This window comes from Magnolia sinica, chromosome 10 (assembly GCF_029962835.1).
Source record: "Magnolia sinica isolate HGM2019 chromosome 10, MsV1, whole genome shotgun sequence".
Classification (NCBI taxonomy): domain Eukaryota; kingdom Viridiplantae; phylum Streptophyta; class Magnoliopsida; order Magnoliales; family Magnoliaceae; genus Magnolia; species Magnolia sinica.
In genome coordinates, this window is record NC_080582.1 from 23,515,916 (window position 1) to 23,588,004 (window position 72,089).

At 39.8% G+C, this 72,089-nt stretch overlaps 1 long non-coding RNA gene across 3 annotated transcripts; it reads left to right on the forward strand.

Moving 5' to 3' along the window:
* The first annotated feature begins 2,569 nt into the window (after nucleotides 1-2,569).
* On the forward strand, nucleotides 2,570-16,673 carry LOC131258191 (uncharacterized). 3 transcript variants are annotated; one of them, XR_009177957.1, is made up of 11 exons: nucleotides 2,570-2,889; nucleotides 3,047-3,154; nucleotides 11,091-11,171; nucleotides 13,085-13,113; nucleotides 13,273-13,354; nucleotides 13,511-13,582; nucleotides 13,800-13,867; nucleotides 14,094-14,160; nucleotides 14,325-14,491; nucleotides 15,003-15,106; nucleotides 16,398-16,673. It is a non-coding gene; the product is annotated as an uncharacterized LOC131258191 (long non-coding RNA). The 3 variants fall into 3 exon arrangements; XR_009177956.1 differs by lacking the exon at nucleotides 16,398-16,673 and having other exon boundaries at nucleotides 13,044-13,113; nucleotides 15,003-15,216; XR_009177958.1 differs by lacking the exons at nucleotides 11,091-11,171; nucleotides 16,398-16,673 and having other exon boundaries at nucleotides 15,003-15,216.
* The last annotated feature ends 55,416 nt before the right edge of the window (nucleotides 16,674-72,089 follow it).

Consider the following 72,089-nt stretch of genomic DNA (forward strand, 5'->3'; position numbering starts at 1 on the left):
GTGTAAATTATTGCAGTCGATCCTTCAATCAAGAAGGCTTTCTCCCATAACTATTCTAGATAAGAGAGAAGAAGAGCCAACACACCACTCCCTAGAGCAGGGATAGGGCAGCACGCGAGAGCCGTCCAAAATGGACCCCGCACGTGGATGTGTGGATGGAATTAGAAGTAGAGAGAACATTGATTCTCTCTTCACTTTCTTCTTCTTACTTTTCACTCTCAGTTGAACTTGGGGGAATCTCCATTGGAGTAGAGAAGTTTTGAGAACATAAAGACCCACACTTAGGCTCCAATTATGAACTATTAATTGTCTGGACTCATAAACCAAAAATCTAGGTCCCCTTAGGAAATTACATATTTAGTTGATTGAACTTACAAATTGAACTTACGTACTGTGGGAGAACAAATGCCCATTATGATGTGATTAAGATCATCGAGAAATTTTTTAAAGTCTAGGATTTAACCTTTTTCTATAATTTTCCTTAGTTGAAATAACACTGTCATAATACTTAGTGAGTGAAGCAGATTTAGGCATTGAAGGAAATTCCCTACCCACCATGTTGAACATTAGATTGAATATAAGTACTCCTTAAGTTTAGGGAAATTGATCCATTGGGCCTACAACGCCTTGTCCATCAATATACAACTTGATCATGCTAATAGGGCAATCTGACCATTAAATCGATGGAAATACATATAAGAACTTAAAGTAATTCAATATGACTCACCTAAGCTTTGGATCAACTTGATCTTTGGCCGAATGCCCTGATTGGGAACTATAAAGGGGATGGATGGAGTGGATTTCAGTGAGTAGTGCATGAACCACACTTACCACACTTTTAGACCTAGGCGTGTACACAGGTTGTGCACACCCATGGTGCAGCGGACTACAAAGACCGGTCAAGCCAGGTCGACACGCAAATCTTCCAAAAAGAGAGAACTCCTCTCTTTCTTTCTTCCCTGCCGAAAAGAAGGGGCCCGTTGTTTTGAATTATGGTCCATCATGAGTGATCATCATGATGATCGGGTCCATCCATCGCAATCAGCTGATATCACCGACCAAACCCTAAGTCTAATCCCACACTGATATGCACCTGTGTGCTTACAATCCTTGGCACAAACCAATGCGCATAAGATGCATTCCTGAATGGAAATCCGTCTCACCTTGCCGAGCTACCAATCCTAAGTAGAATGCTCTGACTATCTCAACTGTTCGTTCAGAGTAATCTCAGCCCTCCAACCAGCCCACACTTTAGGGTTTCTACAATGAATGAAAAGGCGGAAGGAATCTCGCCGTTTTGAACGCTAGCTCGATCTCAGCCACACACCCATTTCAGAAAACTTCTAAAGCCTCTCGTACATCGGATTTAGGGTTTCTCAAAGCCTCTTTTGTAGAGCTGGGCATCGGACCGAGTCGGATCGGATTGGGTCCAACTCGATTTGGTCCGAAATCTATATAGGCCGACCCGAACTCGATCCGATCTGAGATTGAGTCCAGAACATCTGACTCGAACCGAGTCCGACTCGGTCAGGGAAACCGAGTTGGATCGGGTTGGGTGTGATTTGGATTGATTTTTTTTATGGTGAAAATCATTACCCTCATTGCTATTTTGAGTGTGGTTCATTTGAGCTTTAGATATGATCCAATTTTTTTTTTCCAAATGCTCTAAAATGATCATGAAAAATGGATAAATTGTATAGATATAATAAATACATCATTGTGGGGCCCATGTAATTTTGATCTTATTTCAGTCGTTCATACAACTTGGAGCTCAAGGCGTGTAGGCGTAGCTGTGTTGACGTGCACAGCACGAAAGTGCAGCTGTGTTGACACTTGACGTGCACTTTATTGTATTGGCATTAGCAAGTTCTGTGGGTCTAATCATGGGGTATGTGTTATATCCAAACCGTCCATCCATTTGGCGAGCTTGTCTTAAGGCTTGAGACGAAAAATAAGACAAATCTAACTATCAAGTGGACCACACGAATTGTTTAACGGTGAAAATCATTATCTCTGCTACTATTTGTGGTATGGTCCAGATGATCTTTGGATATTATTCATTTTTTGGATAATGCTCTATAATGATCTCTAAAAATATACACTACCAAAAAATCGTGGAAAGGCTACGGACTTTGAAAGTTTTTGGCTATGGATTAAATCTATAGTAATTATACTACAGATTTAATCCGTAGCTAAAACCTAATTGATCTGTAGCGAAAACCTACATCCTCATCGGAACCTTATTAAGGGGCTCCATGGGGCCCATTGGAATATATGTGTTTGATCTAAGCCGTCCATCAATTCTTATATATAATTTTAGTGGATGAACCCAAAAATTATGTAGATTAAAGGTATAAGTGGACCACACCATAAGAAATAATAAAAATTAAATTTTTATTGTTAATATTTGTGTGGTCTTCTTACATCTTCGATCTGACTCATTTTTTACATCAACCCTTAAAATAATACTTTAAAATTAATGGATGGAGTGGATAAATAACATACATCACGGTGGGCCCCATGGTCATAAAACCCAAATCTTAAAGGGCCGTCCATCATGTGCCCCTCCCCCAAAACGAAATCCAATTTCGTCCGCCCTTTTCTCCCACACGCAGACCTCCAAAATGAAACCCTACCATCTCACTCTTCCCCGCGGTGTCTCTTCCTTTTCTTCATCCAAAGCCATTCTCTTCTTAAAACCTCAACATCCCTAAAGCCTTCAACGACCTCAGCTGGTCGTCACTTCCTTTATCGTCTTGGATTCTCTCCACCCGCACCAGGCCTTCATCTTTTAGAAGGAGATTTTCTGTGAATGCGAGTCAACTTCCATTAGTCGGCAATCTGGCATCTGATTTTTATTATGATTTGCAGGAATACAGAGGCAGTTCGGTTTGCTGGGAAACATGCTCAAATCCATACATGAGTAATAGAGATTGCAACCCCTATGATTAATATAAAAGAAAGCCCAAAATTACAATTTCTATCCGAAATGGTGTTAGATCGAGATCATGTAAAGGAAGGTCAAATGCCCCAATTGCAACAACAGGTTCCCCATAGAGGCCGTCGATCGTCATAAAACCTGCCGGAACGCTCCATTCCCCCACTCCGTCATCAAATTGTGGAGTGGCTGCGAGGATGGCTATGATTTCTGGTGGTGATGGCCAAATCTCAGCTGCCTGATCATATCCATGCATTTCATCATTTGCTACAGTGGATTTTTTTTCTTGTTCCTTGGATTTTGAAAGTAGAGCCAATGGGTGTGGCCATTCGGTCTGATGGAGCCCTTTCCTTGTTGCGTAGTACGCCAACAACACAGTGAACCGAGATCCAATATCCGGTCTCACCCACAAACGATAAACAGAAAGAAATATAAACTAGAAAAAGAATCAAAGCATTTCAAACAAACCACAAGACAAGATATATGTGGAAAAACCCCAATAAGGGTAAAAAACCACGGATGCAAACTTTCACTATGAAGAAAAACGAAGATTACAAGGCAATATACTAACCTCTCCCTTGGAAGTCCAAAGAAAACCCTTTACCCACACCTTAGAATTATTTTCCATATCCTAGAAAAGCCCTAGGGACACCTATTTATAGTTTAGGCAACTCCCCTTTCACACCTCTACGAAAATCGACTCAAATTTCCGTAGTCCGTATCAAATCCGAACTCAAATCTACGTAAGCTCGACTGGTCGAAGACGGGTCATGCGGAGTCTTCGACCAGTCGAGCACATCCCACAACTAGTCGAGCACCTCGAAAATCTAAAATCTCAACTCGCTGGAAAAGGAGTCGAACCAGTCCTCGACTGGTCAAGTGGGCCACTCGACCGGTCGAGTAGGGTACTCGACTGGTCGAGCGGCCCCGAGATGTGGCTTCACATCTCAACAATCTCCCACTTGGAGACACATTGCCACAACCCTTCGTCTTCTACATCCGGAGTGCACCACCTCCCCGTCTTCAAGCCCGAAGACCAATCAAAGCTGAACAGAGCTTCAACTTCTCCTGTGTGACCGCCTTGGTCAGCATATCTGCAGGATTCTCACTTGTATGAATCAGTAATCGATCCATCTTCCAATAACGAACGTATGAAGTGATATCTGATGTCAATATGCTTGGTCCTTGAATGAAAGACTGAATTCTTAGCCAAGTGTATTGCACTCTGAATGTCACTGTACAGCTTGCAATTTGCTTGCTTCTTACCCAACTCTTCCATGAAACCTTGCATCCACACCATCTCCTTGCACGCTTCTTTAGCTGCAACATATTCTACTTTCGTCATACTGATTGATACTATCTTCTACAACTGAGCGACCCAACTAACTACAACACTACCCAGAGTAAAGACATAACCTGTAGTACTTCTTTTGCTGTCAATATCTTTTGCCAAATCTGAATCTACGTAGCCATGTAGTTTGATTTTCGATCCACCATAGCACAACCCTATATCCACAGTACCTACCAGGTATCTGAGGATCAATGTTCCTTCTCGGGGTTGTTCATGAACCTGCTAACAACTCCCATTGCTTGAGCAATGTCTGGCCTCGTGCTCACCATAGCATACATGAGACTCCCAATAGCTGACGCGTATGGGACTTTAACCATGTAGTCCCGTTCCTCCTGCGTCTTTGCCCCTTGCTCCTTGGATAGCTTGAAGTGGTTGGCTAATGGAGTGCTAACCGACTTAGAATCTCCCATATTGAATCGATCAAGTACCTTAGCTATGTACTCTGCCTGTGACAAAACTAGTTTCTTGTTTTCCCTGTCACGCTTTATCCTCATGTCTAGGATTTGTTTTACAGCTCCTAAATCCTTCATGGCAAATTCTCTAGACAGTTGTCTTTTGAGATCTGAGATGTCCTTCATGCTTAAACCGGCCACAAGCATATCAACAACGTACAGAAGAAGGATGATGTACGACGTATCAAGCTTCTTCAAATAACAACAGTGGTCTGCATGACATCTCCTAAAACCGTTTCCCGACATAATCGATACCTGCCTTTTGTTGAAACCCTTTCACAACCAGTCTAGCCTTGTACCGTTTCGAACCATCGTGCTCCTCCTTCAGTTTGTAAACTCACTTGTTATGAAGAGCTTTCTTACCCTTGGGTAGAGTGACTAACTCCCATGTACGATTAGACTCAAGAGAGTCTATCTCATCATCCATGGCCTGCTCCCACTTAACTCGTGTATCCGACTGTAATGCCTCTTCAAAACACTCTGGTTCACCATTATCTATCAGCAGTAGATAATATAAGGAGGGTGAGTATCGGACCGTGGGTCTTCTTTCCCGAGTATACCTCCTCACAACTGGTGTATGCGGTCCGCCTCATAATGCTCCTGTGCATGATCATCCTATGGCGCTGTAACACCTGTGTCCGGTAACTCTTCCAACTCTCCGAATTCTTTCTCCTCGGCCTTATTTTCCTGTATACTGTCCTTATGCATCACTTTTTTTATTAAAGACTACGTCCTTGCTTCTGATGATTTTCCTATTTTCTGCATCCCAAAACTTCTAGCCAAAATTATGCTCCCGTAGCCTATAAATGTGCACATCCTAGAATTTGCAACCAGCTTGTTTCTGTGCTCTGCATTAATGTGAACATATGAAGTGAAGCCGAACACTCTGAGATGTGCAAGGTTCACTTCTTTCCCAGTCCACATTTCTTCTGGTATCCCACCATCCAATGATGCTGAGGGACTTCTATTGATGAGATATGCGGCAGTATTCATAACATCTGCCCAAAAGGTCTTGGGCAACCCTGCATGTAACCTCATGCTCTTGGCGCGCTCAAGGATAATCCTATTAATGCCCTCAGCCACACCATTCTGTTGTGGCATCCTTGGAATCGTTTTCTGATGTTTGATTCCATTTGTTGCACAATACTCCTCAAACCTCTTATCACAGTACTCTCCTCCATTATCAGATCTGAGACATTTTACTATTTTACCTGTCTCATTTTCTACCATAACTTTCCACTTCTTAAATACATCAAATACATCAAATTTATGCTCTAAGAAATAGACCCACAATTTTTTACTAGCATCATCAATAAAAGAAACAAAGTAACATGAGCCACTAAGAGATAATACCTGTGCCGGTCCCTACACATTAGTGTGTACAAGCTCCAACAGATGTGTCTTTGGAGCGCGTCCTGTCTTCTTGAAACTTATGCTCTTCTGCTTACCATACACGCAATCCTTGTAGAATTCCAAGTCAATAGACTTCAGCCCTAATAGTTTCCTTTTTGACAATAACACTTTCATCCCTTTCTCACTAATATGTCCTAATCTCTGATGCCATAACTACCTATTCACTCTAGTTGATGAGATTACGAGTGAACTATATGATCCTAAAGTCACGTATAAGATACCTTCCTTCTTGCCTCAAGATATCACTAAGGCACCTTTTGTAATCTTCTAGGAATCGCTGATGAATGTCGTCACATAACCGGTATCTGCCAACTGTCCCACTGAGATCAAGTTACGTTTCAAGCTCGGTACATGTCTGATATCCTTCAATTTCATAACTGTTCCGTCTTTCTGATTGACACGAACGTCTCGTTTTCCAACAATACTGCACGACTCATCATCACCCAGGTAGACTCTCCTGAAGTCGCCTGATACATAGTTATATAGAACTTCCTTACATGAAGTGGCATGAAACGAAGCACCCAAGTCTATAACCCAAGACTCATTCCTCGCACCAAGAGACCAGATCAATGCCTCACTGTCACTCTCCTCAGATGGATTCACTGAATCCTTCCTGCCTTGAGAGCTTTCTTCTTGTTTCTTAAGCGCCCTACAATCACGTTTCAGGTGCCACTTCTACTCGTAATGCCAACACCCATCTTTGTCTTTCGATCCCTTAGGCTTCTTCCTTGACGTAGAATGTTCGTGTTTATTGCCTCTTTTATTCAGCGATCTTCCTCTTCCTTCAACGTTTAGAGCATTCACTGAATCCCCTGAAACTCCTGATGCCTTTCTTCTAGATTCTTCGCTGAGAATCAGACCGGCCACATCATCAAATTTCAGTTTTGTCGACCCTGAAGAATTGCTCACAGCAATCACCAAACCATCCCAATTGTCTGACAAACTGGACAAGATCAATAACGCCCTGACCTCGTCCTAAAACAAATGCCAATGGATTCCAACTGGCTCGTGACTGTATTGAACTCGTTTAAATGTTAAGCCACGCTCCCACCATCTGACATCTTCATGTTGAATAGCTGTTTCATAAGATGAACCTTGTTGGACACTAATGGCTTCTCATACATGGTGGTTACGGCTTCCATTAATTCTTTCGTAGTTTTCATCTTGGATATATTGAAGGCTACGCTCATAGACAAAGAGAGTCAGATCGTTCCTAAAGCCTTCCGATCCAATAAAAATCATTCATCATCTGTCATCTTTTTTGGTTTCTTCTCTTTTCCTCCTATAGGAATATAGAGGTCCTTCTGATACAGATAATCTTTCATCTGCATCTTCCAGAAGGCAAAGTTTGAACCATCAAACTTTTCAATTCTAATCTTCCCTTCTTCCGTCATCGATCCCAATAGAACTAAACCAATAGCTCTGATACCAGTTGTTGCGCAGCACGCCAACAATGCAGTGAACCGAGATCCGATCTCCGGTCTCACCCACAAACAATAAACAGAAAGAAATATAAACTAGAAAAAGAATCAAAGCATTCGAAACAAATCACATGACAAGATATATGTGGAAAAACCCTAACTAGGGTAAAAAACCACGGATGCAAAATTCCACTATGAAGAAAAACGAAGATTACAAGGCAATATACTAACCTCTCCCTTGGAAGTACAAAGAAAACCCTTTGCCCACACCTTAGAATTATTTCCCATACCCTAGAAAAGCCCTAAGGACATATTTATAGTTTAGGCAACTCCCCTTTCGCACCTCTGCGAAAACCGACTCAAATTTCCGTTGTTCGTATCAAATCCGGACTTAAATCTGCGTAAGTTCGACTGGTCGTGCAGAGTCTTCGACCGGTTGAGCGGCACCCTCGACCGGTCAAGCACATCCCATGACTGGTCAAGCACGTCGAAAATCCAAAATCCCAACTCGCTGGAAAACGAGTTGAGCCAGTCCTCGATTGGCTGAGTGGGCCACTCGACCGGTCGAGCAGGGCACTCGACTGGTCCAGCGGCCCCCAGATAAGGTGTCTCGTATCGGTATCGGTTGGCGTAACGGTGCCCTCCGAAACCGATACAGATATGGGGGCGTAACGGCGATACGGGGGAGTAACGGCCTATAACGGCGCAATTTTTTTTTTTTGCCAAAAAAATATGAAAAAATATGGATTAAATCCGAAATATTTTAAGCATTCCAAATATGCATTCATTTATAAATTGGAACATGTTTATGGTGGTGTAACGGTCCACTCTTTGGTGAGAAGTTGTATCGGACTGTCTGATTAATTTCTTAACCAGGTAACTTGAATTTAACTACAAAATTCATATATTTAATTTTTAAATATGTAATTTATATACTTAACAACTTGATATCATTTCTCCCAATAGTTCTTTAAAAAAATGAAATTAAATTCAGGTAGATGGCGTTACCAATTTGGGGCTGACTTGGAGGACCAATCTATTCTTCAAATCAGCCTCAAATTCATGCCATTTATTGTCATTATCCCACTTATAAATTGGTGGACATTTATTGGATAGTGAATCATAAAAAAAATAAATAAATCAAAAGGCCCTATTTTAAAAAATAAAAGTTCACAAATTAACAATTAAAACTATTCAAATAATTTGATTTTGGCATTGTGAGTTAGCAATTGCAGTCCATAATTTAGTTGTCAAATTTTAAGTTAATATATGTCTCGTGTACAATTTTTTAAGGCTTGAATTAGGAGGGACTCAGATGTAAAGTGCAGCACACGTGTCAAAGTTTTTTGGGCCCCACCCATGATGAATGTGTTATATCCACACCGTCCATCCATTTTGCCAAATAAATTTAGGGCATGAGCCCAAAAATGAGGCACATCCAAAGCTCAGATGGATTGCACCATAAAAAATAACAATAATTAAACGTTCACCGTTAAAAATTTATTGGGGGCTAGAAAAGTTTTAGATCAAGCTGACATGTGTGTTTTCCCTTCATCCACGTCAATGTGACCCAATTAACAGGTTAGATTGAAAATAAACATTACAGTGGACTTTAAGAAATTTTTAATGGTGAGCATTCTATAACACTATTTCCTATGGTGTGGTCCACTTGAGATTTGGATATTACTAATTTTTTGAATCCTGACCTAAAATGACGTGGCAAAATGGATGGACGATATGGATAAAATATATACATCATAGTGGGGCCCACTCGGGTCTGATCAGATTGGATGGAAAATAAACGCTACCGTGCACCCTATGAATTATTTAACCATGAAAATCATTATCTCTGTTGCTATTTTTGGTGTGGTCCACATGATCTCTGGATATAATTCATTTTTTGGGTGGTGCTCTAAAATGATCTTTGAAAATAGATGAACGGTGTAGATGTAATAAATACATCACTGTGGAGCCCATATAAGTTTGATCTCCTTTGAACCGTTCATACAACTCGGAGCTCGAGGAGTGTCAACGCTTGTCTCTGCGTGACACATACCTACAGCAGTCAGCAGCTAGCTGCTGCAAATAAAAAAAAAATGGAGAGAGAGGGAAATGAAAAGAAAAAAAGAGGGAAAGAAGAGAGAAGAAAAAAAGAGGGAAAGGGGGAAAGAAGAGATTGAGAGAGAGAGAGAGAGAGAGAGAGAGAGAGAGAGAGAGAAGAAGAAGAAGAAGAAGAAGAAGAACAGAGACTCTGGATTTGCGGCTGCAACTGCTCGAGAAGAAGAAGAAGAAGAAGAAGAAGAAAGAAGAAGAAAGAGAAGAAGAAGAAGAAAAGAAAGGAAAAAAAGGTAAGTATTTTTTTTTTTTTTTTTTTTTTTTTTTTTTTTTTTTTTTTCGGTTCAATAGCCGTTACAATTCCGTAGCAGCCGTTTCGACCCCGTATCGAGTAACGGGTCCCACCGTTACTGTTACGTATCGGCCATTACGGCCAATACATAACCGATTTGGGATACCATGCCCCCAGATGTGGCTCCACATCTCAGCGTTCCTAATGTTCAATGCCCCAACATTCACCTTGTATGTAATATGAATGGTCCATTGCCTCTGAAGCACTCACTTGCCAACCTATTAGGATACCGAGGATTTTGGAGGCAGACTTTTTATTTTTTATTTTTTATTTCTATCATAGCTAGACTAGATCTATCTTCTGTGAATCTGATGTGAATTGCATGTTTTGCACCTCTGTGTGGATTTTTTTTTCTATTTATCTTTAGTTTAAGATGATGCGGAAAGGAACTATACTTTTGGGGCTTGTAAGTTCTCCTTTTCTATTGAATTATGAAACTTAGGTTAAGAATTACCGTAAATGGCAGTGTCGCTCTCAAACGTGTTGGGTTTTATGATACAACAAGGTCTAGTTCATCCGAATTCTTCTGTTAGGATCACAAGAAGGAAGAGATTGTGTCAGTAATCACTTGTAGCTACCCATGGATTCCCTCTCTATCTATGGCAGGATCTGTAACACAGTGGCTGAAGTGGAGGTGGTTTAGGATGGTCTTAACCCGGAGGGTATGAAATTCTTAGCTTGTGTCAGTAATCACTTGTAGCTACCCATGGATTCCCACTATACAACCTGGAGAGTATGAAAATAAATCATCTTTAAGCTACTATATATGCATTAGTTTGTTTATGTGGACGTGTCATGTACAGAAATTCGCGGGCTTCTTGTTTGTCAGAGTTGAGATGTTTAGAGAATCGGAATGCTAATCCAGCTTGTAGATATATTGAAGAAATACTGTACGCATGATGTTTTGCAGGAATCTATTTAATTCATTTGATATAGCTAAGCAGGGGAGAGTCTCGCTGGATTTCAACCTGTTTGTTTACTGCAGTATGGATTTCATCTCTTTTGCATGTTCCTTCCTGCCAAAGCCTAATTACAAGCAACTACATTTACTCTTCTTTGGCCACGAGATATTTTTTTAGGAGGATGCTTAGATACTTTTTGCTCACAGGATGGCAAAATTGAAGCTGAAGTTAAACTCACTGGATTCTCAGCTTAGGAGCATTGCAACCTAGGGAATCCAGAAAATATGGTACAATTATTGCTCCTGTGTTATACGCACCAGTCCATCAACACTTCTTTGTTGCTCGTATGGACATGGCCGCCGATTGTAGGCCTGGTGAAACATTCAATCAAGTGTGCTCCTATGAATTGATAGGATATTCCCCAATTTGTCTATAATTTGATTTATGCGAAAAGGAATTTGATATATTCCTCATATTTTGTGTTGCTGTTTTTGGGTCCATCATATTGTGATAGTTTCTACTACAAAATTTTGTCAGCTTTCTCCTCAATGAGATTTTGCATTGAGAAAAGGAACACACTAGTTCTTGCTTCATAAAGCCTAAGGATTGATTTTCTAGATACCCTTTTTTTTTGACATTACAGGATTGTTTCTTGCAATCAGACTGGAACTGAAGTGGGCTGATTACTTATCGGCATTAATATTTAATTGAATCATTGATAAAGTATTTGAGGTATGAGAGCAATGAAAGATGCTTTAGAGAGCAGCCAGCATGTAAGTTTAGGACTGACCCAAAGCACTAATACTTTAGCACCAACCAATATTCCCAAACCTGGGCCAGTAAAGGTCTAATAGGAACCAAAATATGTGATAATTTTTAGATTGCAACAGACATTAGATTCCTAGGCTGTAATTTGCTACTTGTTTCTGTTTCCTGTTGCCACTACCTTGTTGAGGAAAGCCTTTTCTTTAAAACCTTTTACATCTGTTACTAATTACAACTTACAAATTGTCTGTTTTAATTGACTGATTATTTATGTTTGTGGTTATTGTCACCAAGTTGACGTGTGAATCTTAGGCTTCATTCTCACAAGCCTACTCCAACTCGCTGGGACAACGCTATGATGATGATGATTAGGAATACAAGAACTATAATTTCTTTCACTTATTGTTAGTTAAGGTTGGTGTTAGCCATGTTTGAAAAACTGGACTAGCTGTGAAACTATCATGTGGCTGGTCTGATCCCTGAATGCAATGGGTTTGACAAAATGCTTGGAACAAAAGTCAAAATAGTTTATGAAAAAGCTAATATTTTCGAAATAAAATATCACAAACATAGCTTAGAATATAAAATCCAACCCATTAGCAAACAAAAGACAAAATGAAGACTGTTTGTCCTTTCAGCTTGATAATCCTTCACTACTTCTATCGCACTATTGTAATTTGATTTTGAATTTTGTACATAATGCTAAAATTTGAAAATTTCTACTCAGCTACATACTTTTGGAAAGCTTAAAAGCTCTTTGATTGATAATGCTGTGGAAATATTTTGCATCTTATGTCAGGGCAGGTTACCTATTAGCATTTTAACTGCTTTAAGAAGTTGGTTCTTTAGGCTAATTTGGAGAACCAAAAGGCATGCACACATCAAGTTAGTGTAAAACCTTTTTTGGGTGACGGGTACATGTTGGTTCAAGTAGGACCAAAACAGGTAGTGGGACCTTCACCTCACGATGTTGAATGTTATCAAAATTGTTCTTCCTCTACAGTTTAATATCATGCACACATTACATGATGATGATGACTACAACCATGGTGTTAGGAAACAAGATATGGTGGGATATCTTCTGGGATATTAGGATCTGTTTCTCAGGAATTGTACATGTTCCAGGTTTGCATAGTTTTTTGTGCATGAACACAAAATTGTGTGGTGACCAAGATATTTGGTTTCATTTATTTCATACTTTAACTGGCTTCACATTTATGAAATATTTGATACATCAATAAAACAAAATAAATGATAATGCATCTATTTTCTATTGGACCAGTTTGTCCATTATAGAATAGTGATGGTGTTCATGTTTTTTGGTTTTCCTTTTCAATCTTGTGATTCTGCTACCAGTTCAAACTACCTTTTGGATGTGCTTTTCTGGCATATAGGATTCTATCAATCTGGTGACCATTCTCTACTGTTTATACAGGTTATGCAAAAGCACCAGAAGTATTTTATGTGAGTATTGAAGGTGGTTGGATTCGGTATTAGATTGTAAAAATAATGGGTTTTTAGCGTAGAGTAAAAATTCTGTCTGAAAACTTTATGTTCTATGGCAATTTGTTAGAAATGTGAAATAAGATCTGAAATCACATCCTGATTTTATCGGTGTTGTAGTGCTTCTTCAAGCCAGATGGTAAGGTAGAGCTGGTAGAACCAGAATATGGTGGAGCCATCTCTCCACAGTGCACATTGCAGGGTAATGTATCAATAAGAACCGTCTCTCTTGTGGGTCATGTCACGAATGTTCTGTGTTTCAAAAATCACACACATTAGACATTCCTACCCATCATTTTTCTTCACTTTCCTACACCGAATGTTGACTGCTTATTTGCTTTATAACCTTGCTCTGAAGGCCACGGAGCAGATGGGTATCCAATCTAGGCGTAGTTTGAACTCATCCAATCACCCTACCATGTTTACTTTGGTGAGTGTCCTTTTCTTTTTCTTCCCTTTCCACAGAGAAGCACACAAATACATATATTTTAATTTACATATTGTATATTGAAACCTCTGACAGTCTGTCGACAATCACAATACATGTTTAGACCATCACTCCACAATGTATGCTTACCTAAGAATGGGTTCCGTTTCAGCAAATCTTTTACTTTAACATGTTTAGTTTTTTTTTTTTTTTTTTCCAGCAAATCTACCAGCACACATCTAATTCTTTAGTTATGGACGTATAAAGAAGCTATTCTTCTTTAGATAGGTAAACACTACGCTACATGCTATTTGATATTTAAACACTGCTGTAGATCTACCCTGGTCTGAGCTCTAGACCTAGATATTTAAACATTGTTTACGTTTCTTTAACTTGATCTTACTGACCATGAAGTATTTGTGGTTGCCTTGATTCATGTTAATCTTGTAACAAATGGCTTCTATTTTGTGAAAAAGTGCTTGCATTTAACTCTATTGTGCTTATGATATTACAGGATTCCTTATATCACAATTTGTCCGAGGAACTGATGCGAGTTCATGAATATAATTTTGACCATCCTGGTAATGTCTACCTTTTCCTAAAGTTGGAGAAACAAATATTCATGTAGAATATCTAAAATATGCATGTCATGCTGTAGTGGTATTTTGAGTCAAAATTCTGGCACCTGTTTGCTAATTATGTTGTGTATGAATCAGTGGGAGGATCCTTGTAAATTGTTTGGCAGGTCAATCCTTCAGATGTGATAATTTTGGAAGGGATACTTTTTTCATATCGTTTCCAAAAATGCTGTGATCTAGTCTAGTTACCATGTATATGAACCATGCAACAAAGTGGCAGGTGTAAAAGCTAAAAGACCATCTTTACGTGCATGAAATCCACCCTCTCCATAAGGTATAATACCCCTTTCCTGACCTGATACCAACTCTCGATCAACATATGTTTCTTACCAAAATTTCTCTTAATTTCTTAGTCAAGCCTATTTGTAATTTCCATCACATTTCTTGCAGTCCACTTTTTTTCTGGTAAGATTTTCATTTAATCTTGGGTTGGCAATGGGTTGGGTTTTGGTTGAGTTGGATCAACCTGGGTTTGACCTGTTCACTAAGCAAGCAAAGAAGTCAAACCTATGCCCAGCTCATTTACTAAATGGGCCGAGATTCAAACTAGAGTTCAACCTAGAACCCTTGAATTCAAACTACTTTCTACTTGTTGAGATTTAACTTTTTATGTAAACATTTCACAGCTCATACGATTACAGATGTTTTTCAAGATGTTGTTTTTCTTTTCTTTTCTTTTCTTGTTGTTCTTGTTGTTTTGTCTCGATATTTAGTACTCGTTTTTCTTAGAATCAGAATTTACCCATTGAATTTGACCCAAATTCATTGATTAAATATCTTTTCAGGGATCTATCTTACAACAATTTCAGTGGAGATTGCCAGTCTCATTCAGTAATTTCCATTTTACCATCATCATGGGCAAAGTAGTAACTAGTTTGTATTTCTATAGGTAATTTCTTATTATATGAACCACGATGGCTGTATATTTTGTTGCATAATAAGTTCTTGTTCATCATCTATCATGTTATTTTCCAACCTAAATAATTACTTTTTTTTTTTCAAATCTTACCAACTACAGTACATTTTGGTTTTGTGAATCAATGAGTGCATTTTCATGGATTGGTTCCAGATGCAGTAGGCCTCTCTTTGAGGACATCAATATTAATTCAATCTAAAATTTGGATGGCATTACCTTTTCTTATTTTTTCTAGTGCCATTTGTATGGTTAATTGGGGGATATAATGTGGCCAGTACTGTTCTATGGCTATGGATCAAATCCAAAAGGTGGGCTGGAGTCTTTGACCTGCAGTTTGATTCTGATACATATAATATAGCTAAATGCATGGTCAAAAATGAAAAAATATAGGCTATAATCCATACTCAAATGGCCAAAACAATTGATTAATCAGATGTATGTAGCATATGATTGGTGGCATGTTGTCTCTCAGTCTGTTCTAATCTTGTCCTGATTAAATCGCATCAGTTTTTCTCTCTTGTTTTCTTTTAAAATGGGAGATTATAACTTGTAGCAAGGTTAATGTGTCGGGCATGTATTTCACCTGATCCATGAAATAGGTGGGCCTTATCACTGACTTTTATGCCTGATGAGTGGTTTGGCTTTATTTCTGTGCAACTACTCATGCCATGCATGTCTACCTTGTTGGGTTGCAATTGATTGTTCTCTTTGAATGTTCTTCTGGGGAATTGGGTTTTACTTGTGTGGCATTATAAGGTTTTAACAATACCAGATGTTGGTATTAAAACCATTATTCTTTTGTTAGTGGGAGTTCTTGTTGGGATAGGAAGTGGAAATCTCATATTTCCTCTCACAATAGTCACAGTTTATTGTGCAAGAGTCCAAATTATGGATGAGGGTGATGATTGCTGGGTGGAATTCACCCTTTCCTTTGCTATCCAAACAATACAAATTGTCATATCATAGGAAAGCCTTTTTCCATTGTTTGGTATGGAATCCATGGTTTCCAAACATGGCATACATGGTTGTCTGATTTTTATCCTTTTTTTCCCCTGGTGGGGTGTGGTGGAAAGATACTGTTCAGCTTCCTTTTTTGCGTGCAAAGAACTGTTTTGTTTTCTATTGTTGTTAATCTGGGTATCTGTGAATTTAAAGATTTTGGTGAAGAAAACTTCTTTCACAGTTTATTAGGCCTTTTGTCGAGTTTGTTTCTGGCTTCACCATCTAGAATACTCTTGTAATTGTCATTGTTTTGTGATTGCAGTTTATTTTCTCTTTGTTTTGTAAGCCATCATGGGAAAGGAGATGCTTCACATTAACATTGTCGTCATTGGTCATGTCGACTCTGGCAAGTCGACCACAACTGGGCATCTTATCTACAGGCTTGGTGGAATTGATAAGCGTGTGATTGAGAGGTTTGAGAAGGAAGTTGCTTAGATGAACAAGAGGTCATTCAAGTGTGCATGGGTTCTTGATAAGCTCAACACTGAGCGGGAGCGTGGTGTCACTATTGATATTGTAATTGTAATCGTAATTGAATGAATGAACGAATGATTATGTAGGTGGTAAATGAATGAATGATTATAAATTTTTTTAATTGTAGACAATAGCTACGGATATTGACCGTAGCTGGCTATCTGACAACCATAGCTGTTATTAAATTCGTCATATTGCTACGGATCCAGCCCTACTTTTAGCTACAAATACTATCTGTAGCTGTACGTATTTTTCTTTAAAGAAATATTTGCTACGGATTATATTTGTAGCTATTGTAATCTAATAGATACGGATTAAATCCGTAGCCATAGATTTTAGACCGATTGGCTCCGCACCTACGATGATGGTCGTGCTACGGACGAAAACCGTAGCCATAGGTCTATGGCTACGGATTAAATCTGTAACCTTTGCCCAGTTTTCTGGTAGTGATATGAACGGCGTAGATATAATAAATACATCACTGTTGGGCCCATATAACTTTGATCTCCTTTAAACCGTTCGCACAACTCGGAGCTCGAGGAGCGTTAGTACTCGTCTTCGCACGACACGTACCTACAGCTACAACAACATATAATTCTCTCTCTCTCTCTCTCTTATCAAAAATGATAGGATGATATCATCGTCCGCCCTTCTCGATATATAACACTCTTTTCTTTCTACTCTTGGTAATATAGAGTACAATTCTATACTATTGTATGTTGCCATAAGTACATAAGAGAGGATGTATCTTACTGTGTGGTACTAAGTAAACTTTGTTGGGGCCCACCGTGAATGCATGTGGTTTATCCACTCCGGATCCATTCGGATCGGGTCGGATCGGATCGGTCCGGATTGACCACGATCCGAACTCAATCCGAAAAGCATTCAAATCTGAATGGCCCAACTTGATTCGCACCGATCCAGACTGTCGTTCGGTTCGAATCAGGTCAGATCCATCGGATCAGGTCAAACATGCCCAGCTCTACTCTTTTGTAACGGTACGAGATCTCGCACGAGATCTCATTAGTTTGAGATATACTGTATGAGTCGAGAAAATCTCACACCATATCATCAGATCCCTTGTAATCATCCAAAGTATGGATCCCACAGTGATCAACAGACACATACAGTCCGTCCAGAAGCATTGGATCAAAGGATAAGGCCGTAGAGGAGAATCTGCCATTGACAGCCACCTCGTCTTCTCTGCCCGACTGTAAAACCCACCATTGTGCAACAAGCCTTATTTCTCGACCTAAGACCTTCACTTGGTAGGCTAGGCCATTAAAAACATATAATATTACGTTGTAAGCATACAAGCGAGATTCGATTAGATTAACTCAAACCAGTGTCTTAACTCAATAACTAATCTCGGATTAATTACATCAGAAAGTTCTAGAAAGACTTTTAAGAGCTATAAAAGCTCTCCTTCTATTTTGGGTTGCCAACCCTAAAAATCAAGAAGAGAGAGAGAGAGAGAGAGAGAGAGAGAGAGAGAGAGAGTCTGCAGAGAGAGAGAGAGAGTCTGCATTGGTTCATTGCACCAACTCAATTCGAGTTGAGTCGCTGACTCGCTTGAGCTGGGTTGAGTTGAGTCCAGTTGCTGGACATTCGCAGAGTAAAGTAGAAGGAAGAAGAAGAAGAAGAAAAAAGGAGAAATAGAAGGTAGAAGGTAGGAGAGTTCTGGGGAGAAACAGACAGCTACTACTCGTGGTGGATGTTGGTGCCGCACTCTTGCTCAAGTCTGGCCGCATCCTGGTTCGAGTCAGGTAGGTCTGGTCATGATAAGGTGAAGCAGAGAAAGGGAGAAAGAACGAAATAAGATAGGTTCGAGTCAGGTTTGGCTGCTGCTGAGTCAGGCTGCCTTAACTCGATTTGAGTCATGGTATGAGCTGGGAATCTGGACCGAGTCAGGTTTGGGTTTAGTCATGTTGTTTCCGAAATTCTTGTTGAGAGAGAGAGAGAGAGAGAGAGAGAGAGAGAGTGTGTGTGTGTGCGTGTGCGCGTGCGTGCGTGCGTACGTGTGTGTGCATGCGTGTGTGTGTGTGTGTGTGTGTGTGTGTGTGTGTTGAAATAAAGGAAGAAGAAATGAGATTCAGGAGTCGGAGTGATGATCACGTGACTCACTTGAGTCAAGTCGCCGAGTCACCCATCGAGTTTGGTGAGTTCTGATCTCATGAGTTTTAGAGTTAAATCTTGTTTTGAATTGAGAAGGTTGACCTAAATGCTTATTTTACAGAAATGTTGATTTTCAAACGCCTCCTTTGATCGTGAAATAGGTACCAAGTTGCGCTGGAAACTAACTCATGTGAGTTGCCATACTTAAGATGCAATATAAAAATAAATTCGACTTGAAAGGTGAGGAATTACCCCCTTCTCTTCTTACATTTATTACTTTCCATGTTAGTTTGAATCCAATATATTATGTTGATTATCGTGAAATAATGCATAAATTCCTATTGCTCTAATTCCAAATTTATTAACCATGTGTATAGAATTTAATCTTATATTCTCTATGTCACATTAGTAATTGCTTGAGTATAAGTATACTTCTAATTGTCATGACGTGAGCCTTGAAGTTATATTTCACTTTATCTTATAAATTGTCTAATGAAGAATATTTGTGGAATGTCTTCTTTTGTAAGAAATGAAGAATGAATTTTCCATTGTTTCAAATAGTTTAATCATACTTGATATTGATATGCCTTATTTGTGGGCCCTTACTGGAGTCTAGGGGAATTATCAAGATCCATGTTGAACTCATGTTTGGATGTTTAAGATTTGAAAATGTCTACAATTGAAGGAATAATCTTGCCAAATTTATGGAATGTATGTGGGTACCATGGTGCATAACATCCACGCATAACATGTGAGCTTTACCGAGTGCTTGACATAAGCCACATTCTGTTAGGTTTATTAAAAATTCTAATATTCTACTTTAAACTTCAAGATAAGTGCATTCGTGTCACTATGGGTCGCTCTCTTTACATGAAGCTTTTCCAGGTTTTTAGACCTCCTCGGGTGTATCCTGAATATTTTTCCAGGAGTCTAAATTTCCTTGGGTGAACTCACCACATTGGTCTTTTCCAGGTAGTAAGTCTACTGGGGATGACCCTTTCTTTTTTACCGCTGGATGTGTATCCCCAGATCAGTGACTTTAGACATATATTCATACATTCATACATGTATTCATATTACTTTGCTTTTTATTATGAACTCTCAAGTTGATTGAAACTAATTTGGAATAGTATAATATGCATGCAAGCTTTGAGGGAAGTACCCACTAAGTTTATCACTTACCCTATTGTGCGGTTGTATTGAATAGATGCAGGATTGATGATGGAAGGTACTACAAGAAAACCCACATTTACCGATGGAAATATTCGTCGCTAAAAGTGTTTTTTCGTAGGTAAAACGTTTTCCCGACGAAAAAATTCGTCGGTAAAAGACTGACGGAAAAGGCATTTATTGACAAAAACTTCATTCGTCGACAAAGGCAAGATTTTTACCGACGAATTTTTTCGTCGGTAAAAAATAAGTAAAAAACTTTTACCGATGATTGTTTTCGTAGGTAAAAATATTTACAAAACTTTTACCGACGATTTTTTTCGTAGGTAAAAAATAAGTGTAACAATTTTACTGACGATTTTTTTGTAAAAATATTTACAAAACTTTTACCGATGAATTTTTTCGTCAGTAAAAAATAAGTAAAAATCTTTTACTGACAATTTTTTCGTAGGTAAAAATATTTACAAAACTTCACCAAACTTTTACCGACGAGTTTTTTCGTAGGTAAAAATATTTACAAAACTTTTACTTATGAAAATGTTCGTAGGTAAAAACTTGGATGACACTTTTACTTACGAAAATTTTTCGTAGGTAAAAGACGTGGATAAAACTTTTACCTACGAAAAAGTCTCTTTTTAAAATAAAAAAAAAAATAAAATGTTCCAACACAAAATTCCTAATATGCACCTGTTATAATATATTTCATCATATTCTTCCTGATATACACCTGTTATATAATATATTTCATCATATTCACATTCACATCCATCTAAACCCAAACTACGTAAATCAATCCAAACATAAACTACATTCATCCAAACACAAACAATCTTATATACGTCGCATTTATTTATGCATAAATACATATAAGTTTAACATCATAAATAAAATACAAAAAATCACAAAGATAAAGGCGGAGATGGTGGGGCATCGTGGGTAAGCGTGCAGCGAGAGCCTGAAACATCTCCGTCATCCGTCGCTTATGCTCCACCCACATCTCCTCCATCCTCCTCTCCTGCTCCTCCCTCTGCCTCACCTGCTCCTCCGTCCTCCTCCTCTCCTGCTCCTCCCTCTGCCTCGTCAACTCCTCCATCCTCCTCTCCTGCTCCTCCCTCTACCTCGCCTGCTCCTCCCTCTAGCTCTCCAGTTGCTCACTTTGACTCTCCAACTGCTCACTCTACCTCTCCAGCTGCTCTCTGATGTCATGGACGACGACCCGTAGCTGTTGAACCTCTCTCTATGTGATATCAGCTAGGCGTACGACACTCTCACTCTAGCTGGAGGCAGCTTTAGCGGGTGCCATGAGCTTGACACCATGGCCAAGCCCATGCACATATCCAGAACGGGTGCCAAGCACCTCATTCAGGATCTCTGGCTCACTCTGCTGAGTACTATTGGGAGTGGGCTGACTGCGTAAGGTGTCCATCGCCGCCTGTAATGAAAACATATGAATTTTCATAACAAATGGCATTATTATAATTCAATGCAATTAAATTTTACATTGTAAGGATTTTTATCAAAATCTCGCTGGCTCTAGGATGTACCCAAGATCCCATCGCCTGCCGATAGTGAGTCCCTCTGTAGAGGTCTACTGGTACGAGCTCATGGCTTGTGACAGAATCTCGTTGCGCAATCGAAAGGACAATAGAGTTAATATAAATGCATGGAAAGAATATATCAACTTAATAATTACTAATAATTTCTTACCATGTCGTGACGAAGTTGTACAAATGACTTTGGACTAGCTACGTGGTTCACTTCTAACTTTCCATTGTTGTCATAATTTATTTTGCTCCTCTTCTGAACACATTATTCATAATACATTGTTATTAATTACGAATTTAATTGTTACCTTAAGATATCGTAAATATGTAAATATTACCTGAAAAGATTCAGACGAAAATCTTTCGCAAAGTATCCGCCAGTTATCATGGGTCACGTGCGGCGGTGTGGACAGTAAGCCCTCCTCGTGGCTCATGCACCGCCTGTACCACTGGTGTAAGTCATCGCGGTACTCCTTGAATCGCTCATTGACCATGTCATCGACGACATAGGAAATGTGCGGAACGCTCAAATCCAAGTCAAATTTATCCTACAGTTTCGTAAATAATAGATTAAGGCAATAAACTTGTTAAAAAAATAACTTAACCGTAAATGAACTTTTATAAAATAAATTTTAATTTACTAAAATTTACCTAAAGGCGCTGACGGATGAGCTGCCGTACATCATCTGTCACGTTTGCCCAATGGGGGGTGGTGGGGGGATTAGAGATCGGTATAAGACACCGACCTTTGACGTAAACAACCTGACATTGTTCTCAATAGGTCTAATGCAGTTCTGTGGGAACTCTACCGTCACCCTACCCTCACGCGTAAGTCGCTCTAAAAGCAACCCATGCGTTGGTCCACGTCCTCGTCTGCTGGTTGACGATGCTGTTGCAAAAGAAATATGTAAGTCTAAATATAAATAGAAGTCATTAAAAGAAATATATGTCTAGACTTACATGCAGTGCCTGGTGTATGCGCGACTGAGGGATCAGACGCCTGCAATGCTATCTCTATCGCATCATGGGTAGAAGGGGTAGATCCAATGCGCGAACGACGTGGTCTCCGACCTGATGCCATCATTGAATATGTGCGAGTTATGAACTTATAAATTTAAATAATGTCAAAACAAATGAAATATACTAAAACATTATACAAGTAGTGTTGATGGTATAATGCATTTGTACTTATGCTTAGAGAGATGATTAAAATATGATTAGATTATTACACTATAATGCAAATAGAATATAATAAAATTGTAAACTTTAATCTATAACCCTTGAAAATTTCATTACACATTGTCATTCTATATTAAATATACGTATTTCATTATAATATGAAACAACTTTGAGGTAAACCATCCGAAGTACTCCCTGCGTAAGTTATCGTACGCTTCAGAAGCATATGTCATGTTGCGTGAAGCATTCAACATCGTTACAGCCAACATGCTAGTCACAATAGGAGAAATCTGATATCTTGGGACTCCATTCAGATGTGCAAGTGACAAAGCCGTATCTTCTATAGCAAGTTTCTCACGGTTATATACCTCCATCAACTCTAAAATTTCTTTGAGATGGTATAATCTGTCATTTGAGTCATCGTCTATATATTCCATGGTACACTCATCGACCAGACCGGGTATCTCTTTAGCCCTACTAGAAGAAGATAAGACCGGAAAGTCCATCTGCAACAGCTGATGAAGTATGTTGCGTGCTTCCGCTACGCTCCGGTTTGAGGAGGACATGATCAGAAATTAACTCAACTACAAATGTGGATTATAAACAAGTCAATTAAAGGAATAAATCATGACTTGTAATTTTTACGTATATATGGAATACATAAATTATTTGAATTGAAAAATGACATGTAAATCATGTGTACATTTAATAATCATCGTCTGTATCACTATCGCTTTGGACTATTTTTTCTTCACCGTCACTATCGCTGATCAGTATTTTCTCTTCATCGTCTGCAACATCGTCATCAATGAAACCGCTATCATCTCTAACAATGTCATATATTATTAAGGCATCAACATGATCAGGTGGCACATCATCTCTGTCCAATTGCACCACGTCAATATCAACACTTGAATCAGTCCCTGTATCCCCAGATGGCATGTCTTCTTGATATGCTTGTTCAACCCTAGATGTTTCATTTCCCCCGTCCTCGCTATCTTCAACTTCTGGTACGGGAACGTTAAATACGTTCTTAGGCTTTATTTTCTGCACCACGTGCCAAGAGCCACCTAACTTGGTGTCAGCGAGGTAAAATGCTTGTTCGACTTGGCTGGTGAGGATAAATGAGTCATCCTTAAACCACTTCCGAGATAAATTTACACTCGTAAAGTAGTTGTCAGTCTGTATTCCCAACTTCTTATTTTCATTGTCCCACCAATCATATTTAAATAAGTACACCCGCTTTCTCATACAATAACTCAGTTCAATAATATCCATCAAAACGCCATAAAAGTCAATTTCTACCTCTTTATGCGTTTCCTTCACAACCACCCCACTATTTTGTGTGGTCCTATACTTCTCATGTTCTTCATTGTGGAACCGAATTTTGTTTACAATACAATCTGTATATCTAGATACACGTCTATCAGGGCCACACGCCAGTGAGTAGAGTGTATCAAACGCATCCGTAGAGTTGCTAGTGCCCAATGTCTACATCTATTATCATGTACAGAATGTAATTGTTTAGGAATTTTCTTAGGTTTAAATAATGTCCAATACAACGAAAATTCTAAGTATGGTGAGATATAATGTGAAATCTTACACGTTTTGTGAACCATTATAGAAACTGATCCTGATGCATTTAATCATAATTTGTTGGGAATTGAGACTTTATCTTGTCGATGTGGTTGCTACACATAAATGGCACGTCATCAGCAAGAAACATTAAGATCATCGTATGTAGAGAAAACAATAATCGAGGGAAGACTTACTCTAAGTACGACTCTATTTCTTCATAATTATGCAACACATACCACCGCGCCTTTGCTAGATCCCCAAGGTCCATATCCTAAAACGCCGGGGATCCTAAAGGATGAACATTATGTGCGAATACATATATGAGTCCTTGTTCATGCTCCTGCCCTTTATCGACATTCCGATCTTCTCGGTTGAATTTAGTCTCTATGCCACGAAGATACATGGAGCAAAATGTCAGGCACTCATTATCAATGTACGCTTCAGCAAAGGATCCCTCCGGTCGTGCCTTATTCCTCACGAATTATTTTAGTGTGTGAAGGTATCTGTACACAAAATCACTATGTTATACGTATGAAAATATGGATATATGTAGTTTATGGAATGAATAAAAAATTTTAATAGGTTCTACCACCTTTCGATTGGATACATCCAACGATATCGTACTGGGCCTGTAAGCTTCACCCCGTACGGTAAGTGAATCGCTAGGTGTACTATGACATCAAAAAACATAGGTGAAAATATTATTTCAAATTTGCAAAGGATTATGACAATGTCCCTCTCCAGTCGTTTAATAATATTTACATTCAACGACTTCAAACACAAATTCATAAAGAATATCCCGACCTTAATCGGTACCGCACTGATATCCTTACTTAGGAATCCACGAATTGCAACCGGTAATAGACATTGTAGAAGGACGTGACAATCATGACTTTTCATTCTTGTTACCTTAGAGTCCGTAACGTTTTCGTGCCGAGATATGTTTGACGCATACCCATCGAAAAACTTCATTGATCTCAATCATTCACATAAACACTTTTTCTCTAGTTTTATCAATGTGTAGTAGGCTGCTGGTATAATATACGAATTTTCATGTGGTTCCAAGTGCAACTCTTTCCTTAAACCCATTGCTTGTAGATCCAATCGAGCCTTGAAACTGTCTTTTGTTTTCTTCTCTATATTCATCAATGTTTCGAAAACATTGTCACACATATTTTTCTCAATATGCATGACATCCAAGTTGTGTCGTAATTTCAGATCACTCCAATAGGGCAACTAAAAAAAATGCTCTTCTTCCTCCAGTTATAGTCTAATACTGTACGTTTCCTTTTCTTCGAGTGCGATGCCTTACCAAATCTAACTTCTCTAATGTTACTCAGTTGTATCACATCTTCTCTAGATAGCTCTTTCGGGGGTGGCCTATGATCTTGTTTACCATTAAAGATCATCGTCTTCTTGCGCCAACTATGATCGCTCGGAAGGAAGCGACGATGGCCCATATAACACATTTTTCTACCATGCTTGAATGACAATGATCAAGTCTCAATATCACATATAGGACAAGCCAACTTTCCCTTCGTGCTCCACTCAGACAAATTCCCATATGCGGGGAAGTCATTTATTTTCCACAAGACTGCTGCATGCAATTGAAATGTCCGTCTTGCAAATGTAGTATATGTTTGTACACCTTGACTCCACAACTCGTTTAACTCATTACTAATGGTCACAAATACACATCAATGTCATTCCCAGGTAACCTGGGTAAAGGAATAAGCAATGACATCATGAAAAATGACTCCTTCATACACAACCAAGGAGGTAAATTATAGGGCATAAGTACCACTGGTCATATACTGTACAAGCTACTCATATTACCAAATGGATTAAAACCATCACTTGCAGGACCTAGTCGAACATTGCGAGAATCCTCTGTAAACCAGTTACATTTCTTGTCAAAATTTTGCTAGGCTTCAGAGTCCACAGGGTGCCTCAGTGTACTATCATTATGAACGTATTCCTCCTTATACCACCTCATATCTTCAGTCATCTTGCAAGACATAAACAATCTTTGCAATCTGGGTTTCAATGGGAAGTACCTTAACACTTGTTGTAGGATTTTCTTACGCTTGGCTTCGTCATACTTCCACCTAGACTCTCCACATTATGGACACTTTTCAACATTTTCATGCTCTTTCCAATACAATAAACAATCATTTATACATGCATGTATGGGGATGTAACTAAGGCCCAAGTTTTGCATCAAGGATTTTACCTCGTAATGAGACTTAGGCAATGTCTCACTGAATGGTAATGCTTTTTTTAACAAGTCAAGCAACATATCGAACGATTTGTTACTCCAACGATTTATTGTCTTCAAATGAAGTAACTTTGCAAGAAAATTTAACTTCGAGAAGTTCTCATACCCCGGATAAGGTGGACGTTGCGCATCCCTCAACAACCTATTAAACTTCTCTGATTCGACATCACCCATAAGAGAAATATCTTAGCTACTGCTTATCGCTGCAAAATCAGTATCCGCAATTATTTCCCTGAACACATCCCCTATGATGTCTTGCATTTCGTCAACGTCTTCATCCTCGTCATCCAACACAATTGGGTTAGCACAGACTTCAGTGGCCTTAACTCTATGGTGGATATCTTCACCATGATGGATCCACCAAGTGTAACCCTGGTCAATCCCAACTATAAAGAAATTGTCTTCTACTTTGTCTAAAGTCTTATAAATCATGTTCTTGAATTTTTGACATGGACACCTAATCCTATTCCCTGAATCTGCCTGATTTCGCGCAAATTCCATGAACTCTTGAACCTCTTGTTTATATTCTGGGCCAAACATGTTCTTATCTAGCATCCAACTTTTATCCATCTCTTCAATGAAAAGACTAGAGTCAATTTACAAAAATAGGTTTAAGATTATGCTAGGTTATAGGTTTAGGTTTAGGGAATTGAGAATAGATATAAGTTTAGGTTTAGGTTTAGATTAGGGAGTTGAGATTAGGATTAGGTGTAGGTTTAGGTCTAGGGATTTGAGAATATGTTAAGGTTTAGGTTAAGGTTATAGGTTTTGGGTTCGGAATCGGGTTTAGGTTTAGGTTTTATGTTTAGGTTAAGGTTATAGGTTTAGGTTTAGGTTAGGTTATAGGTTAAGGTTTAGGGAATTGAGTTTAGGTTATAGGTTTAGGTTATATGTTGAGGTTATAGGTTAAGGTTTAGGTTTTAGGTTTTGGGATTTGAGAATAGGTTTAGGTTAAGGTTATAAGTTTAGGTTTAGGAAATCGGGTTCGGGTTCAGGATCGGGTTTAGGTTTGGGTTTTCAAGTTTAGGTTTAGGTTTAGGTTAGGGAGTTGAGATTAGGATTAGGTGTAGGTTTAGGTTTAGGGATTTGAGAATACGTTAAGGTTTAGGTTTAGGAAATCGAGTTCGGGTTCGAGATCGGGTTATAAGTTATAGGTTTATGTTATAGGTTTAGTTTTAGGTTTAGGTTTATATTTAGGTTATAGGTTATAGGTTTTGAGAATATGTTTAGGTTATAAGTATAGGTTTAGGTTTAAGTTATAGGTTTAGGTTATAGGTTATAGGTTTAGGTTATAGGTTTAGGTTTAGGTTTAGGTTATAGGTTTTGGGATTTGAGAATAGGTTTAGGTTAAGGTTATAAGTTTAGGTTTAGGAAATCGGGTTCGGGTTCGAGATCAGGTTTACATTTGGGTTTTAGGTTATAGGTTATAAGTGTAGGTTTAGGTTTAGGTTTTGGGTTTAGGTTATAGGTTATAGGTTTAGGTTTAGGTTAAGGTTTAGGTTTAGGTTTAGGTTATTGGTTTTAGGATTTGAGAATAGGTTTAGGTTATAAGTATTTAGGTTTAGGTTTTATGTTTAGGTTAGGGTTATAGGTTTAGATTATAGGTTATAGGTTTAGGTTATAGGTTAAGGTTATGGGTTATAAGTTTAGGTTATCAGTTAAGGTTTAGGTTTAGGTTAAGGTTTAGGTTTAGGTTATAGGTTTTTGGATTTGAGCATAGGTTTAGGTTAAGGTTAAGGTTAAGGTTAAGGTTTAGGTTTAGGAAATCGGGTTCGGGTTCGGGATCGGGTTTAGGTTTGCGTTTTCAAGTTTAGGTTTAGGTTTAGGTTAGGGAGTTGAGATTAGGATTAGGTGTGGGTTTAGGTTTAGGGATTTGAGAATACGTTAAGGTTTAGGTTTAGGAAATCGGGTTCGGGTTTGAGATCGGGTTATAGGTTATAGGTTTATGTTATAGGTTTAGGTTTAGGTTTAGGTTTAGATTTAGGTTATAGGTTATAGGTTTTGAGAACAGGTTTAGGTTATAAGTATAGGTTTAGGTTATAGGTTTTAGGTTTAGGTTATAGGTTTAGGTTTAGGTTTAGGTTTAGATTATAGGTTTTGGGATTTGAGAATAGGTTTAGGTTAAGGTTATAAGTTTAGGTTTAGGAAATCAGGTTTGGGTTCAAGATCGGGTTTACGTTTGGGTTTTAGGTTTAGGTTTAGGTTATAGGTTAAAAGTGTAGGTTTAGGTTTAGGTTTTAGGTTTAGGTTATAGGTTATAGGTTATAGGTTTAGGTTTAGGTTTAGGTTATAGGTTTTGGGATTTGAGAATAGGTTTAAGTTATAAGTATAGGTTTAGGTTTAGGTTTTATGTTTAGTTTAAGGTTATAGGTTTAGGTTATAGATTATAGGTTTTGGTTATAGGTTAAGGTTATAGGTTATAGGTTTAGGTTAAGGTTTAGGTTTAGGTTGTAGGTTTTGGGATTTGAGAATAGGTTAAGGTTAAGGATAAGGTTTAGGTTTAGGAAATCGGGTTCGGGTTCGGGTTCGGGATCGGGTTTAGGTTTGGGTTTTCAAGTTTAGGTTTAGGTTTAGGTTAGGAAGTTGAGATTAGGATTATGTGTGGATTTAGGTTTAGAGATTTGAGAATACGTTAAGGTTTAGGTTTAGGAAATCGGGTTCGGGTTCGAGATCAGGTTATAGGTTATAGGTTTAGGTTTAGGTTTAGGTTACAGGTTTTGGCATTTGAGAATAGGTTTAGGTTATAAGAATAGGCTTAGGTTATAAGTATAGGTTTAGGTTTAGGTTTTATGTTTAGGTTAAGGTTATAGGTTTAGGTTTAAGTTATAAGTGTAGGTTATAGGTTTAGGTTTAGGTTAGGTAATAGGTTAAGGCTTAGGGAATTTGTAAGTGCTATGGTTTCTGGCTCCTATAATTGTTAAATTTGTAGTGCCAAAACATCTTGGAATCCGTGTCTTGTGTAGCGCATCAATATATTCAAGACAGTGGAAGGACAATTGTCTTCACTTCAAGATCTTCAAATACAAGATTACTTGTTCATGTTCAAGTACAACATCAAGTGTGAATTCAAGCTTTCAAACTTCAAAAGTTCAATTTTTTCAAGGCTTCGTACAAGTTAAGAAAAAGTTGTTGTACTTTGATCCTCAAGCTCAAGCTTCAATATGTCACAAATTCAAGCTTCAGAAGTCTCAAGTTCAAGCTTCTACAAATGACAAGATCTCAAACGCCGTGAACTTCAAAGAACATCTATCAAAAGAAGGAAAAGAAGTTTCAATGTCATACATCATGAATAAGGTATGAATGACCTTAGATTGACCATAGGGTAGGTCATTTTGCATACATAATTTAAATTGAGTCACTTTATAAGTGCATTGGCTGTTTCTCGACTAGTCTTGGACTATGTTCGACTAGTCCTAGCACTGGCTCGACCAGTCCAAGAATTCCTCGACCAATCCTAAGGTTGTTACTGATTTTCAGGAATTTTTGTTAAAGCCTCGACCAGTCTTGGAGATTGCTCGACCTGTCGTATGAACAATGCTCGACCAGTCCTGCAGTCTCGACTCAAAGTCTAGCAACTAAAAATGGTTCCACATGACCAGTCATGGAAGTGACACGACCAGTCGTGGAATGGTTTGATCTTATCGTGCATAAATTTTTAAAAGTCTGTTGGTTCTACGACCAGTCGTGGAGACCTCAGGATCAGTCGAAGATGCGATTTCTGCAACTATAAATAGAGCACAAATTTTAGAGTTTCATATTCAATTCAAGCTAAATCAATACGTTACTCTGAGAGATAAATTAGTGATATTCTTAAGCTATCTAGTGCTCATTTTATATTCTCTTCAATTAGCTTTCTTTGCATTTGATTTTGTATTCTGCATTCCAATCCTATTTGAAAGAGGAATTGAGGTATTCCCATTTCTTGGAATCAAAATCAAATTAAGCTAGCCCGAGGTGCTTTAATCTAAAATCAATTTAGAACCTAGAACCATTTCATTTGAGAGTGTGGACATTGAACTTTTACGTTGAACTTCAACTTCGATTTGGTTCTTCCGGCCTGCATGTAAAGGAAAATATCCAAGTATTTTACATTATTGTAAATTTCTATCTTTTGGTTTCATTGAGATTGAGCCAAAAAAATCTCTTTATTTTGGTTTGTCTGAGGTGATCCAGAAAACTCAGAGTGTGGGGTTTTTTGAATTGTATAAGCCCATTTAAAAGACACAATTGTAAGGATTTTAGGTAAACCTTGAAAAACCTATTTTCATAGTGAACGCTAATATCCACTGTGTGAGGATATTAGGAGTAGAGTAGTTGTGTGGCTGTTTTTCTAAACATGGTGTACACATAAGCGAACCACTATAATTTCTGGTCTTGTGGTTGATTGATTATTTCTTTTTGTAGATGTTTGTAATTTTCCTTTTTGCATCTGTGGAGAATGTTGTAATTTCTTTTATGTAAGTGTGGGAATGTTGTAATAGCTTAGATTTCTTTCCTTACTATTTATTTCTTTATTCCTCTATATCAGTTTGAGTTTTTGATACACAGACCTTTCTAGGAATCAGGTTGTCCTACCTTAAACCTTTGTTTTTTGGTGTAAGGTTGTCCTTAGAACAACATTTGTATCAATCTCTCAATACTCATACATTTGAGGTTGTATTTAATTTCAGCATTGTGAGATTGTTTATTGCTATCAGTGTTTATATTTGATTTAATTCCGCTGTTAATTTTTAATTTGGCATAGTCTTATTTACCCCCCCTCCCTCTAGGACTCAATAGCTCGGCCTTTTCAAGTGGTATCAGAGCCTAATAACTCTTTTTTAATTATTCTTTTTGGACTTATTTCCTGAGCTAATCGATCTGAGCTATTTGAAATGTCAAATTTTGATAGTCTTTCAGTCACTAGGCCTCCACCATTTGATGGCTCCAATTATGCCTATTGGAAAGCTAGAATGAGGATTTTCTTAAAATCCATGGATGAGAGCGTGTGGCAAGCCACAGTGACTAATTGGACCCCTCCTACCACTGAAGTAACTGGTATTGACGGATCCAAAACTATAAGAGTCACACCTTATTTCTCTTGAACCACTCTTCAGAAAAGTGAGAGTAGTGATAATGCAAAAGTACTAAATGCAATCACTTGCGCACCATCACCGGATGAATTCAAAAGAATTATATCCTATGATACTGCAAAGCAAGCCTGAGATATTTTAGAAATGACACACGAGGGAACAACAATTGTCAAGAAATCTAAAATCCAAATCCTCACAACCAAATTTGAGGAAATACGTATGGATGAAAGTGAAACTTTCATGGACTTTTATACTAGATTGAATGACATTGTCAATTCTATGTGGGGTCTCGGTGATAAAATTTCAGAAAGTAAAGTCTGTGCAAAGATACTACGCTCACTACCTGAACGGTTCAATTCAAAGGTGACTGCGATCCAGGAACTTCGTGATACGGATAATATGAGGGTAGAAGAATTAGTTGGTTCTTTACAAACCTATGAGTTAACTTTTAAAGCTCCTAAAGGTAAATCTATCGCTCTTAAATCTTCTAAATGTATTTCTCAAGAAAATAGTAGTAATTCTGATTTGAAAAATTTTAAAGATGATATGGCCCTTTTAGCTAAAAAGTTTTATACGATTTTCAAAAGTAAAAAGAGGGTTAATTTTTAAAAACCTAATGAAAAGAAAAGATCTAAAACTAAAACTTGTAAATCTGATGATGTCATGCATGGGAAAATGTGTACACCCTAAGTGAGCCCTATAAAACACAATCAACGGTCCACAAGAAGCGCGGCCTACATCTTTTGATTTACAACTCGGATTACCACACGAGACGCAACATTAGAACCGCGGCGATGATGCAGTCTCTATGGCACTAAATTTGGGTTGATCCAGGTCGGGTCTATGTGACCGGACTCAAGGATGACCGCAAACACTACCCGAAGGTCGCAAGCCACCTAAATTTGACCGGTAATACCGCGGGACCAAAATGAACGAGATGCACACTCACACACACATGCATACATGCGGATGCGGGTTGGGTCTCACAATCCTCCCCACCAACAAAGTAATTTTATCCTCGAAATTGTCAAAAGTGGAGCAACAAGAATGCATAAACATCATCCTATATATATATCTCAATCATCAATCACAAGAGAAGGCAATACAAGTAATCAATCATCGAACAAATGAGGATAACGCTTTCTAATCTCGGCCTCGCGTTCCCAAGATGCCTCAGCTTTCGAATGATGACCCCATTGCACCTTCACCAATGGAATGACCATGGTCTTGAGGACCTACTCCTTCCGATCAAGAATACGAATCGGCTGCTCAATGTAGGAAGCATCCTCATAGACCTCGAGTGGCTGCTAATAAATCATAGGAATAGTGTCCTACCCACATTTCTGCAACATAGAAACTTGAAACACATCATGGATCGCGGACAACTCAGGAGATAAGGCAAGCCTATAGGCCGTAGCGCCCAAGCGCTTGATAATCTCAAAAGGTCCAATAAATCTCGGGGCGAGCTTGCCCTTCACACCAAAGTGAACCACGCCTTTTATAGGCGAGACCTTGAGATATACCATGTCCCCAACTTCGAACTCGAGGGGTCGACGTCGACGATCAGTAAAACTCTTCTGCCAGCTCTAAGCTGTGCGCATCCTCTGCTTGATAACATCAATAGCCTCCGACGTCTGCTGCACAAACTCGGGACCTAAGAGATGACCCTCTCCAACCTCAATCCAATAACTACGAGATCTAAACGGTCTGCCATAAAGTGCCTCAAAAGGAGTCATGCCGATAGTCGCCTGATAGCTGTTGTTGTATGCAAACTTAGCGAGGCACATATGCTCATCCCAACTACCCGTAAAGTCAATCACACAAGCTCTGAGCATATCCTCAAGGATCTGGTTAACCCTTTTAGTCTGCCCATCCGTCTGTGGATGATAAGCGGTGCTAAGACGCAAAGTGATCCTCATTGCCTACTGAAAATTCCTCCAAAACTGAGATGTAAATATGTAGTTTTAGACTAAAACGATCAAAATTGGGACGCCGTGCACACTATCTCCTCAATGAACACCTTTGCAAGCTGGTCCATAGACCAGGAAACACACACTGGAATGAAATGAGCTGACTTCGTCAGACGATCGATGATAACCCAAATGGTATAGTGACCACGCTAAGTCCTCAGCAAACCTGCGATGAAGTCCATCGACACGTGCTCCCACTTCCACTCCAGAACGCTCAATGACTGCAACGGACCAGAGGGTCTCTGGTGATCGACCTTGATACATTGGCATGTGTCACACTCGGCCACAAAACTAGTAATCTGGCACTTCATCCCTTGCCAAAAATACTGCCTCCTCATATTACGATACATCTTTATGGAGCCCGTGTGAATAGTAAGTCTCGATCGGTGTGCCTTGGTCATCAGATAACAATGTAACTCTGGCATGTCTGGGACACACAATGGATGTCACGCCCCAAACCTGAAAATTGGATTCACAGGAATCCCGATCACTGAATCCGGTGCCGACAGCCTCTGTAGTACCCCATTCTTGGCTCCCAGTGCCCAAATGCCAGGTTCCAATCCTGGGATCCTACAAGGAGGATTTTCCAATGTACATTTATTTCGTAAGAAGCATAACCACAAGTTTACTCAAATCACGAAGGCAACATCATCATCACATATCCACTAATATAAACATTTGAATACAGTGCTGAAAGGAAAATACAATATAAAGATATCAAAGAAAAACTCCAAAAGCTCCACCGCACGCTTCTGCCTCAAATCGGCTGCATCCTAACATCACCTGCATGCATCTATTGTGCATAAGCTTATAGAAAGCTTAGAGGGTGGTGAAAGTGTATGCGCAAGATAAGTGTCAAGCACAAAAATACAACGCCATAAATTATTCAATATTGAAATAAGAAAAAATACTAACAAGATCATGAATCATATGATATCAGAGTAAGCAGAAATATACTGGTAAGTCCATGAGTCATACAATATCAAAATATGTAATGTAGATTGACTATGCAAACACGGAATCATAGAGAGTCAAATATCAGATGCCGATGATGCAATGCAATATACAAATCCTGCTAAGTCTATCTAGGCTATATAAGTGCAGAAACATAACAACCCAAAATGCCATATGCCTGCAGATGTAATGCAATATGCGATGCAAATAAAATGACCAAGTTGGAGTGATGTCGGGATAATAGTACGTAGTATCGAATGCTATGGGGCCCATCATAAGGGAATTCTATCCAAACCAGTCCTATACCTAAATTTGGATAGTCAAACATAATGTGGTAAACTCTTCATCTCAGATTAGTCGCACGCCCCAACCCAAATCCTGACCATTATGAAGGTACATGTAACAAATAGTTGCGCACCACCAGCCCGAGTGGATAGTGAATGGATGAATGAATGAGTATGCAACTCCTGCTCAGTAACCTGCCAGCACAGTAGCCTACCAACCACTGGTAGCTCGCCCAGGCCTCAGCCCCGCCCACATCACACCCACCCACATCAACGTCCGCCCACGTGCGCTTGCTCACGTGTGCAACAGTGACGGGGTGTCATAATATCATGTCAGTCCTCATATCAAGTCCACATATCAGTACTGTTCCTCTCTGGGGAATCATCGAGGTCTATTACACTCCACACTGACTGCCGCCTCCCTATCCGCACAACCTCGCAAGTGGAAGAGACCACACTATCCACCTGACCAGTAGTCTGCCAACACCTACCCGGCTCGTTGATAGTGGAATCATTTGTGAGCTGGTCAAACTTAGCCTAACTTACAGCCCCCTTACTCGGGCGGATAAGGCCACACCCCTCTCAACCGACCACGACACAGTGGGAGACGCGGCCTACTAGTATTCGGCACTCGGGCACTCATGTATCCACTTGGTCTAGACGTTGGGGCGTCTCCTGGCCTTGGAGGTTCTGGGACTTTCACCCAAAGACATCTTAAGTGCCCACAGTGCTAGAACCAAGTATTTTCGGTGTCCCATCTGGCCATCCACGATGTGCTAGTGGAGGCCACGACCCTGATGTCTCTAGGGCGTACATTGATAATGTCACACATACACGAGATGCATGAGTCACACCATCCAGTCATGCAACAATCCTACGCATACCATGCACTCAGGTGGGTAACTCCTATCAGTGAGTCCCATAAATAATCTGCCCAATGGCATATGCTATGATCAGTCACTCCTCACACCAAGCATACATATGATGCAAATGGGTATGAATCATGAAATTATACTAAGCATGTTATAAAGTGATGGACTATCAACAAGTATGGGCCTAACAATGGGCCCTAAGGAGAGTTACAATGCGGACATTTAACCAACATTGTACTTACAATGTGGGCGTCAAAGCATCATTGCTTCTAAGGCATAGCCTGCCATAAACATCAAGGGTGAGGTCCACTGACCGTTTAGTAGCCCAACAAATGGCTGGACGACATAGATAAAACACATACGTCATAGTGCGTCCCACCGTCCAATGGAGTGGAGGTGTGGATAGAACACATACATCATTAGGTGGGCCAGTGCTGGGACTCACGATCCCAGCCTCCTTCATCTACTAGTGCAGTAGCATGTCACGCGTCCTCTGGATAGCAGTAGCGCCTGCTGCACATACCCTCTTTCTTTTTTTTCTTTTTTTTTAAAATGGTTTTTCTGTGTTTTTTCACAGGTGGGGCCCGCATCAATAGAATTCACCCCATCCACTGGCTCCTATGGCTCAAGACAAGACAAACAAGCCCAATATTTGGCATGTTTCGGTGTGTAGAAAGATCAGAGTGAATTTTAAGGGTGACAACCACTGTTTTCTATGTTATGGTCCACCAGGAAATTGGATTGGCTTCATTTTTTAGCTCAACGCCTAAAATGATCAGCTGAGGAATGGAATGGACGGCTTAGATTAGATCCATGCATCAAGGTGAGGCCTGCGTGAGCAGCCTACCCCAAAAGCTTGGACCAAGCTAATATTTTTTTATATTTTTTTCATTTTCTTTTGCTGTGAGTACAACCCACAGTCTGTTCACACTTAACGTGAGGCCATGTCCAACGTCCCTGGACGCTGGATGGTTTGAATACAACACATATTCAGGGTGGCTCCCACGTGGACGTGGCCCACTTGATTGGGTCAACCTGATATGTGTGTTTTCCCATCATCCAGACCCTTCAAACAAAAACAGTAACAAAGCGGGTTGCTCCTCATGTCTTGGACGGCCATGTGGTCCGTTGGATGGACAGTCTAGATATCACATACACTCATCATGTGGGCCACAAAATAAAGGAAGGAGAGAGAGAGAGAGAGAGAGAGAGAGAGAGAGAGAGAGAGACGTGATGATGGAGGGTTCCGCCACTATGAGCCCTCCCTTTCCAAGCATTCGATCATACATCAAGTGGGTCCCCTTACATATGGGCCCATCGATCAAAATCAACAGTGGAGATCCTTTCTCCACCAAAATGCAAGGTCTAGATGACCCTATCTATGCAAGGAAAATAAACATCATGATGGGGTCCATGGAGAATTGCCCCATCATGGAATGATCATGAGGATCAAGGTGGGTCATCGGCCACATCTAGGGTCCAAAGTGAGATCCATACCATTGATCGGTAGGCCTCACTTGGCCCATCATCAAAATAAGAAATCTAGGCCTATAGAAACACCCACAGTTCAATATTCTTGGTCCGATGGAACGCCGATCTCTTTGTGTCTCACTTTGATGGAGAGTCATGAGAAATGAAGGGCTAGGATGATGGATTTTGGGAGAGGAAGTGGGCCACACAAAACACACTTTTCTCTCTTAGAAAGGCTTGGACATCCACCATTTTTTGCTTGAAATCTTTGTTGAGAGAGAGAGAGAGAGAGAGAGAGAGAGAGAGAAATGGTGGTTGTAAGAGAGGTGATGGATGTGAGGTGATAGTGTACTTGACTTGAGAGTTGACTTGGGTGGTTGCTTGACTTGGGGAGAAAGAAAGCATGGGTGTGTACTTTTATTAATTGATTGATTGATGGATGGGATGGGTTGTAGAGATTCTCTTGGGATTAGCAACGCGCGGTGTTTCCCTCGAACTAAACACGGGCCCACATCTCTTGGCCTGTGTATCAAATCGGTGTGCAAGACATAGCGTTGGAACCGCGCTGACGGTGCGGTCGCAATGGTACAAGTCTCGGATTAAGCCGACTCAAATCTATGGGATACGACTTAGGGTTACGCACAAACATCGATTATAGGTCGTGGGTTGCCGGAATTCGTCGGGAAGGATCGCGGGAGTCAACGGAACAGTACAAACTAGGATACGGGTCTTATAATCGGCCTCTTAAATGTAATCCACTATTGGAACCAATCTACCAGTCTGACTGCTCCACGGATGTGGCCTCTACTCAGTACTCCTAAAGTGACTCGTCTGTCTGCTGAGACTTGATCACCCTAGCTACTAAAGAGGGTTGAATCTATAAGCTTAAAAGCTAAACAATGGAAGACTTCAGACCGAACTCAAAGTCATACTCTAAAATATCCTCGAGCATTTGTCACTCAAGCACCATCATCTGGGCTACCAGGCCTCTTGGCTGATAGCTGAGCGCGTCCACCACCACGTTTGCCTTGCCTGAGTGATACTAAAGGTTGAAATCATAGTCTTTCAACAATTTCATCCATCGCCTCTAACGCAGGTTCAACTTAGACTGCAAAAATAGATACTTCAAGCTTTTATGATCCGAAAAGAGCTCGAACTTAACCCCATATTGATAATGCCTCCACACCTTTAGTGCGAAGATAACCGCTGCAAGCTACAAATCATGGGTGGGGTAGTTCAGCTCATAGACCTTGAGCTGGCGCGAGGCATACACCACTAGCTTCCCGTGCTGCATCAGGACAGCACCCAAGCCAACTCTGGATGCATCGGTGAAAACAACAAAAACCTTACTCTCATCTGGAAGAGTGAGAACAGAAGCGGACGTGAGGCCTTCCTTCAACTTCGTAAATGCCTCCTTGCAGGCGTCACTCCAGACGAACTCGACGCCCTTCCATGTCAACCGGGTCAGCAGTGTTGCAATACTAGAGAAACCCTCGATAAACCATCGATAATACCCTGCTAGACCAAGGAAGCTACGGATCTTAGACGCGTTTGTGGGCTAGCCCCACTGACGTACTGCATCGACCTTCGAGGGGTCCATAGCGACACCCTCCCTCATCACTACGTGACCGAGGAACTTCACCTCCTGCTAAAACTCGTACTTCTCCAGCTTCGCATACAGCTGGTGGGCATGGAGGGTCTCTAGTACAATCTGTAAGTGCTCAACATGGTCCTCCCGGGTCCTCGAATATACAAGAATTCATCAATGAATACTACTACGAACTGATTGAGGAATGGCCAGAAGACCTCGTTCATCAGCTGCATGAATACAGCGAGCGCATTGGTCAGTCCGAACGACATGACTAGAAACTTAAAGTGACCATAGCACGTCCGAAGGCCGTCTTCAAAATGTCCTCCTCTCAGACCTGAATCTGATGGTAACCAAAGCGCAAGTCTATCTTAGAATAATACTGTGCACCCTGCAACTAGTCGAATAGATCATCAATACGGGCAAGCGGATATCGGTTCTTGATGGTGACTCTGTTGAGCTCACGATAGTCCACACAGAGCCGCAATGAACCATCCTTCTTCTTCACGAACAATACTGGGGCTCCCCAAGGTGAACTGCTAGGACAAATGAAACCTGACTCCCGGATCTCATCTAATTGCTCCTACAGTTCTCCCAACTCCAACGGTGCCATCCGGTAGGGTGCCTTCGAGATAAGCATGGTACCGGGCACCAGATCAATCTGAAACTCCACCTGCCGACACGACGGCAAACTCGCTATCTCCTGGAACACATCCGGGTACTTGCAAACAACTGGTAGATGTGCAATACCCTCTGCCATAGAATCCTCAATGACAGAAGCTAAGAAACTAAATAACGGCTCTCCCCTTGGCTCGAGGACAAACTGGAATACTGGCAAGCCTGGAATGTGAAACGTAACCGTCCTCGCGGCACAGTTTAAGATGGCACAATACTCCGCAAGCCAGTCCATGCCCAGAATAACATTAAAGCCTGACATCGGCATCATGAGCAGATCAGTGGGAAGAAACATCTCACCCACTAACACCGGGTATGAAGGGCAGCGATGGGTCAACACAATGGACTTTCCCATAAGATTCGAGACTGCCAAGGCCTCAGGTATGGACTCTGACGGAATACTGATCGATCAGTAAAACTGCATGACCACAAAAGAATGGGAGGCACCAGAATCAAATAAAACATGGGCGATGCAAGCTGAAACAAGAAGAATACCCTCAACAACTCCACCGGTCAATGACTGCGGGTCCTGGCCTGGTGCCTACTGCGCGGGATAAAATCGGCCCTGATTTGGTAGAGGAAGCAAACCGGAAGACTGTGGGTCCTAAGTCTGTGCCTACTGGGCTGTAATACACACTCGACCCAGGGACTAAACATATGGATGTCCCCTCTGCTGGTGCTACTGCTGCTGCTATCTCCACTGAGGAGGTCTACCTGGCTGCCTTTACTGTTGAAGAGGAGCCCTAGGAGCGGTGGGTGGAAGCTGTGCTCTTTGCTGCTGCTGCTGCTGAGGTGGACGAGAAAGAGGTAACTGCGGTGGCCTCTACTATTGAATGGGGAGAGGGTACTCACGCCTCCAATGCCCGGCCTGTCCACAACCGAAGCAAACACCGAAAAAGGGGCTAGAAGATGAAGTGGCTGGCGGTGCTGATGAAGAAGAAGAAGCTATGGTCTGAGCTGCGGGCTGCCTAAACTCTGATCTGCCCCTCCATCTCTGCTGATGGTGCTGTATGGAACTGTCGGCTGGTGCTCTCCTCTTCTGGTCTCCACCGGAACTCTGCTCTCTCGATCTCTGGGTCATAGCCCAGTCCTCCTCATAAATCAGTGCCCGATGAACAATGTGGTCGAACGTCTCCAAATAATGCCTCACCACACGGCTACGAATGGCAGGACGTAAACCAGTCACAAAATGGCGGGTCCTCATCTTCTCATCGCTGGTGAGATGAGGAGCAAATCTAGACAAGGCTAAGAAACGGGCCTCATACTTGGATATTGATAAATCACCTTGCACCAGGGTCTAAAACTCGATCGCCTGGTGGATCTGAACGTGCTTGAGGAAGAATTTATGGTCGAAACGGACAACAAATTCCTCCCAAGTCTAGAGGAAATTCGGCCCGACCATCCTGGATACGGACGACCACCAATGACGGGCCTTATCCTGAAGAAGATAGGTCGCAAGAGAAACTCTCTGATCCGCAGGACACTACATAGTGTTAACCTCGCAACCTCGGTGTGCCATGCCTCATCGGCAGAATGGTCAGGGTTACCACTAAACTTTGGGGGATCATGCTGACGGAACTCTCGAGATATGCGCTCACACGTGGCAAGTCAAACTGCCCAGAAACCTCGACAGTAGTAGGCTAACGGGTCAGCAATGCAGTAGCAACAAGCTGCATCAGCTGATGGAAATGCTCCGCTTCTATAGGCACTATCGAAAAGGCAGGAGCGACACTCACCTCAAGCGGAGGTACGAGTATAGCTGGTGGAGTAGGAGCCTCTGTAACCGGAACAGCAGGTTAAGGAGGGGGAACCGATGGGGGAACTAGGGCAACCAGAGGAATGGGTGCTACAGGAGAAACAGGCTGGATCGGGACCTCAGGAATCGGATCCTCAACAATGGGAGCAGGATGTGCTTGAGTAGAATGGGTATCTCGGGCGCCTTGTCCACAAGCGCCACGACCTCGGGCGCCATGGCCACTGGTGTCAAGACCACGAGTGCCACATGTAGGCAGCATCGTCTATAAAATAATGACGACACAGGGAATCAGGACAATCACAAGCTCAATACGGAGCGAAAAGAAGGATCTTAGGAGACTACTTGTCCTATACTCTGAGCAGACATGCGATGTTATCCTGAGTTATTCCAGAATTACTTGCTATGCTCTGATACCAACTCCTGTTATGCCCCAAACTCGGTAACCGGACTCACAAGGAACCCGGTTCTGGCAGCAACAACCTCGAGGCAGGTTCCGATCCTGGAATCCTACAAGGAGGATTTCCATAACAATATAATCATTTCCAATACGAGCATACCCAAAATAACAAGGAACACATCGCAAAATCTACTATGAATTTGAACTTTTACAAGCTTTCATAAGGTCCAAAAGGACATACCTAAGATGATGAAAAAGGAGAGAAAAGTCTGCAACACCGGAGTCCTCAAGCTCAACTCTACTCCAAGCTCTGCTGCTACGACGCCTTCCTAGGATCACTTGCACGCATCAATCGTGCATAAGCTTATAGATACTTAGAGGATGGTGAAAGTGTGTGACAATAGTGCATAAAAGAATATATAGTAGGAAGTATAGGAAGGGAAACATGCTTCACGACAATATCACCAGCCTTACCAAGGCTTATCATGAATACAATGCAATGAGTACTGGGCGTCATACCAAGGCGATGCATGAAGGGGCTTATTTAGCCGATGTGAATGCGATGCAGAGTAATGCCAGTGCTCATAACCAATCCACATATCAAGTACATTTCCAATCATAAGGAAATCATTGGGGTCCATTACACTGCTGGATGACTGCCGCTCTACAGACTCCGCACAGTCAAACGAGCATAAGAGACCTCACTGCCCTCCCTGCGGACAGCCAATCACCAGTAAGGCCTGAAGGTAGCGGACCCATTTACGAGCTGGTCAGACTCAGCCTAGAATGCTTCATTACATCAGGTGAGTAAGGCCACACCCCTACCCAACCGACTAAACGATAGTGGGAGTCGCGGCCTATCGGTATAAGGCCCTCATGCACTCATAGTTTTCACTCAGTCATGGCGTTGGGGCAGATCCTTGGTACCATGAAAGTTTTAAAAATTTCACCCATGGGCATCCTGTGCATCCAGTATGCTCAAGTATCATTTTCGGTGTCCACACATCCAGCCATCCACAAATATCCCTGTGGAGGCGAGACCCTGATAAAGCTAGGACGGTATCATCATGAAATGTGATGCCAATGCATGAGTCACACATACAGATCATGCACAAGCTTCAAGCACTCAATATGCATGAGGGGAGGAACTCCATCCCTCTAAGACCACCGTACAATGCAATCAATTCATACAAATGATGCATATGGGTTAAAATGATGTAAGTATACTACCTATAGAATATATTCCTCCTTCCCAAGGATAGACGAGGTCTAGATACATAGATGGGTACTCTAAGGAGAAGTGAAGTCCTTTAGTGGGGGCCCATCACTTTAGAGTGGCCCACTAGCTAAGAGAGTCATAAAGCCTTAATGGAGGAAACGGTCCTAACAAGGTCCAAGGTGGGCCTTTAACCACCTATAAGGGCCCTATGGGCCTACCTTAGGGCCACCAAGGAGGATATCCAACCTCAACTGGGTCCCAAAAGTTAGCCCACTATGCATATAAAGTAAGGTCCAAGGCCCAAGCAATCCATGGCCTAATGGGCTATACACAAAGCCCAATTTATAGGCAATATGGTGGGCCCTCAACTAGGGTTTGGGCCCAACCATGAAGGTCATAAACCCACATATTGTGGTGGGCCTTATGGGCAGCCCAGTAGTTCAACCACATGGGCAATTTTACACTTAGTACAAGTGAGTTGGGCCTCACATCATAGCCCAATTACAGGGTTAATTTGGTGGGCAGCCATGGACCCAACTACTTGTAAATTATAGCCCATATAAACCCATCACAATAGTAGAAGAGTATAGGCTCAAAAGCCAATGGGCCTACTTAGAAGGTTCTACTCCAAAAGCCTAAGGAACTAGCCAATTAACCACATACCATGATCCAATAAAAGCCCAACTTGGGTGGGCCTCAGATGAGCACTAATTACACCCAAAAATACTGAAGGAAAGAGGGAAGATAACTAATTAAATCACCCTCAAATCTGGTGGCTATGCTACCCCAAAAACAACATTTATGGGCAGCGACATTGGGCTCATTACTGAATTTCCAGCCCACCCGTTGTTTGGCTTTGTTAGATTTCAGCAAATAATTTAATTTATAGTATATTTAACTTATGATGGCCCACACACATCGCTGTGGGTCCCACCAGATGAGAAGGGAAAATGTACAACACATATATCTAGCGGGCCATGCCGTTGGAAAGCAGGCCCATCAACCCAAGCAAAGACGTCCTAAGGGTGGGACGTCTAAGGCTATGGATGGCCTGGGCCATACACTAAAGTGGGCTCCTCACATCCTAAGTGGGCCCCACACACATGGGACATCCACCTAGGGTGGACCATACACATATGGGCCCCACAAAATGGGAGGACGGCATGGAGGAACAACATACATCATGGGGGGCTTGCCCATGGGCGGTCAGCATATGATAGGCGTTCACCAGCTGGACGTCCATCATGGCCCACTGGTCCAGCTACATGGGCCCACAATCTAGGCCCCATGGCTCTCTAGAACATCATGATATGGGCTCCACAAACATGCATAAAGACTCCAGTGGGCTGGGCCCAATAAGTTCCATGGTTGTAAAGAGGACAGCAAGGTTAGAAAAATTTCTGCAACATACATGTTGCTGTCCTGAATTTGGGCCATCCAAATGGGTGGGTTCTGGACCTCCAAAATTCCTGAAATTTGGACCCAAGGTCCCTCATCAAGCTTAAAATAAGGTGGAACTTGGAAAGATGGCCCACCATCAGTAAAAATAATTTTAAAATTTAGTTTTTAAGGGACTATGCTGCTGGACTACATAGCAGAATTTCTGGCAGTCCACTATGTTGGCCCACCCTTTTGGATGCCCAAATGGGGTCCATTGGGGCTGAAATTTGGTATGGTTGTAGGTAGGTCATGCAGCTACAAGAGTCACATATTAATTTGTATTAATCTTTCCACAAATTTACCAGAAATCAGGCCCCAAGGTGGCCAAAAAATCTGTCTAGACAGTTTCTGGACAGCAACAATACATTGGAACAAAATAATTTTAAACAGTAATTAAAATGGGATTTAATCCCAAGAAATTAGAGGATGAACCACACCAGTGGGCTCCACAAATATACAACCTATCCCACCATCCAAAATACCTTTGCATGTGCCCCAATTAGTTGGATTTTGGGGCCACATGTCATAGGGTGGGATGCCATGGGCGTCCTCCCTTGTTTGGGTGGCTGAATTTTTGTTAGCCCACAAGGTCGGCCACACACCATGATCAGAGATGAAAATAAGGTAAAAGAAGAGAAGGAAGGGCAATCCGGCTATAGGGAAGTGCTCTGCCACTATTGAGCCCTCCCAAGAGTAATCCAACCACACATCATACATCAATATACATTTACAATATGAATCTCATCCATGCATGGCTAAAAATTAAAATAGATGGTGGGGATGCCATTCCCACCATGATCCTAGGGTCTAGATGACCTCATCATCAAAGGATCCACCATGATGGGGTCCATAAAGGAAAGCCCTATGCATGGGACATGTATGCATAGGGTGGGCCATTTGGCCACACCTATGGGGATGTGTGGGATCTCCACCATTGATTGGTGGGTCCTACACTCCCCTTATGAAGAGAAGAAGGGATCTACACAAAAAGAATCAGATTACACCATAAAGAAGCACCCACTTCACAAGAACACCAAGAATCTTCTAGCCCTAGACTCCTTAGGCTCCAAGGTGCATAGATCTAAGGTTGAGATCTTTCCTCAAGGGCTAGATGGGGGAATTTATGAGTGAAAGTGGACTGGAATTGCTGAGCAAGGTGGGACGTCCAAGCTCCTCTAGCTAGAAAGAAAGAGAGAAGTGAGGGAGAGAAGATGGGAAGAAATGAGAGGGAAGTTGCTGGGCTAGAGGGTTTTTAGGAGAGTAATCATGAAATTGCTAGAAACTAAAAGCAATGATGGCTCTTCTCTCCTTAAGAAGAGGAGATTTCAGATTTTTCTAGCCTAGGATAGAAAAAGACATGATTGCCATGGGAGAGGAAAAAGTGGTAGCCTAGAGAAGAGAACTCATCATAAGATGCTAGCTATATATGGGCCTATGGCCTAGGCTAGCTAGGCAATTATGAATCATAGGATGATGTCATGCATGGAAAAACATGTACACCTTAGGTGGGCCCTACAAAACACAATCGACGGTCCACAAGAAGCGCGGCCTACATCTTTTGATCTACAACTCGGATTACCGCACAAGACGCAACGTTGGAACCGCAGCGATGATGCGGTCGTTATGGCACTAAATTTGGGTCGATCCAGGTCGGGTCTAAGTGACTGGACTCAAAGAATACCGCAAACACTACTCGAAGGTTGCGGGTCACCGAAATTTGACCGGAAAGACCGTGGGACTAAAATGAATGAGATGCATACTCACACACACATGCACACACGCGAACTCAGGTTGGGTCTCACAGTCTATCTATTTTTAAAGATCATCTTACAGCATGAGACTAAAAATAAGGCATATCCCAATATGAAATGGATCACATTACAGGAAACTGTGTTGAATGAGCGTCAACCATATATATATGTATGTATGGGAAAATGTTCCATACGGTCGAGCTCATGAGAACTTCTCATACGGTCGAGCTGTGTGGGCCCCACTATGATGGGTGTCAAACATCTACCCAATCAATCAGATGCACCATTCCATAGTGGGCCCGGGGCTTATAAATCAAGTCAATCCGTAACTTTTTTGGGCCACACCACATATAAAAGTTGAGAGGGGTTACCCTCCATTAAAATATTCATAATCATTTATTGGGACCACCGAGATGTGGTTCACAAATCCAGCCCAACCATTATGTGTGTCCCACTTGGATGAGGAGTCAGACCAAGTTTCATATGCATCAAAATTTCAGGTGGGCCCCAACAAGTGATTTTATATGTTTTAGGCATTTCTTCACATTTTTAGATGGTATGTGAAATGGCCAAGCTATATGTCCTAGAGGGAGGGGGGGGGGGGGGGTGAATAGGACTATGCCAAATTTAAAATAAATACAACAGAAATAAAGAAAGAGAGATAGCTAAATAAATAAATCAATATACAATGCTGAATGCAATCTCAAAATATTGATTGTTTTAAGGACAACCATGCACCATAAAAATGGCAGGGCAACCTTATTAGAACAAATAGAGAAACTGAAGCTCAAACTAACAAAGAGATAGCTAGAGATAAATTGTAGAAATATAAATCTAAACTATTATAACATTCCCCACTAAGCTTGAAATAAAATGATTACAACATTCACATCCACATATACATCCCATAAATGAATAATTAAAGATATGAAATATAAACCACACAACCACAGAACACAAGGGATTATAGTGGTTCGCCTGTGTGTACACCAACTGTTAATAAATAGCCACACAGCTACTCCACTCCTAATATCCTCACATAGGGGATATCAGTGTTCGCTATCAATGATGGGTTTTCTAGGTTCACCCAAAACCTTCACAATTGTGTCTTTCTCTGTGAGCTTACACAATTAAAAAAAAACCCTCTTCTAAGTTTTCCTGGCTCTCCTCAGATAACCAATACAAAGAGATTTTTCTGGCAAATCCCAAAAGAAAACCAAATGAAAGTAAATTACATAAACGTAAAATACCTAAATTTCTCCTTCGTTGTAGCAACCCAGAAGAACCAAGTCGGAGTAGAAATTTGAATGTCAAAGTTCAATGTCCAATACTCACTTTATAATGGTTCTAGGTTCTAATAGATTTTAAATTAAACCAAATGGGGCTAGCTCTAATTGATTTTGATTCCAGAAAAAGAAAAAATGAAACTTCCTCTTTTTCAGATCAGATTGGAATACAAGAAACAAAATCAATTTTAAAAGCTAAAGAAAGAGAATATTTAATATGCACACTTAGCTTAAATGGAGCACAGACTTATCTCTTAGAAGGCCGAATTAAATTAGCTTGAATTTCATATTTTATTTTGAGATTCGTGCTCTATTTATAGGTGAGCAAATCACGTCTTTGAATGGTCTAAAGATCTCTACGACTGGTCATAGAACCAACAAATATTTAAAAATTCAGGCGCGATAAGATCTGGCGGTTTCACGACTGGTCGTAGGTGGTTTACGACTGGTTGTAGGTCTCCTTCGACTGGTCGTAGGTGGTCTACGACTGGTTGTAGGTCTCCTTCGACTGGTCGTAGGTTGCTCATGACTAGTCGAAGCTAGCTGAATTTTGCAACAAACTTACGACTGATCCAGAAAATTCTTAGACAGGTCGAAGTAGTGCTAGGACTAGTTGAACAAAATCCAGGACTAGTCTTAGAACAGACTAAACTCACTTATATAAAACATATGAATTATGTATCCAAAATGGCCAACTCTAAAGGTCAACCTAAGGTCAGTCATACCTCAATAGTGAAGTAAGGACATTGAAACTTAGAGACGAGTGACCTTTGAAAGTAATGAAGCTTGAAGTCTTGATGTAGCTCAAACTTGAAAGCTTCTTAAGATCTTGAGGTTGAACTTGAAAGCTTCTTGAGATCTTGCATTATCTTTGTCTTGAAGTAAGTCGAACAATCTCACTTTCTCAAGTCTTGACTTGTGAACAGTGCTTGTCAATCAAAGCTGATCTTGAGTAGAGCTTTGTTCTTCACATATGCAAGCTTCATAACAGTGTCTTTGGCACCACAAATTTGACAACAAAAAGGGGCTATAAACTATAGCACTTACAGTATGGCTCACCTAAGTTTCGTATATGGCTAATTTTTGGGATACCCCATAATTTAAAGGGGGCCCATCAAATGCACGGTGTTAATGGTCGACATGCATCACAGTGGAGCCCACACAGCTCGACCTCGTGAGAAGTTCCCATGAGCTCGACCGTACAAAACCTTTTACCTATATACCTGACCTCACTCGACCCTTCCCAACCCTAGCCCCCTTTCCCTTTCTTCTCTTTCTCTACCCGCCGCACGCCCGCCCGATGCCCGACCACTAGAAATCCCTCCTCTCTCTCTGTCTCTCTCGCACCCCAGCAATCTTCTCTCTCTGTGTGTCTCTCTCTTCCTCTCTCTCTGATCTCTCCACCCTACCGTTGCCGCACGCCCTACCCACGCACGTCCTCTCTCTATCTCTGAAGCTTGGTGAGGTATCTCTCTCTCTCTCTCTCAATCTCTCAATCTCAATACCGATTTAGGGATTTGGGGATTTAGCAATCTATGGATTTGGGGATTTAGCAACAGGGATCCACAGATCTCGGTGGATGTGGCAATCCACCGAAACCACCATGATAGATAGATAGATCCACCATGATATACGTGTACAAAAACCCAAATCAGGATTTTTCAGATTGGGAACTGATGCAATGCAGGAATCACACTGTGAAGAGCCATATGGCATTTACGTCTCTCATGGAAGACTTGTAGGATTTACAACAAGGATATTTGGTCAAAGGGATATTGGTTATGATTTATTTTTCTTCTTCATTGAGAAATATTATATTATTCAGAAACTTATGCTATTATTTGGCAGTGTGAAAGCTTGTTTGGCAGCTTGAGTTTAGTTCTAATTGGTGGGAATATAGCAAATATTTGTAGCAATGTGTTGGTTGCAGTTGGTGGCAAATGAATCTATTTACTACTGATTTATTTATTTTGAATTCACTAAGAGGTGTGATTTCATATCCTATTATTTTAGTTTTGAATTCATCAAGGAGAGGCATGATTTCATGTTTGATTATGATTGATTTCCACAAATGAAGTTTAACAGGAAAATTGTGAGATTTTAACTCCAAGAATTGTTTCAAGAATTTCATATTCTATTATTTTAGTTTTGAATTCATCAAGTGGTATTTTCTGGAACATAGCATGGATTAGTTTTTCTGGTCATCTGTTTGGACACACCCTCTAGTAGGGCATTTGGGGCCCAAACAATGTTTTGATCCCAAAGGCAGTTGACCCAATGTATGTATGCATGTATGTATGCATGCCATAGCCCAAGAATTGGGTCAGGCACTTGTGTTGAATAGGGGCTGTTTGTCAGTTGATTTAAACTGTCCATTTTGTTTGCACTTTGTGGATCACCTGATGAATCCACTGACCTGATTCTTGGGGCCATGGCATTTACAGTTAGGGCCAAGACAAGGGCATGCAGATGGTCCTAATGCCTATGAGCTTGAGCCCAAAACTTGAGTGTTGTTCAAGTATAAGGCACTATTCAAAATTTTGCTCAGGATGCAATGCCTCTGATTTGATGTGCTTTGCATCCATAATGAAACAATCATCAAATGAGTTCTACTGATAAAGTAATCTGAATGGGTTCTTTTTTAGCCAAAAAAAAACTCTTGTTTACATTGTGCTTGTCTTGAATGTATACAAAACTTCCCATTGTACAAGAACTTCAACACTATTCAACACACTATGTGACATCATGTAATTCAGTTTGTGTTTTCTCTTTCTAAGGTGTGAGCTTGATATTTGATCTTCAGGTTATATTTTAAGGAAAATTCAATTATTAAAGAAAATGCTCTTGTAGAATAAAGTATCTTTATGGGAAGAGTAGCTTGGAGACTTGGAAATATGTACTTCTACCAATGTTTGAAGAATGTTGGGCTATGTTGCTGAGAGATTCGCCTTTATGACTATTTATCTAAATAGTGACTTATGCTTTCTAAAGTTATTTTTAACATCAATGGTACTTTTTAATGAATTATATCTTGAGCATTAATGGTGCTTATCTTGAATATATACAAAACTTCCCATTGTACAAGAACTTCAACACTATTCAACACACTATGTGACATCATGTAATTCAGTTTGTGTTTTCTCTTTCTAAGGTGTGAGCTTGATATTTGACCTTCAGGTTATATTTTAAGGAAAATTCAGTTATTAAAGAAAAGGCTCTTGAGAATAGATTATCTTTATAGGAAGAGTAGCTTGGAGACTTGTAAATACGTACTTCTATCGATGTTTGAAGAATGTTGGGCTATGTTGCTGAGAGATTCGCCCTTATGTATCTGAATAGTGCCTTATGCTTTCTAAAGTTATTTTTAGCATCAATGGTACTTTCTGATGAATTATATCTTGAGCATTAATGGTGCTGTTGGTTTTGACTATTCTGGCACTCATATTGTCATTCCTATGTAGGTGAAGTTTCGGGAGTTCATTCCCAGCATTTTGGCTGGATCCTTTCTTATTATTTTTGGTCTATCTAGTGACTCTTATCAACTAGCTGTAAATGTATTAGCTCAAAATTGATGGATCAGACCCAGATGTGCGTCGGAGCTTTCCAGATATTGATTGGGGGTCCTTGGAAGGTGGGAACCGCTGTTATGACCATGATGAAGCTGTCCATTTCTTATGGACAACATTGGAGTGGCCCAGCCATTTGAACAGACCGTGTTTATGTATTTGCTCGAAATTGATGGAGCAGACCCGGATGTACGTCGAAGCTTTTCGGATGTTAAGCGGGGGTCCGTGGAAGGTGGGAACTGCTGTTATGACCATGATAAAGCTGTCCATTTCCTATGTAAAGCATTGGAGTGACCTGACCATTTAGACAGGCTTGGTTTATGTATTAGCTCGAAATTGTTGGAGAGACCCTAGTATAAACCTAAACCTAAACCTACACCTGAAACTAATACCTAAAACTAAACATCATGGTGGGGAAAGTGCCCTCGAACATTGATTCCTTCCTAGGACCCACCATGGTGGTTATTTTAGATCCAACTTGTTGGTAAGTTCGCACTGACCTAGACCTGAAGAAGGAATAACACAAATATCAGTTTGATCGAAAACTTTTGTGGCACCAATTCATTTCGAGGTCTACTTGAGCTTTAGATCTACCCCAAAACCTAAACCTAAACATAAACCTATTCTCAAATCCCAAAACCTATAACCTAAACCTAAACCTTAACCTAAACCTAAACCTATAACCTTAACCTACACCTTTACCTATAACCTAAACCTTAACCTATAACGTATAACCTAAACCTATAACCTATAACCTAAACTCAATTCCCTAAACCTTAACCTATAAACTAACTTAAACCTAAACCTATAATCTAAACCTCAACCTAAACCTAAAACCTAAATGTATTCTCAAATCCCTAAACCTAAACCTACACCTAATCCTAATCTTAACTCCCTAACCTAAACCTAAACCTAAACTTGAAAACCCAAACCTAAACCTGATCCCGAACCCGAACCCGATTTCCTAAACCTAAACCTTAACCTATTCTCAATTCCTTAAAGCTATAACCAATAACCTATAACCTAAACCTTAACCTAAACCTAAACCTATAACCTAAACCTAAACCAAAACCTATAACCTAAACCTTAACCTATAACCTAAACTTATAACCTATAACCTAACCTAAACCTAAAACCTAAACCTAAACCTATAACCTAAACCTAAAACCTAAAACCTAAACCTAAACCTAAAACCTAAATGTATTCTCAAATCCCTAAACCTAAACCTACACCTAATCCTAATCTCAACTCCCTAACCTAAACCTAAACCTAAACTTGAAAACCCAAACTTAAACCCGATCCCGAACCCGAACCCGATTTCCTAAACCTAAACCTTAACCTATTCCCAATTCCCTAAAGCTATAACCTATAACCTAAACTTAAACCTAACCTAAACCTATAACCTAAACCTAAAACCTTAACCTAAACCTAAAACCTAAATGTATTCTCAAATCCTTAAACCTAAACCTATACCTAATCCTAATCTCAACTCCTTAACCTAAACCTAAACTTGAAAACCCAAACCTAAACCCGATCCTCAACTTGAACACGATTTCCTAAACCTAAACCTTAACCTATTCTCAATTCCCTAAAGCTATAACCTATAACCTATAACCTAAACCTATAACATAAACCTATAACCTTAACCTAAACCTATAACATAAACCTATAACCTTAACCTAAACCTAAATGTATTCTCAAATTCCTAAACCAAAACCTACACCTAATCCTAATCTCAATTCCTTAACCTAAACCTAAACTTGAAAACCCAAACCTAAACCCGAGCCAGAACCCGATTTTCTAAAGCTAAACCATAACCTATTCTCAATTCACTAAACCTTAACCTATAATCTAACTTAAACCTAAACCTATAACCTACACTTATAACCTAAACCGAAACCTATAACCTAAACCTGTAACCTTAACCTAAACGTAAAACCTAAACCTAAACCTAAAACCTAAATGTATTCTCAAATCCCTAAACCTAAACCTAAACCTAAATCTATAACCTAAACCTATAACCTACAACATTAACATAAACTTATAACCTAAACCTATAACCTACAACATTAACCTAAACCTATACTTATAACCTAAACCTATTCTCAAATCCCCAAACCTATAACCTAAACCTAAACCTTAACCTATAACCTAAGCCTTAAACTATAACCTAGAACCTATAGCCTAAACTCAATTCCCTAAACCTTAACCTATAACCTAACCTAAACCTAAACCTATAACCTACACTTATAACCTAAACCTAAACCTAAAACGTAAATGTATTCTCAAATCCCTAAACCTAAACTTATAACATACAACATTAACATAAACTTATAACCTACAACATTAACCTAAACCTATACTTATAACCTAAACCTATTCTCAAATCCCAAAACCTATAACCTAAACCTAAACTTTAACCTAAACCTTAACCTATAACCTAAACCTTAACCTATATTGTATAACTTATAACCTCTAACCTAAACTCAATTCCCTAAACCTTAACCTATAACCTAACTTAAACCTAAACCTATAACATACACTTATAACCTAAACCTAAACCTATAAACTAAACCTGTAACCTTAACCTAAACGTAAAACCTAAACCTAAACCTAAAACGTAAATGTATTCTCAAATCCCTAAACCTAAACCTATAACCTACAACATTAACATAAACTTATAACCTACAATATTAACCTAAACCTATTCTCAATCCCAAAACCTATAACCTAAACCTAAACCTTAACCTAAATCTAAACCTATAACCTAATCCTAAACCTTAACCTATAACCTAACCTAAACCTAAACATATAACCTATACTTATAACCTAAACCTAAACCTATAACCTAAACCTAAACCTAAAACCTAAATGTATTCTCAAATCCCTAAACCTAAACCTACACCTAATCCTAATCTCAACTCCCTAACCTAAACCTAAACTTAAACTTGAAAATCCAAACCTAAACCCAATCCCGAACCCGAACTCGATTTCCTAAACCTAAACCTTAACCTATTCTCAATTCCCTAAAGCTATAACCTATAACCTATAACCTATGACATAAACCTAAACTTTAACCTAAACCTATAACCTAAACCTAAACCTTAACCTTAACCTAAACCTATAACCTTAACCTAAACCAAAACCTAAACCAAAACCAGAACCTATAAGCTAAACCTTAACCTATAACTTATAACCTAAACTTATAACCTATAACCTAACCTTAACCTAACCTATAACCTAAACCTATAACCTAAAACCTAAACCTAAACCTAAAACCTTAATGTATTCTCAAATCCATAAACCTAAACCTACACCTAATCCTAATCTCAACTCCCTAACCTAAACCTAAACCTGTTCTCGAACCCGAACCCGATTGATGTAATAATGTAGCCCAATCACATGGCAACAAACAAGAAAATCTTGCTTTGTTGGCAAGCATACTCAAACTCAAGCATCACAATGCATCTATTTCCATCTCCACTATCTCTTATAGCATAGATTATTTGATATTTGGATTTATCTCATTTTTAGAGTCATGTCCTAACACAATATGATAATATTAATAGATAAGGTGGATTTGTCACCGACATTATTCTAAGACCCATATAACTTCTCCTTATAGGAACTTGGGTAGGGCACATGTAGCTTGAATCCATCAATGGAGATAAGGATCACCTCTCATATGTTCTCTCTCTTTTCATTTATTTTTTCCATAGGATTGTTTATTTTGTGGTGTCTACTCACGTACAACATTTTATCATGTTAATATAATTATAAGTGTCCTAATCTCACCTTTCTAAAAAAACTAATAATAATTTTTACCTGATGAGAAATCACCAAGTACCATTAGGCTCAACCGAAAAGATAAATCAGCATTTTCTTTCTTCTTTTTCTTTTAACACACACTCACACCCCAAGTCGCTTACGGCCACAATGGGTACTTGAACTCATGATCTTATATTAAAACTATTTTGAATCTACCATGAAGGCATGAGTAAGGACCTAGGTGTGTGTACACAGTCGGCGATGTGTTCACCACACTGAATTTTGTGAGCCCCACTAGGAAATAGGCTATGAATAATTTATTTTATTTTATTTATGATGTTAAACTTATATGTATTTGTGCGTGGATGAATGTGATGTGGATAAGAATGTTTGTGTTCGGATGGATGTAGTTTATGTTTGGATGGATTTACGTAGTTTGGGTTCAGATGGATGTGAATGTGAATATGATGAAATATATTATATAACAGGTGTATATCAGGAAGAATATGATGAAATATATTGTAACAGGTGTATATCAGGAAATTCGTGTTAGAATATTGAAAAGAAAAAGAGACTTTTACCTATGAAATATTTCGTAAGCAAAAGTCTCATTCACGTTTTTTACCTACGAAATATTTCGTAGGTAAAAGTCTCATTCACGTTTTCTACCTATGAAAAGTCTCATCTACGTTTTTTACCTACAAAATTTTTCGTAAGTAAAAGTATCGTGCTAACATTTTTATCGACGAAATCGGTAAAACTCAGCATGAAATTTTTTTAACACTTTTACCGACGAAACTTTTCATCGATAAAAACATTATTCACGATAGTTTTAGTTCGTCGGTAAAACTCGGCGAAAATTTTCTAAGTGAAAAATATAACACTTTTACCGACGAAACATTTCGTCGGTAAAAGTCTTACCTGGGCAAAATTTTCTAAGTCACTTTTACCGACGAAAACATTATTCCTGACAGTTTTAGTTCGTCGGTAAAACTCAGGGCGAAAATTTTATAAGTGAAAAATATAACACTTTTACCGATGAAAAATTTCGTCGGTAAAAATATTATTCCTGACGGTTTTAGTTCGTCAGTAAAACTCAGGGCGAAAATTTTCTAAGTGAAAAATGTAACACTTTTACCAACGAAAATTTTCGTCAGTAAAACCATTACTCCCGACGGTTTTAGTTTGTCAGTAAAACTCAGTGTGAAAATTTTTTAAGTGAAAAATATAACACTTTTACCGACGAAAATTTTTTTCGGTAAAAACATTATTCCGGACGGTTTTAGTTTGTCGGTAAAACTCAGGGCGAAAATTTTCTAAGTGAAAAATGTAACACTTTTACCAATAAAAATTTTCGTCGGTAAAAACATTATTCCCGATGGTTTTAGTTTGTCGGTAAAATTCAGGGCAAAATTTTCCTACATGAAAAATGTAACACTTTTACTAAAGAAAATTTCCATTCGTAAAAACATTATTACCGATGAAAAAAAATTTCGTCGGTAAAACACTACTTCTACTGACAAAAAATTTTTTCGTCGACAAAAAGTTCGTCAGTAAAAGCGCTATTTCTTGTAGTGAGGAGACCCCTTAGTCGGGATTCCAGAAATGATTGAATAGGAGCTTGATGATAAAGGACTCTATGCTAGTGTAGTTGAGCCATTGGAGCTCAATTAGTATTCTACGTTTTATGTGTTCTTGTCGTTTGGACTATGTCTCTTTCAAAGTTAAGGATTGTAATAAAAATCCGCTGCCGAGGGATTTCATTTTGCTTTTAAAAAATTCTTTGACATTGCTCATGATATTCCAGTTTACATGATAGTTGACTTACCTTGTGTTATGTGATTTGTTATTAATTAGATGTATGTTAGCCCACTTTATAACGTAATGCTCGGTTCTCGTATGCAAGTGACCATCCTCAGGTTATGAGAACTAGGGTGTTACAAGTCACCTATAGATGTGACAAAATAAGATGATTGTCCTCCATAAACAATGGACGATGCTACCCGTAAACAAGTTTTCCTTTACTGACATGTTTTTTGTTTTAAAACATAGCCCTGACTGTTTCCCATATATGCAATGCTCGCATACATCTAAATCAAAGTTTTTAAAACTACAAATTAACTTACAATCGAGAAGTACCTTCATACCCCACTTGGTCATGTGACCTAAGCATGCATGCCATAAATGTGTTGATCTAGAATCCGCTAAAGATATGCAGCTCCCCTAGATATAGTACCTCCGATCAACCGATAAAAATTACCGCTCTGTTCTACCTTCATTATTATAAGAGTCCATTTTGAAACCTATAGGGCACTATCATAACCAGTGAACTTGCAACCAATTGCATCTAGAGATGTCAAAGAGATCAGATTCTTCTTTAGGCCTGGAATGTGCCTCACATCTATAAGAGTACGATCCACCCTATCAAATATCCTGGGGCGAACTGAACCATTTTCAATAATCTTGCAAGCATCATCATTGCCCATAAGAACTGGCCCACCATTATACTCGTTATATGTGATAAACCAACTCTGATGAGGACATATGGTACGATGCCCTTCTATCCAAGATCCTTTCCTGATAGGAATTCTTAGCCTTGGTTGTCAACAATATATCACAACCATCTGTGCCTTCACCAAATTCAACTGAATTAGATTACTTCGGCGAATCATCTGACTTCTCATCCTTCCGGGCTTTGGGAAACTAATAGTCCTTTTTTAAACGTCTCATCCTCTAATAATTCTAACACTTCAACTTTTCTTTACTCTTGACTTGGATCTAGATCGTGGTTTTCCCTTCTCTCACTTAGACAGTCTTTCCCAAGCAAACAATGCATCCGTAAAGGTATATTCATCATCGCACTAATGTGGCAACTGCTTCGATTGAAGGGCTATGATAATTGTCACGCCCCAAACTCGAAAATCAGGCTCACAAAATTCCCAATCGCCAAATCCAGTGCTGATAGCCTCCGTAGTACCCCATTCTCGGCTCCCAGTGCCCATACGCCAGATTTCGATCCTAAGATCCTACAAGGAGGATTTTTAGTATGCTTTTTTAAAGAATCATAACCATAAGTGTACCCAAATCACAAGAACAACATCAACACCACATGTCAACTAATATATACATTCGAGTACAATGCTGAAAGGAAAATATGTAAATAACAAAATCTCCAAAGTAATCTACCACAAGCTCCTACCTCAATGCTACTGTGACCTAAAGTCACATACACGCAACGGTCATGCATAAGCTTATAGAAAACTTAGAGGGTAGTGTAAGTGTGTGCACAAGATAAGTGTCAAGCACACAAATATCAGCGTAAGCAGAATACTAACAAGTTTATAAGTCATTCAATATCAGAGTATACAGTGTAGATTGGCTATGCAATGTGGAGTCATAGTGAGCCAAATATCAGATGTCAAGGATACAATACAATATGCAATTCTTGACGAGCCACGAATACCATCAGCCTCATCTAGGCCATATAAATGCAAAAACATAGCAACCCAAAATGCCATATGCTGCGGATGTAATGCAATATGCAGATCCTAACGAGTCCATAATACCATCAACCTTATTCAGGCTAGACAATATAGAAGTATAGTAAACCAAATGCGATGTGCTGAGGATGCAATGCAATATGTGGTGCGAAAGAAATGACTAAGCTGGAGTGTGAAGTCGGGATGATAGTACATAGTATCGCAAGTTGTGGGGTTCATCACAAGGGACTTCTATCCAAACTGGCCCACACCTGATTTGGATAACTGGACAATGTGGTAAACTCCTAATCTCAGGTTAGTCACGTACCCAACCAAAATCATGGCTATTACGAGGGTACACATAATGATCTAGTTGCGCAACACCAGCCCGAGTGGATAGTGAATGAATGAAATGCTTAATATGCAACTCCTACTCAGTAAGTCCACATATAACCACCATAACGTTTCGATATAGAATAAGGTTCTGCCCCACTGTATGCACAGTAGCCTGCTAGCACAGTAACCTGCCAACCACTAGCTCACCCAAACCCTTAGGCCCTGCCCACGTATGTAATAGTGATGGAGCATCACTATAAGACCCGTATCCTAATCCGTATCATTTCGTAAGCTTCCACGGTCCTCCCGGTCGAATTCCGGCAACCTTCGACCCGTATCAGACATTTACGCGTGATCCTAAGTCGAGTCCCACATATCAGAGTCGACATGATTTGAAACTTGTACCCTAGTGACCACGCCATCGCCTTGGTTCCAATGCCGCGACTCGTGCACCGAACCGATACCCAGGCCAGGAGATGTGGGCCCGCGTTTATTTCGAAGAAACGCAGTACGTTACGAATTTCGAGGGAATCTCTACAACATGTCTCATCAATCAATGTCAAGTACAAGCCATACCCCAAGTACAACACCCATCCCTCCTTTTCCATAAGTCAACTTTCTCTCTCTCCCCTAATCATCTTTCTTTTTACAAAAAAATCAAACTCACCCAAACCTCCCATCACCTTTACTTACAACAACCCCATCATCCCATCCCTTTTCACTCATCATTTCTCTCTCTCTCTCATTCCCTCTCTTCACTCCCAAGCAACCTAAAAATTTTCATACGTCCAACCTTTTCCAAACTATCCCAAAGCAACAAGTGTGGCCCACCCTCTCATCTCTCATCCCCACCATCAAAACTCCATCAACCACCATCAAAAGTATCATCAACCACCATCAAAAGTTAAGCATAGGAGCATACAAGCCCAAGGGAGCAAGAAGGGCCTGCTGGGCCGGTGGTTTGGTTGGGCAAAACGGTGTGGATAATATACAACACGGTGGGCCTGTCCACTGGACGGTGTGGAATAAACATACACCATGGTGGGTCCCATCGTCCATGCTGGACTGGACGGTGAGGATATAACATTTACATCAAGGTGGGTCCCACGTGCATGGCCCACTAGAGATTTAAATCTACCTCAATCTAGGGTCAGGCCTAGATGGCCGATGTGAATGAAACACGTACATCATGTGGGTCCATAATCTGGACGGTGTGAATGAAACACGTACATCAGGGGCCCCACATCCAGATGGATGGATGGTGTAAATAAAACACATACATTAGGTGCCCCACATCCAGATGGACGGTGCAGATAAAACCCATACATCACATGGGATTCCCACGTCCAAATGGACGGTGCAGGTGAAACAGATAGATGGTTTGGATATAACACATACCTCATGATCAGACCCATAGAACTTACTAACGTCAATACAGCAGCTGTATATCTAGTGGGACCCACAGATAGACAGTTTGGATATAAGTCATACATCTGGTGGGTCCCACGTAGGTGTGGGTGAAATAGACAGACGGCGTGGATATGAAACGCGTGCATCAGGTGGGTCCTGCTGTCCTTTGCTGGACGGTGAGGACACTACATCATCAAGGTAGGCCCCACGTCTAGATGGACGGTGAGGGTATCATGCATACATCAAGGTGGGTCCACACGTGTGGCCCACCAACTTTGAAGAAAGCTCACATTTGTGTTTTCTCTTCGTCCAGACTCCAGCGTCTGGATAGTCTGGATGCAATATGTACATCAGGTGGGTCCACGTGGTGGCCCACCAATCAAACTGAAATTTGTGTACTACCTTCGTCCGAGCCCCACCGCGATCGATGGACATCCAACAACTTGGACAGCGAAGGCATCCTTGCTGTTGGGCAGTCTGGATCCATAACACATGCTCGCCAAGTGGACCATCAAAACATGGGAAAGAGAGAGAGAAGGAGAGAGTGAGACACGTATGATGGAGGGCTCCACCACTATGAGCCCTCCCTTCCATGCATTACAAAACATACATCAAGTGGGTCCCAATACATATGGGTCCACCAATAAAAATCAACGGTGGAGATCCTTTTTCCACCAACAATGCAAGGTCTAGATGACCTTCTCTCAATGGGAAAATAAACATCATGATGGGGTCCATGGAGAATGGCCCCATCATAGGATAAACATAAGAATCATGGTGGGCCATCGGCCACACCTAGGGTCCAAAGTGAGATCCATACTATCAATCAGTAGGCCCCACTTAGCCCATAATTAAAAAATAAAATTCTAACCCTAGAAAACACCCACTGATTGCTAATATTCTTGGTTCTATGGCTTCCTTAACTCCTTGGCTTCAACTTTGATGGAGGATGATGAAGATTGAAAGACTAGGATGAGAGATGAGGGGGTAGGAAGTGGGCCACACTTGGCTCTCTTGGGAAGCTTGGACGGTCCTCTCTTAGGTTGCTTGGAAGATGGTAGAGAGAGAGAGAGAGAGAGAGAGAGAGAGAGAGAATGTGATGGGATGAAAAGGGATCGGTGAATGATGGGTGTGAGTGACATGAGAGTTGACTTTGGGAAGGGTTGCTTGTCTTGGGGAGAAACAAAGCATGGGTTATGATGGGATGCGTACTTGACTTGACTTGATTGATTGATGTAATAGGTGGGTAGAGATTCTCTCGGAATTCACAATGCGTGGCGTTTTTTTGAAATATACTCGAGCTCACAACTCCTAACTTGAGTATCGCATTGACGCATGAGACGCGGCGTTGGAACCGCGGCGATGGCGTGGTCGCGAGGGTATAGGTTTCGAGTCGAGTCGACTCAGATCTACGGGATGTGACTTAGGGTCGCGCACAAATGCCCACCGCAGGTCGCGGGTTACCGAAATTCGACGCGGAGGATTGTAGAAGTCTAAGAAATGGTATGGTCTAGGATACGGGCCTTATAATAATAGTCTCGATGTCTAAAGTATCACTAATATGGCAAAAAATACCAACCAGATACTTGAATAAACGACTCGGGAAGAGATTTCAACAAAATTAGGGCTTTGTCTTCCTCCTCGATCTTCACCTTAACACTCATCAGCTCTTTTTTTTCAAAAAAATGATTTTATATGGGAAGCATAGAGCCTATACAAGTATACAAGAGATGGGCCGAATAACAAAAAGGCGGCCCAATCATCCAAAGAGGGAATACACAAGCATTAAGATTCTCTCAGGTAGCCTAAGCCTATTTTGTTAAGAACGAGGAGTCTTCAACATTCATCATCTTGCAAATTAATTTGTTAAGCATTTTGATATGTTTAGATAGATCCGACCCTCCATCCATTTTCAGAATATAAAACAGTCTCTTTAGAAATATATGATTTGTGAGAGATTTCATCATGTAAATACTCTCCAACTTCGCCCATAAACCCGCAGTAATTGTCTCATCTATGATATTGTAAAAGACTTCATTAACCAAGCACAATTAAATTGTACTAATTTCCCTTTGATCAAGTTCATCTCAATCTTCTCGTTCAAAGATTCCGAATGATGTGCTTTTTCAAGGAGTGCATACTGCAACCCTTGCTAAACTATGAGGCCTTTCATCTTCAATCTCATAGTTCAAAGTTATTTTTACCTATGAATTTTTTTGTCTTGAACTTCACATTTGATCCCCTTAACATCATATCTCAAATCCAAAGTAACAAACTAACCTCTCTCTAATACTACTTATTAGAGATCTAGCCCTGCAAAAGGACCTTAATTTGGATTAAAACAAATAAGAGAAAATGAAAATCCAAGCAAACATACAGAGAACACATGATTTTTACATCGAAAACCCTTGTAGGAAAAAACCACGACACAAACTCACCAATCTACTATTCAAATAAGATTACAAGGATAGAGAGAAGATACAGCAAAAACCTTCTCTCTCTCTCTCTCTCTCTCTCTCTCTCTCTCTCTCTCTCTCTCTCTCTTAGAGGCTCTAAAAAGCATTTAAAAATAAAAAATAAAAATCGCATCTCACTCTTAACCCCAATATAACTAACCCTAAAAACCACCCTTTCATGAGATAAATATCAAAAATACCTTTCCAAGGGTCCACTAACAATTGGGCCTTGTTAGCATGTGAAACACGAGCCATATGGACTCAAAAAAAGTAATAGACCTAATAGTGACTTTGGTGCCACAATTTTAATAGGTAACAACACCTGAACTTGCATATTTTAGGCATCAGTTTCCATTATTCCCATTGACATGGCCTATCTAATTTTTTTCCATGCTTATATTTTCGTAAGTACAGTTACACCTAATTTGGCTGCGCTAGATCTGACTGCTAGTAGATCGACAAGTGGTGGTACCACTATAAGTAAGATCAAGATGAGAACTTTACAACGGATGCAATCATCAGGAGGAGTTCGTGCAGTGTAAGAAAAGTTGTTGATATGAGACACATGTCAACACACTAGTGAAAATTTGTTATAAAGACACGCACGTGGCAAAATAAGAGAGGCCATGGGCTCCATAATGACCTAAAAGAACATTCATGACCATTGTTTTAATTGGCAATGACTTTTATTGTAACACATGATAGAATACAAGTAGTTACACATAAGAGGACCTATAAGTGAAAAGATTTAAACGCACGATTACTACAACACATGGCAGAACATAATTGGCCATAAACATCTTGAAGCAAGTTGGTCATGCAAAGATCATAAAAACACCTCTCGAGATAGAAATACAATAAGTTATGCTTGCCAAACAATTAGCCGATTAGATTTATAAATAAATAAATAAATAAATAACAATCTCAATGACTTGTCTTGAGTTAGAAGTATAATTGGCCGTATCTGCTAGTTGGCCAGTTAATCTATAGAAAATCACATATGTATATTCTAATACGAGTCACCAATAAATCACCTTATACACTTCTATAAATTCAATAAAAAAAATGAGGAACTTAGGGTCCACGTCACTCCAATAGAACACCACAACTCTTTCAACACTATACTGTCTATTCTTTATTTGTCGTGAATACTTATCATTATCATCATCATTATTATTATTTAATCTAACTCATTTGTTAACCAATGCCATGATGCAAATCAGCCCAGATTAATTAAATTAGAATTAGTTAGCTTGCCATCTTATGTCCACAATTTCATCATTAGACTTAAGAAAATCTCTAGGTCTCAAACATATGGCCAAAAGAGCCATCTTGTCATGTGCCTAGAGATCCCACTTGACGATCTCACCATAAAGTTCGATCAAAGTAACGAATAGGCTATCATTTAATTATGGTTGTCTCACCATGAAGTCCAATTGAGCAACAAATAAGTGGTCATTCCATGACAATCTTACCCACAGAGTGAGGTTTGAAGTAACAAATGTAGTCGTTCCCACGACTATCTCATCACCAAGTGAGGAACATAAGTGCTTGATAAAGAGGTTGTCACTCAACCAACCTTCCCACCATGAAGTACATGGCAGAGTGATGAACAGTCTATCGTCTAACCATAACTAACTCACCACTAGCTTAGTCTTATAGGGCAACAAACTAACTATCGTTTTCAAGGGCTGTCTCACCACAAAGCCTACCCATGTTACAAATGAACTGTAAAAGATTCACCCCACCATTGGTTGTCTTGACACAAAACCTAGACCTGCGTGAAAAAAACGGGTAGTCATTTCAATGATTGCCTTTCTACGAAGTCAGTCGAGAGACACAAATGTCTATTCTATTCGCGAACCACTATTGTCTCGAATAACAAGCCTAGCCACGTGTTAAACAGACTGTTATCTCTAACGACCGTCTTACCATAAAGCCAACCAAACTTGCAATCCAGCTTTCATGCCCAACAACCTTCTTGTCTACTAAACACGGTATTTTACCAAATGATTAACAAATTATTGTTAATTATCGTTTTTATTCTCTTTCTCCATCCGATTTTAGTTAGATATATTACTATTGTTGATTTTGGCCTCATTTTGTATTTAATAAATACTGTGTTATTGTTAACAGCGTAAGCTACCACCCTCTTAATTGAAACTTCAAAGGCTGAAGAACTCATTAGAAGGATAAGCCTTCCCTTCAATCAACCACCTGATTCTTCATAATCGATGATCAGATAAACGGCCCATCTTCACGAATTCAATCTTAATCAATCCATCTGATCACCACCTATGGTCACAAGGTGTTCATTACTTGAATTCAAACCACATTTGACTCTGACATGCACGGCATGTACAGATGACTAAATGTAAGACAAACAAATATAAGGGTTATCACCTTATTGCGGGAGTGGAGTCCCATATACAACATGGTGGGCCCAAAGTGCTTGGGTGTTGTCCGCGCGGCATAAATCAATGGTTGTAAACTATTCCAGCCTAGTTCAGGTGGGGTTGTTGTTCGCCCAGCCTTTGATAGACTATATGAGTGGGCCCGGTCTTTAAACTGAGTCTCATCCGTTTAATTACTTCAATGGACCTCGTTTTCTATCCGGATCCTACCCGCTAGGCTTCCCATAGCTTTAACCTAGCTTAAAAGCAGGTCAGGCTGGGTGGCCCACACACTGATCAGCTGATCTGAACCATTGTTGCCGAAGCCCATCATTCAGGATAAGCTAGGAAGTGTATGGAATCTTGACTACACAAAAGTGACATTGGTTCGCTCATTAAGAATGGAAACCTATATGAAAAATAATGGACGGTTTAAAGAAACTTGGCAATGACCCACAATCAACGTAGATGTGTGGCCTATCTGATCAATGGACCAGATTGACTTTGCATGTGATCATTATGGTAAGGACCATCATTTATGCGGCTCTTATGTTCCACCCGCTTCCCTTGATTAGCACGTTTGCCATGCCTAAATACGAGGGAATTATGAGGTGTGGTGGAAAATAAAAAAATAACACCTTTTGTGAGGCTTTATAAACAAGATCGACCCCTTGTATATTGTTGGGCTGCAAATGGTCTGGCCCAGTCCAATACTTAATAGCCCAACCCAGAAATTTTGGTTGAACCTAGGCTCATCAGGCCCAAAAATTGGTAAAATGCATTGACCTCTTAAAATTTCTTAATCTACAAATTTATAAATGTATGAAGTGGACCACACATGCATGAAATTTATTTAAAAATTAAATAATAATAATAATAATTTGCATTCAAAATAGATGATTGTTAGAGGGTTAGAATAACATATTTGTAAAATTTTATTCATGTACATATAAAGTTGGGTTAGGTGGGACTGAGTCAAGCTAAAATACCTTAGAGTCCAAGGCCAACACTACAACAAAAATGGGTAAAACCGGCACTTTGGGTGCACCATGCAGCGGCGCTATTTAAAAGCGGGCCACGGATGTTTCTATATAAAAATAAAAACAACAGGCGATTTCCATTTCGCTCCCGACTCTCTCTCTCTCTCTCTCTCTCTCTCTCCCGACTCTCAGCTTCTTCCTATCCCCGACTCTCTTTCTCTCTCGCGCGACTCTCAGCTTCTGCCTACCCCCGACTCTCTCTCTCTCTCTCTCGCGAGAGCTGCCATTAATTTCAGGGCTTAGATGAAGATCTGAAACAGGTAAGAGTCTAGATTTCATCAATTTCAACCTTAGTGATTTCCTAATTAGGGATTTACAATGTTGAAACCCTAATTAGGGATTTACTATGTTGAAATCCTAATTAGGAATTTTCTATGTGGAAACCCTAATTAAGGATTTTTCTATGTTTTTGATGCGAATACATAGAAACGATTTATTGTGTGATACAGTTCTGATTTGTTCGATACTTCGATTTGCAGTTTTTTTATCTGAATTCTGTTGGATTTCATGATAGGTGGAGTGTTTTCTGCACTCGATTATGTAGTCGAAATTTTCAGGTGTTTATTTATTTATTTTATTTTTATAAATACTCGGTTTAGATTTTCGTTATTTCTGCTATGTTTGATTTCAATCCGATTAGGTTCTTATCTGATGCTTCAAGGATTTCAGGGAAGAGTTATCAGTTTGAATTCTACTGGTTTTTTCATTTGGGACTTTATGCTTTGGATTTTGCCATGGAAGGTGGCAGTGATCCGGAAGAGAGTCAGTTTCTGAGGTTTCTCTTTTCTCCATTTTTGTTTTTTTTTTTTTTTTTTTTTCATTTGAGAATGTTGAATTGTGTCAATCTCTATGGAAAGAACCGTAGTTTTAGATTTTGAAGTTGTCAGTTATTGGAAAGATCCTTAACCACTCAACAGGGCTGTGTCTGTGAAGAATTATGTATATATCGGTCTGGTGTTTCAACTGAACATTTATTGTCCCATTGATGTGAGTGGCTCTAGTCTGCCATCTGTTTCTTGGATCGATTGACATATTGGTTGAAAAGAGGTTCCTTTCATCTTTGGTGGTTAGAGCTGATTGGCTTGTGTTAAACATGAATTCTATGATTTTTACAATCTGATGGTTATATATGGCATTGAAAGACTTTCTTTTCTTTTTTTTTGTTTTGAATTTGGATAAGATGACTATCAGGTTCAACAGATTTAAAAAAACAACAAATCCCATTCGTCATATCCTCTTGATTAAACTGATTGTTCACAATTCAGCTCACTTGGGCATCCAAATGCAGCGTGCATGCCTTCACAAGATCAGTAACATTGTTTTCTAATATGTGCCACCAAAAAAATTGGATATATAGCTAATTGTTGGAATAGTATGCAATATTGAAGGTATTACTTTAGGTGGACTCACACACACACACACACACACACACACACACACACACACTCTCTCTCTCTCTCTCTCTCTCTCTCTCTCTCTCTCTCTCTCTCTCTCTCACCTATGTTGGTTTAAAATCCTTCATTTGTCTTAGAGGACTTGAAAACTTGGGTTTATTTTGAGAAATGATTAATGATTCCATAAATCCCCAATTTTCAAAATGTGATAGGTGGGGTTGTGGACAATGCTCGACTATGTGAAGCTAGCTTGAAAGCAGTTCACATTGTAATGATGCAGTAACAGAAAATGCGAGTAACAGATTCTTTGTTTCCTAGCATCTATCAGCTTGATGTGTGGCCTTACAAAGTTGTTTTCCTTAAGAGGGTCTTTGCCCACACTAAGGATGAATTTGAGTATACAAGTTAGGTTAGGCAATCCATCCATAGGATACAATGAAGCTTAGATCTCTATCATCAATCTTCAATTAGCAATTTTGGTTGATTGACCCTAGACATCTCTTAGCAATGAATAGGTTAGAAAGTAGTGTCTGTTTTCTATTTTTGTAGTGACATAATAACAGCCTGAAAACAATGCAAAAAGTATAAGGCCGCTTAAAGCTTTTAGCAATGAAGCATATATGCAAAGTGCCCCACACCCAAGCCCTTGCACGTGTCTGTATTCACGTGTGCAAGGTGATCAACACCCTTTGCAAATGTCCCTTTGATGATCTAGAACAATGGCTCTATGACATGGGGGCATTTATAGGGATGTTCCCTTTCTCATCCATATCCGATGCAGGACTAAAGGTAGTTCCGATTTTGAAAGCATTCAGAGGGAAGATGAAAATGAGGATTCCAAAATGGAATCTTTAAAATTTACAACAAAATAGCATATCTTGGACAAGTACCCCATTTTAGATCGATTACCCTGAAATCATTTCTAATTTGAACATTTCAGACAAAGTATAAGGTTCAAGCTTGTGAATTTAGCTATATTGCCCTTCACTAGTTTACATTCATACCCCAGTTTTTTTTTTTTTTTTTATTCTTTCTTTCCTCATTCTTCTTCTGCTGCTGCTGCTTCTTCTTCTTCTTCTTCTTCACGTTATATGAGCTTGGTTAGACACAATATCCAAGTTAAGAACTATAAACTCAGATTTTTGTTTTTATTTTTACTTTTTATTTTTGGGTATTTCACAAATTCAATCTTCTTTTTTCTTAACCATTCACAGTGGATTTTTTTCCTTGCTTTCTTTTGCAGTGAAGATATTATACCACTAATTACCACTTTAGTGGCCCACTTCATCTTATCATACCCATCTCTTGTAAAAAAAGTTCTGTTCATGAAAGCATTTGGTATACCAGCTATGGATTTCTAGGATTAGTGTTTTTTTAGTGTCTTTCTTTTAATGTGACTGGCAAGGTACCGTGGATATAGGTCATGACAGCATTATTGATTTATTTATTTATTTTTGTAAATTGACAATTTCACTAAACCTAAAAAAGTGTCATGACAGAAAATTTTCACACAAGGGAATGCTCTGTTGGAATGTCTATTGGACCAGATGAACAGTCTAGATTAATGGATTGGACTGTCCAATTGCCACGATGCAACAGGAAGAACTATAACCTATAGTGCTCTAGGAGCACTTTCCCCCCGGTGAAAACCATTTTGATTGATAAAATTCCTGTAATTGTCCATTTATTTCATGAATTATTTATTTTTATTTTTTAAATGTCACTCTCATGTAAGTTTAAAAGTTTTTCAGGATAATTTTAATTTATTAGTGAGATTTGTGCCGTGTGGACCATCTGTAATGGGACTTTCTTGATAAATGGCTAGGATCATCTTGTGGTGGAAGAGAAGGGGAAAGAAACTCTTTAGGGCCCATTTGGATACACCCTCAAAAGAAGAGTTTGAACCTAAACATAATTTAAGATAAGCCTCTATTTATATTGTGCATTTAAATGGACTTTCACAAACCCGCCATTCTCACCCCTCTAAATAGAGGTTAAAAAGTCCCTTGCTAAAAATCAATTGAATTGATTTTGATGTACGACAAAGCAAGACAATTACATAGATGATGATAGTCAAAAGAAATTAGGTAAGACAGTTCAATCAATGGTCGGGAACCATTATAACTTGTAATGTACATATAACTTCATGATCAGTTATCCGGTTTCTACTATTGAAAAACTATTGACAAGTGGATACACATTTGACAATGCTTAAGGCTATTAGCTCTTAAACAATTTTCAAAAAATAGGTTTTAGGGATTAGTTTTGAGTTTCGAGATAAAATTTATTTTTAATTATTTACAAGCTTTACTATTTTTTGGGTAATTTAGTTTGGAGAGTTCTTAGACAATTTAAAATCCTTATTTAAATCATGGGAAAAAACTAAGTTACTCTTTCTATTAAACTTTCACTATTTTATAAACCTACTATTTTAAGAAAATTATTATTTTGGAAGAATTATGAATTTAAAATTTAAGGTTATATAAGTCATGTGAAAGGTTGGGTTATGCCCATCTCCTCTAGATATCAATTTCCTGCAAAAGCCTTATGCAGAACTTCTTGCGAAGGGAACCCACGTAGGCCCACTGCAATGTTTGTGTGAAATCCACCTAGTCCATCCATTTTCCCAAACCATGTTTAGACGTGGGCCTAAAAATAATACAAATACAAAACTAAAGTGAGTTGCATGGCAAGAAAATGCAAGTAGGTAAATGCCTACCTTCCAAACCTTCCCGGGTCTACCGTGATGTTTATATGTCATCCATATCATTCATAAGATCCTTTCTACTTGGATAAACTAAAAACACAAAAAATCGCCTGATCCAACACTTCTTTGCCCCACCAATGTTTCAACAGTGGATGTTCAATCATCTATTGTGCCGCCCACTTGATTTTGGATTTGCATCATTTTTGGCCCCATGTCCTAACACGATCAGGTAAAAATGGATGGACGGAGTGAATTTCTCAAACATCATGCTGGGCCTCACCTAGCTTCCGGGAAGCTCCGCATGTCTGTGCATGGCAGGTAAAATATCACTGACTCATGATAAAGACCCTTTACCATGTCTTAATCACGTTTAGCCAACTTACATCAGTAAAAAGGACAATTGAGTAATTTTAATTCCATTCCTTAAATAAGTTTCCACCTATAATCAAATGGGTGTGATTTTTGATCCATTATAGATTGAAACCGGGACCTATAATTTTACCAGTTCAATTTGGATTAGTCGTATGCCACATGTACAACTTCTCAATGCCTGCATATCATCCGTACCAAACCTACCAGAGTATCAAATATTTCCTCAACCTAACCATCATTTTGCTAGGATTCAGTGAAAAGACCTGTCCATGATTCAATCCACAATGCTTTTTTAAAAAATAGGAACCCCATCCACAACGTTTTGAGCATGAAATGGACAAGATTAGGTGCTGATGGAAACACCACCCAGGTAGGTGATGTTTGGTGCTGTGGGGCCTTCCGTGATGTATCTGTTTTATATCTGCACTGTCCATAAGTTTTGCCTGCTCATTTTAGAGAACAAGTCCAAACAGAAAGTAGATCTGACATTCAAGTGGACCACGCCGCAGGAAACAGTGGGGATGATGACACCCACCGTTCAAACCTTCTCAGGGCCTATCATAATGGTTTTTGTTTTTGTTTTTTTCCTCCATCCAACCTGTTGATAAGATCACATAATGGATGAAGGGAATGCACAAATATCAACTCGATCCAAAATTTTGTGGCCCTCAGGAAGTTTTTAATGGTGGGTGTTCAATCGACACTGTTTCATGTAGTGTGGTTTACTTGAGCTTTTGATCCGCTTAGTTTTGGGATCATGCCCTAAAATGATCCGGAAAAAAGGATGGTCGGTGTAGATAAAAGACATATTTCATGGTGGGCCCACAGCACTCAACACACCTAGCTGAGTGGTGCTGGGTCACCACCCAATCCGCTTTTATGAAAGGTGTCCTGATGCTCCTATCCGCCCCAGTAAGGCCCGTGAGTATGGTCTGACCCCGGTCTTCAAAACTGTTGCCGTATCCATCCCTGCCCCAACCAGGCAAAATCGGTGGAATATGAGCCGTTGTGCTTTATTCCATCCAAATCAGATGGCTATTATTTTTTATAACTGTAATCTATATTATCCACTGCTTGTCCCACTATTTAGACGGTTTGGATGTGCCATTAATGAGAAGGATGAATCATCACCATGGTTTAACGGTCCTAACTAAATGAACTAGTATCTATGAATCAGATATTATTTTTCAGTGATTATGATTTTGGACTGTTAATCAGCAAAGGTGGGTTCCACAAATTAGTTGGTTTGATTCGAGATATTCCACTTGTACAATTTTTGAATGCTTATGTATCAAATTTCATGCTGTGTTAAAGCACCGAAACATGAGGACCTGAATATACACTATGTTTGTGGCTCATATTGATGCACGTCTTTGTGCCGACCATAGATATACAATTATCACAAAAAAAACAAGCTGATCTAAAACTGCGACGGACCACGCAATGGAAACGGTACATAAAAAAAACTTCCATTAAACATAAAAAATTCAAGTGGTCTGCACCACCGAGCCTTGCATCAGCCTTGTATTTCCGGCATTCCTTAGTCTTTATAGGGCATGCCTGATAATTAGGTTTGAAAGGTGTAAAGTAATCTATATCATCCACCACGTGTCTCGCTATTTAGACGGTTTGGATGTGCCATCGATGAGAAGGATGAATTGTCACCATGGTTTGACGGTCTTAATTAAACGAACTAGTATCTCTGAATCAGATGTTAGGATTCTTCAGTGAACCTGATTTTGGACTGTTACTCAGCAAAGGTGGGTTCCACAAATTAGTTGGTTTGAATTGAGATATTCCACGTGTACAATTTTTGAATGCCTGTGTATCAAATGTCATGCTGTGTTAAAGCACCAAAATACGAAGTTAAATTTACAACTGTGGACCCTACCTTTTATCCAGTGGTTCTCATGAAGCAATACAAACTTAACGTACGAACTTAGACCTCCTTGCACGATCAC